Source organism: Epinephelus fuscoguttatus, linkage group LG19 (genome assembly GCF_011397635.1).
Source record: "Epinephelus fuscoguttatus linkage group LG19, E.fuscoguttatus.final_Chr_v1".
NCBI lineage: Eukaryota > Metazoa > Chordata > Actinopteri > Perciformes > Serranidae > Epinephelus > Epinephelus fuscoguttatus.
The window spans coordinates 16,724,371-16,785,318 of NC_064770.1; the positions used below are offsets into that span (position 1 = coordinate 16,724,371).

Consider the following 60,948-nt stretch of genomic DNA (forward strand, 5'->3'; position numbering starts at 1 on the left):
TGATTTCAGTGACTTTGAATGTGGCATGTTTGTTGGTGCCAGACAGGCTGGTCTGAGTATTTCAGAAACTGCTGATCTACTGGGGTTTTCATGAACAACCATCTCTAGAGTTTACAGAGGATGGTAGGAAAAAGAGAAAACATCCAGTGAGCGGCAGTTTTCTGGATGAACATGCCTTGTTGGTGCCAGAGGTCAGAGGAGAATGGTCAGACTGATTCAATATGATAAAAAGGCAACAGTAACTCAAGTAACCACTTGTTACAACCAAGGTATGCAGAAAACCTTCTCTGAACCAACACATCAACCCTTGAAGCAGATGGGTTACAGCAACAGAAGACCACACCAGGTGCCACTCTTGTCAGCTAAGAACAGGAAACTGAGGCTACAATTTGCACGGGCAAGGATATTTTCTTGGCACACTTTGGGCTCCTTAGCACCAACTGAGCATTGTTTAAACACCACAGCCTACCTGAGTATTGTTGCTGACCGTGTCCATCCCTTTGTGACTACAGTGTACCCATCTTCTGATGGCTACTTCCAGCAGGATAACGCACTATCACAAAGCTCAAATCATCTCAAACTGGTTTCTTGAACATGACAATGAGTTCACTGTACTCCAATGGCCTCCACAGTAACCAGATCTCAATCCAATAGAGCACCTTTGGGATGTAGTGGAACGGGAGATTTGCATCGTGGATGTGAAGCCAACAAATCCGCAGAAACCTTGTGATGCTATCATGTAAGGCAAAGGGGGACCAACCCGGTACTTGCAAGGTGTACCTATTAAAGTGACCAGTGAGTGTATTGGCAAGAAGGCCTATTGCTAATATAACACTCTGCAACTCACATCAAAAAATCTAGACTGATAAATAGCATTACAGGAAAGACAAAAAGAATGTATTTTTTATTTGGGGGTTAATGGTCCCTTTAAACAACCCACATGTAAAGTCACCAGCTACAGCATTATTGTGCTGCTTAATGGTTAATGCATCAATAATAATAATGATCCGATAATATAATAATAAAAATAAAACTGATGGGGGACATTCTGTACAATGAGAAACTTTGACCTTTAACACTTCTTAATATTTAATACTAATAATCTGTATTTTACCTGAAATATAATTTGAATTCAGGATTTTTACTTGTAATGAGGTGTTGTATTGCCACTTTTACTTAAATAAAAGATCTGAATACTTCCTCCACCATAAAGTGCAGTAAAGGAACTACAAACTGATTTCTATGTTAAAAGTCTAGCGTTTAGGATTAAGTGGCATTTGACAGTGAGGCTGCAAATTGCAGACAACCTAAACTTCTCCTGTTTGCCAAGCATGTAGGAGAACTACAGTGACTGACACAAAGATGTGAATAGCCCTATCTAGAACCAGTGTTTGATTTGTCTATTCTTGGCTACTGTAGAAACAACATGGCTCCGTGGAAGAGAACCTGTCCTCTATGTAGATATACACAGCTCAGTCTAATTTGACAAAAACAATTTTAGGTGACTATACACTTATGCAAACATAGTTATGAACACTACATTCCATTTCTGCTATTATATCCCCCTAAATCCTACACACTCGACCTTTAATTACACATAAAGGCTATTTAGATGTGTGATTTTCTTATCTGTACCTGTACTGTACTAGTATTATAGCATAAGACTCAGAGGACAAGGCAGGAAATGCAAAAGACCAAGCATAATTTGAGTGTATTTACAGTCACTGTTGAGTATAATTCCCTTTGTAAATACTACAGCTGTGATTTAAAATAATATCTTCACTAATGAGCACTACAGGCAGCTGGTAAATGAGGGTTGCTGGGACAGCATGGTGTTTTGATTACTATCATCTACCATCAAAGTTCGTGTGACACTTTGTCAGTGTGGAGGGGCGTGTCATGGGCGTGCCATTTCGGGGAGTGTCTGTGGTCAGCCAATCACGGGTCAGACGCGAGGTCGGTGGGCGAGATCGCTCCTCCCACACTATGCTGTCCCAGCTGCAGCACGCTTTTGTTCAAGCTCACAAGTCAGACAGTCGGTGCTTTACAGAGGTGTACTTTCACCTTACTCACCAAATGTGTTTATAAAACGCTGACAGCAGCAGTGTCGCTCTTGTCAAGCGCATTCAACTCGGTGTGTTTTTAACCTTCAGTGCCAGCTTTGGACACTAAATGTGTTTTTGTTTTACTTCGGTCGTGTAAAGTTGTTAAAAGAGGGACAGCAAGGTGTCCCGAGCGCAGGAGTCCTGGGAGAGAGGAAAATTTTCTTTGAACCGGTCCTCTGTTGTTGGTTTTGTTGGAGTATGACCGCTGTCATGGCCAATTTCTAGACATTTTCTGTGACAGAAAGGAGAGAGTAAGCTTATGCTACCCTTCATCCTCCTCGCTGGATATCTATGGAGACGGTGTCCTGTATGCTCTCACGCAGCTTTTGGAGTTACTTGCGGCCGAGACAGCACCGTGAATGTTGAATTCACCGACCTGGATAACAGAAGACGACACACTTAACCTCATTTGAATGCCTTTGCAAGGAGTTTGCTGGTTTCTGTGCTGCAGGCAGGGCTTTAGTTTGCTCGGACGGGACTATGGGGAGAAAGAGGAGGAAGAGTCTTTTGAATTGCGCAACAAGGAGGACTTGACTCCCAATGGACGGGTAAAAACTCTCCACCTGCGCTTGACTGCAACTCCTGTGCATGAATACTTTGCATACAAAGTTCACAGCGTAATTTTACACATTTTAAATGTCAAGTAGAGACTGTAGACACGCACATTATACTTTGAACATTTCATAAAACAGGCTCAACTCCAGGAGCATAATTTCAGTTTTTCACAGATATATTTACAGTTCTTGATATGATTACCTTTAAAAAGTAAATATGGACTGGAACTTCAAGGTGTGATAAGCAATGCAACCTGTGTACACAAGCTTGCCCTTATTTTAAGGTTGCACGCTACAGTATTCATATGTTAGCTGTTAACTTTGTTGTCTGTGGCAATTAAAATGTTCAATGCAAGCCTCTTATCACTGATGCAGGATAGAGAATCTACTGCTGGCTGCTGCTGTCCCATTTAACGTTTAGGTGCATGGTCTTGGAAGCTTGGGGAACATTGAGCAATCTTACACACACACACGCACACACTTAACACACACATACACTCTCTGATGCAAGCTGCAAAACCCAGTGTGTTGAAGTGATCCTGTGTGTTTGGCCTCCGTCCGCTCAATTGCAAATAAGACTGTGGCCTTGTCTTCTCTGTAATGTTAGTCATCTGATCAGGCACAGAGAGTTCAGCATTGTCCACCCACTTGTGAGGGGGCATTGTTGCCTCGAATTGAGGTAGGCTCTATCTGTATGACCCAATGTACAGCTCTTTATGTGCAGTCTCTTAGAAAAAAATCACCATTCAGTATCTATTGGAACTGTGGGCTTTTCCTCACATCAAATTCACTAATTTTAAGGTTCTTAGAAATCCTTTGCCTTTGACTCAAGCTTAATTTGCATCAAGTGTTATTCTACATCATAGATCTGAGCATTCAGTGTTGTTGAGACATGACCTACAATAATGCCATGGCCTTGTAGATCAAAGGTGTACCACCTGGAGCCACTACTTGCTTATCTACTTACTGGGCTTTGTCTGCTTGCAGCCAACCAGTGCAACACCTCTGCAATTTGCATGAAAACGTTGAGAACAGATAAGTTTTACACAGTTATTGCCTCAACAAAAGTCTACCAGCAACTGCCAGATAAGAGCAACATCTGTTGCTCAGGGGGATCCAGAGAGGTGTTGGTGTGTAGCACTCTTCTTCTTGGCAAACATCCCTGTCTTGGTCATAATGTACCATCTGCCCGGCCATCGGCGGTCAAAGTAACACAATTGTGCTCCATATTCACAATCAATACAAGATCATAGTAACATGTCCCACAGGAGACACCTGATGGCCTTTTAAAGTGAGATGCAGAGATCTCCTTTTCCTGTAACTTTCCCGGGTCCCTCATTAAAAAGTAACCTGTGCTCCATCTGCAGAATTGTGTTCCTCTGGGTGGCTTGGGTTTGACGTTGGTTTATTGGTTTGTTGATGTGTTGTTTGGAGAAGAACGTGGCTTCGTGAGACGGTGACTTTGATTGCGTTCTGGCCTATCTTTAGTCTCTCTAGAAGATAGGTCGCACAGGACACTGCTGCATTTTAACTGTGTATGGCAGTGCAAAACAGACACATTTTAAAATCATAATACTTCTCTGTCATTATCAGCTCTGTTCCCCACAGTGGAGTTACATCACTCTTTAGAGTCTTGTTTCTACTGATTTATTGGTCGTAAATATGCATACATATGAATTGACTTAAAAAGCCATAAGATAATAGTCTGCCTGTATTAATCTGAGTGTTGCATTTCCCTTTGACGAACATTCTGTCCTAATCTATCATGTGGTTAGGCCTGTTCAGTTTATCAGATTACTTCTTAATGGGAGGGATCTCTTTATTGGCTGATGTAATTGACAGTGTTTTACCAAATAACCATAGTAAACTGCTCTTTTGGACTAAACAAAACTTTTTTGTTTTTAGTCCACCCAGGTGTTGTGAAGGTATTGATTCCCTGACACTTGCAGGTAATTAGCCCACTTCCCCAAATCCTGTTTCCTCTTGATCTGTGTCACTGGTTTATGCTGGGTATTGTAACTCTGTGTCAGTAGTTCACACTGAACCAATAATTAAACCCACAGTTGAACCACTCTAAGCCAATATCATCAGCTGACCCCCCTCTTAAACAACGCTATTCGTTATGCACCCCACAGCCCCTCCCCTCAGAATATACAGATCTAACTGATACTGTTTGGGTTTCCGTGGTGTTAACGGGCAGAGGGTTGAAGATGGCCCACAGTGAATCCCAGGGAAAGCCCCTCAGGGTTGCGTTCCATCGTTTACCCAGAGAGCTCCATTTGGTCCAGAGCTTGACAAGCCACATTTTCAGTGAGCAGGTCAGACCTCCCTGGGTGTATGTGTGTCTCTTTTGGGCTTCATAACACTGAAATACCCCATTTAGTAGGCCTCTATCCAGCTCCTGCCAGGGATGACCACAGTAACCCACAGTTCTGGTGGAGTCTCCCTCGCTGAAGACATCCAAAACCTTCACCACGGTCTCCAGCTTTGTTTTCCAACACGCTGCCAGAGGATGCCACGATGTGTAGCATCCGCAGCACCAAAACCATGGGCGACACACTATTCTTTGCCAGGACTCTTTCTCACTGAGGTTGGAATCATGAGTCAGTGCTGACGTTTGTGTAGGCTTGGCCCTTAAGAGCACAGGGCCATGTCAGAGCCCTTTCCCTGCATATTTACAGTCCTCATTCAAAAGAAACTGCTCTCCAACAGCTGCCCAAACAGTCACACTGAGCTGAATGCCTCCAGTGTTGGGGCAGCAAGGCACTAATTTTAGGACAGGACATCCGTCATTCTCTCTTCTTTCCATGTTTCCACTCAGACTTTATTCAGTTATAATGCAACGTCAAGTCACGTTTACCAATAAACTAGCACCGCAGAGCGTTTAGGCCGGCACAGTTGTAAGTGTGGGCTGGAGCACCACAGCACATCCTGTTACTTGGAACAAATGGGCCTTGCTGAGAGCAGGTCCCATTAACCGTCACTGCTGCCCTCTGTCTTCAGAGGTGTCACGGTACGCTGGTTTATATTTGGTTTCCGTTGCGTCTCTGCCTCACCACCTCCAGGCCACACATCTGGTCTTCAGGCCGACACTGGCGGAGCCCAAGCATTTCCTCCTGGTTACTCAGCCTCCCAGGAGAGCTGAAGGGAGAGAGAGAATGAGAGAGAGGGGTGGGGGGTGGGGGTGGGGGTGGGGGCAAGAGCGGAAGTCAGCCACGGAACGAACACATCACGGCATCTTTCCCTCTTTCCCTCCATGCTCTGCTCTAGTCTGGAATGATTCATCCCCTGCCCGTCCAAAGGGAGAGCTTTTGCCAGGGCTCTGCATCGCACGCTATCCTTGTTCCTCATCCCACAGCCCATTAACTCTATTGGAAACCTATTTTTCTGTAAATTGTCATGTTTTGTGGCGAATTACTCAAAATATTTTTAACTTGATCTACCTGACCCATTAGTTTATTGATCCTCTGATTAGTTTTTATCATGGAATTACAGCTGTGCAGTCATTGATGTTATTAGTATTGATTTGGTTGTTTTAAGTCGTGGCTGTCTGTCTGAATTTTCTACTCCGGGTCTGTTGGCTTGGTTAAATCATTTATGGTGAACTGACAGGGAAAGGGAATTACTGTACACACTCTCTTCCATACACAGTTTGCTTTCTGACACTGTTCAGTTATTCTTGCCTGTCTGGTTTGACATTTACAGTACCTCACCCTGAGTTAAACATTAATCAAATCTCATTAGCCAAACCCTCATCTTTCCCCTCATTTGCCAGAGTCCATCTGTCTTATAAATATAACACAAATTCCATACTAGCCTATAAATTTGCAGTTCATGTTTTCTTTGTTATTTCTGAGCAGTCCAAAAAGAAGCAGTAGACTCTTTTTTGCAGGGTAAGGGCTATACTTAGGCTGGTTAGACCAGTAGTAAAGTGTGGTGTGTGAACTGTGAGGGGCCCAGAGCTGACCTGGATAGAGTTTCAGGTAGGCCAACACCCCCGAGCTGGGCTGGGGTAGCCACAAGAGCTGGCTCAAGGCTGTGGCTCACAGAGACAACAAGTCAGGCCACGGGGACACACAGTATTGCCCTGCACACCAGGGAATCAGTCCAAATTGCACACAGGCAAGCTCTGATGTCTGATGGGGTTTTCCAAGGTCACACTGGGAATCCAGGGGCCTGAGTGCTGTGAAAGGAAGCATCCTTTCCCATCTTCTGCTTACGAGGGGAGCCCTGGAATGAAAAGTCCATTGTTCCACCCATGAAATTTGATTTTACGTGTCTGCCAGTGGCTGCCCCATTTGTAGTCAGCAGAAGCACTAACTCCAGTTTCCACACAAAACTGATTTCCAAGAAAGAGGGATTTGATATGTGTAGCTGGCTTACAGTAGAAATACCTTCTCTAACATTTAGTTACTGATATGTGTAAAATTTGTAGTTGTGGTAATCAAATGATCAACATTAGTACACCACAATTTTAGTATACAAAGTGCTATTTTTATACAGTCCACCTCCAGAGCTTTCTTTGTCTTTCCCACTTGTTTTCATCAAGCCAACAGCCTTTTCCCACCAACTTATGACACTATAAACATGTGGATAGAAAAGATGAAGGCAACAGTTTCTGTTATGAGTGCAAACTCAAAGCATAGGGTTATTTTTAGGTTAACAACCTTTCCCAGAGAAATCACTGATTTGAATAAAATCATTTTGGGGTTTGCTGGTTGGGGGTGCACGCAGCTATTACACAAATGATCCCTCTGTTCCCCACCCCTATATTAAATGCGCCTGGTTTGCAGGACGTATTTCTCCCCACCAGCTCACCCCTTGCAAGTGAAAGCCAAGCATTACAGGAACAGAGCAGCTATGTGCTGAGACTGCCAAGAGCGGCTGCATGCTCTACTGTAACATGGCCACTGAAGGCAAACTATTGAGGGATCACTCCAACCTGTTGACTAGTTCTAGGGACAGACTACTGTTTGTGTTGCATGATCATCTATTTACCCTATTCTCTCTCTTCTGTTACAGAGTCCAGCTGAAGTGACTGTTTCTCAACCAACTCGCACAGCCAATGGAACAAATGGGTAAGGACAGACATAAACAGATTTTTTTTTTTTACCTGAATTTTAGGAAGTAATAGTTCCTTATTATACTTCCTCTGAGTGTTGGGGAGTTCTGTGTAAGGCACATGGGTAAGCACAGGCCAATCACTTGATTTTCACTTCATCTAAAAGCGTGTTTTCTCATGGGGCTCTCCTCATGTGCCTCGTCATGACACATGTGCCTGACCTCAAATCCACACACATGCTCACATGTGTACACGAACAAGCAGCACAGACTTGTGTATTGACAGATGATCCAACAATTTCAAGCTGCAGGGGTTTGCTTGTGGATCATGCTACTGTCAGCTTTCACTCATCAACCCCTTGACTGTTTGAGTTTTGCCATTCAAAGACTGTTTGGGGCCACATTGGCCAATAATACCTCAATTCTCAACCTAGATGATTATGTCTAATCACAGGTTAACTCTATCCAGCTTCCAGATTGACAAATCCAATCACTTTGCTAGTTTTACACTCAAACCTCCAGTCACAAGGAACCACTATGCGTCTCACGAATAATGAAATTCAAACAGTCATGTGGTTGACAAGTGAATGCTAATGCCAGTGAAAAGGAGTGATTCATGGAGGGTTGGATCCAGACTATTAGTGCAGGGCTGTGATCTCAGACAGTGATGTAGCCAGGCTCTGCTCCACTGTGTCTCTGGCATCGTGCCCTTATCAGCACTCCCACCCCCACCCCCTTCATCCACAATCTCTACTGTACATCTGCCGACTCACAGGCAATGAGTCACAGAGCTCGGCTTGTAGGACTATCATACACCACAAATGGATAGAGAGAGGGTCTGCAACAATTTTCAACAAGGCAAGAGCTACATCAGGAAATAGGTAGAGGAGCTGAAGTTGTGACATTTTGCAGTCATATAGGACGTGCTGTTTCTTAAGGCTTGAGGGAAAGAAGGAAGGGAAGAAGTTAGGAGAGAGGCAGGCTAACTGGACTAAGTGACTCAGACCTACCTCAGCAGCACTCCCAGAAAAGGTGTGGCTCGGATGTGTGTGTGCCTGCGTGTGTGTGACACTTCTACATTATAGTGGAGGTGGCCCCAGGCCACATGGCATAATTAACTACTGGTTTTGAAGGGAGTGTGTTAAAAGCCTGGCTGTAATCATTACACTGAGTGCAAAGATTAGAGAGTGTAGTGCTTGGTCATTACCTGGCCAGTGAATGGACACGCCCAAAAGTTCAGCTGTATGGAGGAAAAGCCAAGCCAGGCTCTGATAAGTCTGGGCATTGTGATGTAGCAAATGGTGCCATATCCTTTTATCTTCAGTTTCATGTAACAGGCAGGGCAGTGCTGGTTTTCTTTGTACTTTTATCGAGCTATTGAATTGAGCCTTCCAGAAGGAGACATTACTCTCAACTATTAGTTTGAATAACAGCCCCAGATGTGATGGTGATGAATTGGAGAGATTTATGTTTGTCCTACTAGACTGAGGTTAATATGGTAATGCTCAGTTAATTCGTCATGCTGCTGGCCTGATGTGGTTAGGGAGGGAAATAGACTGGCCTCTGTTAAAACACATCTGAGTGGGGGCCAAATCAGGGGTCTGGTTATAATGTTTGGTTATAATTAAGTACTAACAATATACAGTATGCTAACATCATATGTGAGTATACACTCATAGTCACGCGCAATTTTGAAAATACCATAACTTGTGTGTTATGTGTTTTGAGCCTTCCAAGAGGATTTATATAACACAAACACAGCTGCAGGGCACATGCACAATCAGCTCTATTCATTATCAGTATTTTTCTCATATAAAAGAACAACACATATAGACACAGTGTGATCAAAACATCATTTAAAAGAATTTAATTTGAAACAAAACAAGCTAGTGTACATTTTCAGTAACACAGTGAAAAATTTTGGATTATTTTGTACATATAATTTTTTAAAATGTGTGCATGTATTGAGAATTCTTTTTTTTTATAAGACTTTTATAAATGTGATATCTAACACTGGTCTGCACTGGTTTAACTGGACATTACTTTGATAAGTAAGACTTATATCAAACACACCACAATACAGTGGATTATTATGTTTTAACCCCCATGATGAGTGAAATACGTGAGTGCAGTTTTTCACAGCTCTCTATTCATATGTGGAATATCCAAGGTAATACAGTCTTGAGAACAAGTATGGTATCCCATATTTGTAGCTCTTAAAAGTGATGATGAATGAAATGGTTGCTTATTAAGGATAGCTTTGTGACTCAGTACTTCCCTTTGAGTGATGGCCACTCTACCCTCTCATAGAGGATACAATGATGATTTCTAAAATTGTCGCCTGTAATAAATCTAAAAAACCTGTGATAGACAGAATCGAGAACTTTGAGTGTATGAGCACCGACATGCATGTGATGCTGCACTCGTGTCCCTGGGATGGTCCCATACTTTGAGTTGGAAAGACGTTCTTTTGACTGGTGTGTTCATGAGCTTTAAGACATAATGTGGAAACAACATTGATGCTATAAAGAAAATGTGTGTTTTATTGCTCAGAGCACTTAAATGAGACGTGTTACTGCACCAGTACGTCCCTTAAAAATGCTTTGCCTGAACAACTTTTACTACTTTACTACTACAACTTTTACTTTTACTACTACTACAACTTTTTACTTACTAATCTAGGTCACTCTTCATTGACAGCAATTAACGGTTACAACCTAATACCATATTTCAGATTACACAAGCAAAAAATGTACATGCAATTATAAGAACTTAATTACCATAAACTGAACATGAATTTCCATATGACATGTTTCTGCATATTTGACATCAGCTTGACCACTCATGTACCAAAAGTTTTTAGACTTTCTGAGTTGATTTAAGGGGGCGTTCATGTTAAGTTTCCCAGTTTTTAATTCATTTTTTAGATTATTCCGACACCATATGAATGTTAATTACATCTGCACATTCAAGCACTGATAAATTGACTGATGTGTAGCTGCAGAGACTGATCTGGAAAGGCTGGGAACACATTTTTCAAATAATAATATTAGTTTGGCCTACTTCAGGAGTCCTGTAATAGACTTGTTGTGTGTTTGCACTGACCTCTCACAAGTGGCTTACTGAGGGTGTGGGTGATGGACATATCTCTGCAGGCAGACAGCACGGGATCTCCCCTGTCTGTCTCTCAGTCAGCACAATGTGCCAAGCAGCTTGCCCCCTCCTGGTGTGCTCACACTCAAATCTGTCTTACATCATCACTTTTTTTTATCCCCACTTTCCTGACTCTTAAATTGCTTCTCATAGCCAGGACAGAGCAGAGTACAAACTGTACCAGAAGCAAAGTGGACTCCATCTCCCTTTCTCACCTTTTGTTTCATCTGCTTTCTCATTAGCACACCTTATGCTTTGACAGTCATTTTTTCAGTGGGGCAATGGCAGAAGGAGCCCGAAGTTTAGCATTGTATTTCATGTGTATCAATTTAAGTGTGTGTCAGACAGAGTGTGTGTTTGTGTGCATGAAACGTGGGTGTTTGTGAAAAAGTTGAGAAGTGGGCCCCCTGGTAATTGCCTGTCTGAGTGTCTGTCGGCCTGTCTTCAACCATCCATCACACACTGGCTCCGTTTAATTCATGTTGCTAAGTCTCACCATCAGAGTAATTGAGAACTCACTTTAGTCTTAATCATAAAATTTCTTGCTAATCAACACTCTCTCCTTCAGTCACAAACTCAGACTTCCTGTCACACACACGCCCCCCTCCTCCTCCTCTCTCAAAACATGACTTTTTTCCTCTCCCCTCTGCCGAGTCCAGAGTTTCTTGGCAGTGGTCTTGAGTAAACAGCGTATTTTTAGCTGGGAGGTCATATAGGCCCAGTCTTAATCACCACATTCCCATTTTCCCACCAGCCCAGCTTCAGCCAGAGGCCCATGCAGCCAGTCCAAGCAATGTGGGGGAGGGGGGGATAGAGACTTGAGAGGGAGGAATGGATTTCTACAAAGAGGAACTGATTATTTAATGCTACAGTATGACCCACTGTATTTTTATGAAGGTCGTCTCAGATAGTTTTATTTATCCTCTGTTCTTGTCTAATAAACTGTATAGTGTGATGTATGGCTGACTGTATTTGTATACAGTCATATGGGCCTAAACATCAACAAAAAGGCAGTTACTTTGAGGTCATTTGTTTAAATGCCTTTTTGGACCCATCCAGGCGTTTTGTCCATCACATAAATCTCTAAGTATCTCTGCAACACATCCGCACAAGGGTCATTTTTGCAACTGTGGATGTTCTTGTGGTCACAAGGACCCGCTTTGTATGCTTGAACATGTCTCCCCTGCATACACTGCGGTCATATGAGCCCGAGAGCAAGGACACCCCTTTTCTAACTTTAATTAGCGTCTCGGCGTTTTGATTAGACCCTGGGATGAAATCAATTACTCATCGCTCCAGCAGCCACCACCAGACAGACTCTCACAAACTCATTGTGCTGCTTGTACTTGGTGGATTTAAGTGTGTCACCATCACTGTCACCATGAAAGGGCTGCAAACAATATGCTCATCAATGTGATGACTGTATTTCAGCATGTACAGCAGGAAGAGTCCATATGCTGTTGATTTGAGTCAGTCTGTCGCTTTGATAATAATGTATTCACACAATGTCAGTAAAATGGGAGGAACAGCAAAATCTCCATTTATTCAGACTTGGCTGTGTTCACATATTGTTACCCCACTGTTAGCCTTAGCTGCTTTTGCAGTGTTGTGCATTCATTAACAAGTGAAACCAGAAACAAATAAACTGTGTATAGCTCCTTTTAAATTTGCTGAATCTAGAGCTGCAACAATTAAGCTATTGGAAGAAAATAAGCTGCAACTATTCTGGTAAACAAATAATCATTTAAGACATTTTTTGAGCAAAAATGCCAAACATAGGCCGATTGTCTCTTTAATAATGTGAGGAATTGATGCTTTAAACTGAATATTCTTAGGTGCTGGTCATCGGTCTGACAAAATAAGACATTTGATGACGTCAGCTTAGACGCTGCAAAATCAGAATTGCCATTTTTCACTATTTTATAGACCAAACTAGTAATTGATTAATTAAAAAATAATCAGCCAATTAGAATGAAAATTTTGCTTTTCCTCATCATCATGAAGTAAATGTTGATGCAGTGTAATGGCTATTAAAAAATGACTTTATCAGTGTTTTGATTGGTTCCCTATAAGCCTCGCTTTCACTATGCAAAGCTGTCTGCCACCGACTACAATCTCTTGGGAAATTGAAGGTTTGATTCGCTGCACAAAAAAAGTGCATCAACTATTGTGCTACTAAAATAGCAAGAGGATAGCACTATTGTTCTCACCTGTAGTTATCTGTAGCTATCCCCAGATACCAAAGAGTATCAATGTTAGTTCTTTGTCATTATTATCCCCTGTAGGGGAAATGGTGGATGGAGGAACAACCGAAGAAACTATGGAAAACAAAATACAGTGTGTCCTGTTGTTGGTAGTTGCTAGTGTAATGGAAAGCAAACTGGTTGTCTATACGCATGCCGTCAAAGTGAAAGTAAAAGAAAGCCAACCTCAGATTGACTCGTTTGGCGTTTTGCCTTGCAATATTTGCATATATCAGCACTGTGTCTTTTGGATGCCCACTGCTTATGTTCTAGCACCTGGTCGCTACTGTTTTATAAAGCCCTGACCTCACCTGAGTGCTGTGGGGGTACACGCCCATAAACGTCCAGAGCACAGACATAAGAAAACACAGGCAAATGGCAGAGTCTCTGCAGAAAAATACACCACCACATACAGTGCGTCATAAGTAGTGATTGAGAGGGATTACTTCTGTATGAGTGTGTAAATTGTTTTTTAGGAAAATTCTTAATTGTATATCTTGAGTCGTTGATAAAGATGATCACTCCTAATATGTCTGACACAGAATGGCAACTTGAGGGCTGATGAAAATCTAGTTAAAATGATCTGACGTGAACGTGGCATAAGCAGGCAGAAGAAGTGCTTTCTGAATTATTTTTGATCATTGGAAGTTGTACTTTCAACAATAACTGCATAACGCCAGTGACAAGACACAACAGGGTCAAGGATGGTGGCATGATGGACAAGATTTACATGTAGTGAGTTTACTCTAAATGCTAAAAGTTCAACACGCTTGAGTGTACTGCCATTGAAATACACTGGTTTCATGCTAATAAAAGCTTATCACCCAACCTCATGGCCACACAGGTGCTTTCACCCATTATGGCTCCTCTCAGGACTGTGTGGGCATGTACAGACTATACATGACTGACATCTCCCTGACCCTCCTTTTAGTTTTGATGCACTTAGTAAGGGCGGAACAATGTACCCCTTTATCACTCTTTCATATACAAGGAATTTGGCAACTTGATGTAACTGTTTCTCAGTACTGTAAATTCCCACCCATTTAAACCTGAACAGAGGTTAGCTATATATAACTGAAGGTACCTGAATGGATGTTCAGGATCTTTAATTATGCAGGAGTGTGTTTATAGTGTCATTAGTGATTTGGAAATAAAACATATAATGATATTTAATCATGTATCATTATACTGCCAGTTACTTTGGCAGATCAATATGACGTAATAATTTGTAGGATAAAGAGAAGGGGGCAATATAAGTTGGATTTATTATTGGGATGCGTGGCAGTATTGTCTGTGGAAAATTGGGAAAGTAGGTCACACACAAACTAGTGGTGACAATTAGTATTGGATAAATGAGTATTGAACTGCTCATCTCCTCAGCCACATATCAATCACACAGAATCGGAGTGCCTCATTGGCTTTACACCATATAGTCTCTCATTTCTGTTCAGAGCTAGATGACATTTACACTCACAACTGCACAGGATGTAAATATGTGCTTTAGATTATAGAATCAGATCTATGTGGTTGTATGACATAGGGAAATGTCTCCTGTCCTCTCTCAACATCAATTCTGACTCTCATTTTCACGACTCCTACTTTGCTAGCAGTATATTTGCTAGGTTGAGCTGGTAAGTCTGGCTTGAGCGATGTTTTACTCTTCACTTTCACAAACAGATAACTGTGAAGATGTTTTATTTGTTTCCTTAGCTACACTTGAAGCAAAATACTTTTCTGTTTCTAAAAGAAAAGACTATGCCACAGTGTGCTGATCTCAAACCTGACCCCAAAACACAGAGCAGAAGAGATACCTTGATTTTTGAGAGAGAGAGAGAGAGAGAGAGAGAGAGAGAGAGAGAGAGAGAGAGAGAGAGAGAGAGAGAGAGCTGCGTGTAGATGTGCACTCTATTCTTCGTGCTGTCTAATCCCCATGTCAAATTGTTTCCTGCTCTCCACAGGAAGTTGCCCACTAAAGGCCCCACCGTCACGGCCCCTGCTGGGGTTTCTGGGAATGTGGGGGTGGTAGCAAGGGTTTTAGGGCTGCTGGACAGCTGTGGAGATCCAAAGTCCCCTCATCAACATTGGGCTGGATTTTTGGACACAATGGTCAAACTAACTCCACTAGAGCAGCATTTAAATTGAAGGTCAAGCTGGTTTGTGCTGCTAAAGGTCAAAACTTGGGTTTGGACCTGTACTCCCCTCCCCTTTCACTCCCTCCTCCTCATCTACATGACCTAAAATAAATACTGAAGTTGACTTATGAAGTATTTCAGGTAAAAGATGGGGGCAGTTCAGTTAGGGGAAGAAAAACAGATTTCTGTCTGTGGTAGCGATATGGCAAAATGCCAACATTTCTTAGAAAACAGCACATATGAGAGCGAACTTTTATTTTGAACTCCAAGAGTATTTCTCCAAAATGTAGCACAAGGATCCTTCAATCAACTGCAATATTATGACTCATTTCTTTAATCTTTACAAGACTGTGCAAATCCTGCAGCAGGTTACACCAGTTGTTTACAAGTTTAGAACCTCTGCAATGGCATAGTTGAGTTATTAGTGGATACTTAATTGAGATCTAAAAGCTCAGTCTAAGTATTGTTTTTCATTGCTCTTGACATTTTGGATGCAAGCCCATCACAGACAATAGCAATAATCCAAGAAACATAAACACCTGCACAGCAGGCAATATTTTCCAGTCGAGGCATAGTTTTTCTATAGATCTAATCCCTCTCTCGTTTAGGCAACATTTAGGCTATCTCTGCCTGTCTGCATGCATGTCTCCGTTATGCAGCAAGGGTTATTAACAACCTCAAATAAGAGACGTCGTCACATTTCTGTGTTTATTTTAATGCCTATAAGTGGGGTCTGTGGATGCAGGGACTGTCAGAGGTCCCTGAGGGCTGCTGCTGTAGCAGGCGAGCCGGCTTAGTTAGACAGCATGACTGCGGATAATGTGACAGGATCCTGACTCTCTCCTTCTCACTTCTGCTCTTTGGTGATGCCTTGAACCAGTTCACATTCACATAGAGAAAAACTGGCCAGCAATATAGAGTTTCACTGTGTCTGAAGATAAGCTTAATTTAGAGAGTGATGCCAATCCATCAGGATCTACTCTAAGTACAAATACATTTCATAAACTGTATGCATTTAAAAGGATACTTGCTGATTTTCAACCTGCTTTTTGTCAAAACAATGTGGGTAGTATGTGTAAATTAATTATGGTCATCGTACCAGCTCCCAAATCTCCCTGCTCATCTCCCAGCTCAAATTCAGATTTTTGCTGGCTCAAAACTTAAGCATTTCTGTATGTTGAATTGATCTGATCAAACAGTAAAACTAAGCAGCACTGATCAAACATGAACCAAGATTCTGTTACTGTATTGCCTATGTCTGCCTATAATGTCCTCAGAAACATATTTTAGTACACTGTTTGGCTGTAGTATGAGAATTTGTGAGCAGACAGTGGTTGCCTTACTGTATTGTAAAAACAGGCAGAAATTCTGAGATTGAACAGTAAAACTAAACAGTGCTGATCAAATATGAACCAAGATTCTGTCACTGCATTGTCTATTTCTTGCCTAAACTGTTTTCAGAAACATACTTTAGCTTACTCTTCAATTGTAATTTGTGATTATTTGTTATCAGCCAACTGCCATATTAATTCCAGTGTCTAAACAGACAAGCTTTCATTACATTACCCATCAGTGGGTTTATTGGTCCGGTGTGGCGCATTGCATTCTGTCATTCATTTTTTTTCTTTTTTCTCTGGTCATGTACCACCAGTGTCTTTGCATTGGTAATTTTTGCATCTTTCTTGCACATATCCAGTCCACTTTTATGAAAAGACCATCTTTCATGCCATGAAATACTTCTTTATGCATATTAGGCAGCACTATTTGAGAGTAATGTCACAGAGGTCAACATGATAAACCATGGTATAGACAGGATCAGGTCAGTGCACACAAAAAGACAGGAAACAGTTTCTGCAGTCATGTAAGCCGAGCCAAATCAGATAAGGCTATATATGGACTCATTGATTATTGCTGCCTTCCGTGAGGAGGAACCATCCGGAATTATCAGATCAATAAGGACATAAATCAGCTGACGAAGGAGTTGGTAACAGGAGGCCAAATATCCCTGGAAGGGAGTGCCTGATTCATTTCCTGAGCAATGGTCCCAGCAGGAAGAGGGCAGGATGGAAGGAGGGGTTTGTCACTTGCACCACACATGCTAGTTAGACCCAAGAAATAGAGAAAATAAACCAGTGATGTGATAAATAAATGAGGAGAGATAAAACCTCTAAACAATCTAAAAGACTGGAAATGAGCCTTGGCCTGAGATAACACGGTCTGAATTTGTCCACAACATTGCCTGACCAGATGTTGAAGCATCATTGTATGTGGAGGTACCTGCAAATGTTATGGTGGGGCATTAAAGAGAGAAAGAAAGAACATTGGTTCAGCAGATTTACAGATGTTTTTTAGATGTTTCTGTTTTTTAATTATCCAGTGCTGTGACCTCTTGAACCTTCTGCCTTCCTCTGACCGGCATGAGCTGGCTGGCTGGGAGTCAGGCCGGCGTCGCTCTGTCACGTTTATTTTCAGTCGCTCACTCGGCATGGCGGCTAAAGTGATAAAAGAGAGACGAGCTGTCCACAGTGGCGTGGTATTTATCAGTGTGTGTTTGTGTGCTTGTGTGCTTGTGTGCTGCTAGGGAGGGAAACTGGGAGAATGCTGGAGGACAGATATTCGTGGCACTTCTTCCAGTCCCCCTGTGTGTGACCCCCACCTAAGAGTATCAGAGAGGCTTGTAGTTGGCACAGTGTCACATGGAGGGGGTTCACAGCCAACTGCGTGTCTCTGGGCCAATTAGCTATCCAATGGGAGGGAGTAGTCAGGGGAAGACTTGAGTTGAGAGGGAAGCAGAGTTATTTACATTCTCTCTCTGCTGCTCCACACAGGCACACTGTCTCAGAGGTGTCTGAAGAGATGAAGAGCCTGATCATCGAAAAGAATAAGATGGGCCTGGAGGAAGAGCCTGAACTGCTGGTCAAAGGTGAGTCTGACTCGCACAACAAAGACGGCACATTACGCCAATGTTACACCTGCTGTTGTGTTCAGTTGCGGTGTGCATTGCCTTACAGCAGAAATGAAAGGTCTATGAATCAATTGGCCAACAAACAGAAAATTCTGATTAGCAATTATTTGTTTAAGCAAAAATGCTAAACATTCACTGTTTTGCTGTTTTCATTTGTTCTGTATTAAAGGTATACTATGCATTTTCCAAAAAAAAATAAAAAAAACAATGTATAGACTCATACAGAAGTAATCCCTCTCAGTCATCATTTATGACCCACTAGAAGTGTGTGGTAGTGTATTTTCTGCAGAGACTCTGCCCTCTGCCTGTGTTTCCTTATTTTCTGTGTTTGGGACATTATGGGTGTGTACTGCCACAGCACTCAGGTGAGGTCGGGGCTTTATAAAACGGTAGCTATCAGGTGGTAGCTACCAGACCGTAAGCAGCATGCATCCAAGAGACACAGTGCCAGAAAACCACAAATAAAGTGAGGCGAAATGCCAAACGAGAGTGAATCCGGGGTTAGCCCTTATGGCTTTTACTTTCACTTTTGCTGGTGAGCATGTTTAACGAGCATGTAAATTGAATGTCTTTGCCTTATGGAAAGACGTTGGATGGACAAAACTTCCAATCTGAGGACATCATCCAGGGCTTTTGAAATTGTGATGGCCATTTTTTACTTTTTTTTTTTTTTTTTTTACTTTTACACACTTAGCATTGATACTACTACTTTGTCTTTCAATTAATAAACAGGGTCTGTACAGGGCTAGGTTAGTGCTGTTCTTCCCATTAATCATAATACATATTTCATTACCCTAATTCTCTCCTACTAAGTACTGTCACAGCTCCATTCTGTGTTGTCGCCCTGTAGTCAACCCCTCTCTGACCACATGTGGCACAGCTGCTCCCCCTCTGTGTCTTCATGTAAGGATAGCTACTGGCATCATGAGCGCCATCTTGGGTGTCTGATGTTTTTGAGGAATGATCTCATAGGATATTTCTGTATGATTTTTTTTCCTTTTTTCTCCTCTTGGCCCGCTACTGAAAGGGAGCTGTAATATGCCAGCACTTGGATAAGTTACGTCCAGTTTGGAATGGCGGCAGTCAGATTGCCTAATTCTGACAGCAGTTACTATGCACTCTCGGCTAGTGTCCCCTCCCTTACTGCTGTCCCCTCTCTGTCCATGTCAGGCTGTTTAAGGAGAAGAGTTTCCCTCCAAAACACAGGGCAGCTACTTTCCTTGGGCAATTGATTACACTGTCACTTGGGATTTTAGCTTTTGCACCACCACCACCCCCATCCTTCAACCAACCAACCAACCACACTCTTGGAGCCACCCCAACACCTCAGGGCACCAAATAATCCCTCTCATTTATCTGTGTGTGTTGCACAAGGATATGTTTTCAACAGTTCCCCCATTAGGGCCTTGTTCGGTATGCTTTTTTCTTTTCAGCTGGATGTCCTGAGGCTACATGGGGTTAATATGGCCCCAGTATCTAAAATAGGCCACAAACATTACAGATATAGACTGATGGTGGGAGGATGGATTGTAAAAGCCATGGAGTGGTGACAGAAAGAGATGTTAAGATGGTGGTTTATTGGCATACCTTTGCTGATTTATAGTTAAAGTGAACTGCTACTCTGTTTGATCCCAAAGAGAGAACAAAGTTTAGTGCTGAGCATCTTGTACATAATGTTCAGGTCTGATTTATTATTCATAATAGAGGTGGGGCCAAGTCATTGTTTTGCAAGACACAAGTAAGTCCCAAGTCTTTGTACTCAAGTCCCACATCAAGTCCCAAGTCAAGACTAATACTTCCTGAGTCCTGAATCCCATGTCCTATGCCATAAGTGCAACTAAACATAATGAGAAAAACGTGATGCTGACATGCACCTTCGGGTAGCACTATTAACTAGGGATGCACCGAAATGAAAATTTGTGGCCGAAGCCGAATATTATTACGCTTGGCTGAATACCGAGTACCGAATACCGAATATCATTGTTTAGTTTTTCATTCATTTTTGGAGATGAACCCCCTCCAGATTTGTGTTGTCACGGTACCAAAATTGGGACCCACTGTGCGATACCAATGAAAATATCATGGTTCCGAGTAGTATCACAATACCACTGCGAAAATGAGGCAAATGTGCCTTTTGTCATTTATAAAAAGATAAATCACTTTTCCATAATACATCAATGATATTTTAATGGAATAAATTACTTACTGACTTATTCATACTTCAAAAACAGCATCAATCAGTGATTAACATAGGGGGGGATCAAAATAAAATAAATAAATAAAATAAGAATCAACCAGCCACCCTCCTCCCCTGACAAGTCCCTTCATAAGTAACGAACAGTCCCTAAAGTGCGGTGAGGATTGTGGACGGTTACCTGCCACGAAGAGTAATGTGGACGGCTCGTTTCTCCTCTGACACGTCATATACCTGTGTTCGGCCGGCTCGGCTGTTCAGGTGCTTCTGGTCAGTCATGACGCCAAGAAGAGGATATTATTGGAACCGACTTGTCTGTCGCCGGTAAGCCGATGGCCACCGTATTTGACAGGAATACTGTGTCTGACCCCCGTTCAACCCACAATCGGTGGGATTCGCCTTTTGTTTCTGCTGCTGGTTGAAATCTGTAGGCTGCTCGCACAGCGTGCTGAATGATTTAAACCTATTTTGCTCGCTCAAAACTATGTTTAGTCGCAAATGCGAGTGCCGTGACGAACGGAGTAAAATATCGCCACAGTGCCGACATATTATTCTGGCCGTCACCGCACGCTGTTTGATTGCGTTATCAAAACACGCCGCTATTATTCGGCCTTGCTTTTAACTTATTCCACTGAATATCGAATGTGGTTTTTTTTTTGCAATATTCGGCCGAATATATTCGGTTACCGAATATTCAGTGCATCCCTACTATTAACCAGTGCCACAACAGAATGAATTTTGTTTGTGTCTGTCCTGTGTTGTTGTCTTGAACTCATCTCATATTGTCAATAACATTTCTTCCCATATCGGTTTGGCTTTAAGTCAAAAGGCTCAAGTTGAGTTTCAAGTCAAAAGTAACAAGTCATTGGTGTCAAAGTCTTAAGTCAAAATTCAAGTTGTTTTTTTATTTTGTCAAGCCAAGTCCAAAGTAATCAAATTTGTGACTTAAGTGTGACTTGAGTCAATGTCGTATGGCTCGAGCCCACACCTCTGTTTTATTAAATTTAAAAGGCAAATCTGTCTCCCTTTAAAGTGCTTTTTCATCTCGCAAGTCCATTTACATTGTTAAAATTTCAAAATATGAATTCATGAAAAGCTTTCAGACACCATTAGCTGATCTATAATCTTTTGTCATCACCAGTTTTAATAAGAATAGTGTAGACTTCAAAGAAATAGCCATATTGCCATAATGCCTGTCTGACTTTGGACTGTTTTTGTACAATATGCCTGCGGATTTGTTCTTGAAACAAGTTTTAGAACTGAACTTTGATGTGAGGTTTCATTTTATTTGCAATGCTTACATTTCATTATAATGTCATTAGAACTTCACAGAAAAAACATTCAGTACTCAGAGACTGACAGGAGGCTTGCAGTAAAGAGATGGAAATGCACAGAGAGAGATTGTTTGCACAGTCTTTGTTTGAGGGGGCAGGACATTGGGGGTCAGGGGTCACAAATGAAACAAATTAAGGGCGAGCCGTGGCCCCCAGGGGAGACATTAGCAGGCCACAGAGATGGGATCCAGATGGGAGACCATGGGAGGGATATACAGGAGACTGTGTTGCTCTTTTCTCTGTCTGTCTCTCTCTTTTTTTGTCTTTCCTTATCGCTCTGTTTAAAGTCCCCAAAAAGAGCAGCATCTGTGGGATATCCCATGTCTGTGACAGAGGCGTCAAGGTAGCAGGCATGCCCTTCTCTCCATGCCTCTCACCCAGTCAGCTTGTCTGCCTCCCCATTGCACATCCAGTCTGTCAGCTAGCTCAGCCTGACTTACCTCATGGTTTTTATTTATCCGTTTCACGTTGGGTTTTGATGCTGCGCCCCTCTGATGTGGTGTTAAGTACCTCCAGGGTTTCTGCTTTAGGCTATATTGGGTGGGTTTATGGTGGGTTCAAACCTTCCACTTATATCATATAGAAGCATTTTTAAACAGGAAACATAGCCTGAGAGGCTGAGCCTTTGCCCCCCTCCTCTCTCTTTATTTTTATTTTGGAGTAGCAGCAGAGGCTTTGCACTGCCTGGGAAAACCACTTTGAGGCAAGGACGACAACAGGGAGAGAAGAGAAATGGGGGAGATGAAAGTAAATGGGAAGTAAGTGAGAGCAGAGGGAAGAAAGAAGCAGGCAGAATGAGGGCTGTCTGACAGGTGGCACGCAGCTTTCTAACCACAGAGGAAGCTGTGATGCTGGCGTGGCGTCATTTGCCGTTTTCACAGGATAGGAAGCTGAAGGTACATTGCCTAATTGTTCCTTTAAAGCCTCTCACAAATATGCATGCACAAGCCATATGAACACACATTCACAGCCACCCCACCAGTGGCACACTGCCCATGTATGGCAGTGCCCTGCCCCTGCAGAGAGTCCCACCTACTGCCTGGTATCTGTCCAGGTGGCGTGGTGCAGTCCTCTGCCAGCCTCTCCATCAACCCTCTGGATGAACTGTGACCCTCCTATCAGGACTCTGCATTCCTCCTCCCTCTGTTTCTCTCCAGGCGGCATCTGGACAGAGCTCTGCCAAACAAGTTTATTTATCCACTCTGAGATTAAATATTTATTAGGAACAATTTGCACACATAGCTGAGGGGAGAGAAGGAGTTCACAGCCGTGGAACAGTGGATATGGGCTATTGCAGTCTTTCCAAACCCTCAGGACTTTGGGAACACAACAGTCTTGCATAGTAGAGCCAGGCCTGGCGAGACCAATGGGCATGCCTAGCTGAGCCGAGCTGGCTGAAGGCATGTCTGCTTTACTCTCTTTCTCTCTCGTTGTCACACTGTTCCTGTACATCTCTCTCTCTCTCTCTCCCTCTCTCTCTCCCTCCTTTCTCACTCTGTCAACCTCTAAAGTGGTAATTATGTTGGCTGCATGAAGGCTTTAATGCCTATGCCATTAGCTGGCTGTATTTTTATCCCCTAGTATTTACCCCAACAAGGCAGTCTCATATAGACTGCTACAAACTTTATGGACAATTACATGACTTGGGGATTATTCTTAGTGAAGACATGGTGCAGCAGCACTGGTTTAGTAGCTCCATGACTAGCCCACCTACCGACCAGACCTTTCAAGGGAAATGCTTGTCCTGGCACGTAGCTAATGTGCACATACAGTAAGGCTTTCTCTGATAGCATAGTAAGTAGGTGTGCTGGAAAGTATGGGTTAAGTTAAATCAAAATGCATTTTCATAATTCATCTTGGTGATCTTCGTGCTAGCACAATTGCCCCAAGACTCCAAGCAGTGAAAACAAATGCTATTAATTGCTATAAGTTTGGCTTTATTTTGTTAATTAAAGTAAGGATATGAAGTACATTTCTCAAAGTGAAGGTTCAGCGATATGGAGAAGAACAAATATCACCTATTTTTTTTTTCTAAACATTATTTTTTGGGCTCTTTGGCCTTTATTTGATAGTACAGTGGTAGCGTGAAAGGGGGGATGACATGCAGGAAAGGGCTGCAGGTCGGAATGAAACCTGCAACCGCTGTGGCAAAGATGTCGCCTTTGTACATGGGGCACCTGCTCTACCAGGTGAACTACTCAGTGCCCCATATCACAGTCTTTTTGATGAAATACCTTTATATCAATATTGTGACGATACTGTAGGGTTGACAATAGGTGCTTTCACAAAGTATTTACACAATGTTGTTTGATAAATGATCATTAGTCATGTGGATATTATGACTAAGTAGGTAAAGGGAAATAAAAGAACAGCTAGAGCAGTGTGGTAAGTTTGAAAAATTCACTTTACTGTAATGTAGCTTTTAATGCCAGGAAGACAACTTATAATATTACAATATCCAAAATCTAAGACGATATTTAGTCTCAGATCACATTATCAATGTAATATATTGCTTGGCCCTATCTTATTTTAATTGTTTTGTCTGTCAGAGATCAGATAACAGTGAAAAATGTCCAAAGTCTAGATCCTCTTCAACTGTCTTGTTTTATCCAACTAACAGTCCAAAACCAAAAGAAATTTAGTTAACTATAAAACGGACAAGAAAAGGCAGCAGGCTCTGACATTTAAGAACATGCAATCATGAAATGTTTAGCTTTTTTGGTTTAAAAAGATGAGTTAAACCATAAATCTATTAAATAGATGTTGTTTTTTTTTTTTTTTTCCCAACTAATCAATTTATCAAAAAAAATCATTGCATTTCCACTAGTAAGAGACATTGCGCTATTTTATTTTGAAGTTGATTTGTTGTATGACGTGTGTCTTATTTAAAGGGTGGCTACTGCGGGAGGTGCGAGGCAACTGGATCAAGCAGCGTCGGTACTGGTTCGTGCTGAGCCAGGACTCCCTTGACTACTACACCGGACCAGAGAAAGGAGCCCGCAGACTGGGCACACTGGTCCTCACCAACCTCTGTTCTGTCATCTGGCCAGACAAGCAGACATACAAGGAAACGGGTGAGGGGCACACAGACAGGCTGATGCATAGCTGACTCACACTCATGTATACTTGCCTGTAATCTCTGTACACTCCAGTAAGACCTGTGTGAATTCCCCGTGCGGTGATGTGATCTTAGACATTTTTAGTATGTTGGTCAGAGTTTTTTGATATGTAAGTGATGTCTTGTGGTCCCCTTTCCCTTCCCATGAGTACTGTAATTCTGAGTAAGTTTGGGAAGCCCCAGCTGTGTTGGTCTGGAAACCTCACATTTGAGTTGTCAATGGGGGCATCTCCCTTCCCTTTCTGGAATGAAAGAAACAAAAGGCATCTAAGTCTTTGCTAGACGGGAAGAGACACAGGGATGACTTGTCCTTTTTCAAGTTTCTGTATTACTCAAACATGTCGCTTTCTGTCTACATCTGTCTGCCTGTCTGTCTGTCAGTGGAGGGGATTATGTCCTGCTGACTTCACCAAACCACTTAAAATGTCCAAACTATTGTATAAACCCAAACCCAAACATAGTTTTTACTAACTCAGTATGCCAGGGGACTTTTCTGGACAGATGTGCACTTTCAATAGTGCCTTTGTCACAAGCTCTCCTGGCTGTTTCACTACTGAATAACTTTATGTTCCTTCTAAACCACAGTGAAAGTTGCATGAAATATTTACTTCCTCTGTGTATTTTCTGGTTGTCACCATGAAATATTAGTTCCCTTTAAGGTTTCCATCTTTGGCACCAGTGGCCCTTTACAGCAGAGTTAATGTAAGGTCACCAAACAGGTGCAAAGTAGGCAAAAGCAATACAACTGCGCCATAATCTCAGTTGTAAAACCTCTTAATTTTGGGTTTGTACTTCACCAAGAACCTAAACAAAGCAGGACATGGTGCCAAGTCACGTAGCAGGAAAGGCTGATAACAGACGTGGGGCTGCAGATCAGGCCAACCTGCCTGGGGTATGTCTAATACTTCCTCTGCACAAGGAGGAAGTACGCCTTTTTTCACTTTTATTGCAAGCTGTCCAAGGGGAGACTCACTGAGGGGGTTTAACACTTCTGTCCTAATTCATCTATAGAATAACTGATGTTGTTTGGTTTTGTCGTGGTCTGAGGTTCCTCACAGGCTGACCTTTGATCCTCAATGAAACTGAGAGAGGAAGTCAAGGGGGGGTGTTCACGCTAGACATGCGGGGTGTCCCGTGCAGAGAACATTTAACTGTTCTCTTCCCTGTTTACTTAAAGCACACTTTCAGATAAGGTGCCTTCAAGTGTCAATTATATAAAATGTTTTATGGGTTTCTTTCAGGCCACTGGAGCATCACAGTATATGGGCGGAAGCACTGCTACAGGCTGTACACCAAGCACTTCAACGAGGCTGTCCACTGGGCATGTGCCATCCAGAAAATCATTGATACCAAAGCACCAGTGGAAACACCAACACAGCTCCTGATTCGAGACATTGAGGTGAGCCACGTGACACACACAAACATATACACACAGTTGCTGTTGCTCCCCCCACCGCACCGTTACTATGGAAACTACACGGCATCATCAGGCCAGGAGTCCAGTCCAAGTTTCCTCTGCTTGCCTTTCTCTTTTGAATGATCTCATCTTATTCCACCACACAGGGACAGGACATAATAACAGACCTGAGCCAGACAGGTCATTTCAAGATAAAGGTATTTCTAGTTATTGAGTGTCCAGAACATGTGGATTTGAAAGGATGCTTTTTGCTTTACCTTCTCATGTGGTAGGAGAGTGAAGTGTATTTATGAAGGACAGCCATATTTTTAGGCCAGGGGTTGCTAGAGAACACAGCATGCTGGAATCTCACTGAGCAGACAGATGACTCGTCTTGCATCAGTCTGTGCCTGGGGTGAAGAGAGGGGCAGTTTTGGCAGAGGAGGGCTTGGTGTGAGGCAGCAGGGACCAGATAAGCAGTCCTTTGCCTGGCCTCCTGTCTCCGTAATCTCCCAACGAGAGTCTCTAATCTCAAAGAAAGTGGTTAATCTGCTTGCCTCCGTCTGCCTATGTCTGCTTAGCCAGGAGGGGCCAAGATTATATTTTGAAGGAACAGAGGGGGCCTGCTTTTAAAGTGCTCCTCATTCATTGTTTTGCTTCTCCTCCTGAAGTCTCTTCCTCTGTCTCTCTATCTCAGTGTGTTGCTTTCTCTCACCTTTACAAGCAGGCACACTTTCTCAAATAGGTGGGGTATTTTCCTTCTTCAATGTGAGATTAGGACTGCTGCTGCAAAAACCAAAGAGAAAATGAACAGAGGAAGCTTTGTGTGAACAGGACTGCTCGCTTATCTTTTAAGCATAGATTCATGTACTAGCCACAGACACAAGAGAGAGCAGGGATTGCAGTGTTAGCCTTGGACCTACAGCCAGAGGCCTTGTGTGAAAGAGAGAAAATTGAGAGAAGATCTGATGAACAGATTACATAGGCGAACTGCTCTTAAATCTTAAATCTGCCACATGTTACATTTAAAGGACAAACAAACCGTGAAATTATTACCTAGACTTTTGTAATTCAACTCACAGCACTACTCTGACCTACTATAATGTAGCTGTGCAGTTTTCCTCTGCACTCAGGAATTACAAGCAACATTTCAGGTGTACTCAATGTTTGTTTTGCTTTCAAATAAAGATAGATAATCTATCTTAATTTCTGGCTTGTTGTATTGCCGGACTCCACTGGCCTTGTTCTAACATTAGCAATGTTGCTGTTTCACTAGATCTTAGTAATGACTTTGATGAGCACATGTCAATGTTAATGTATATGTGATAGAAATGATGGACAAAAATGAAAACAAGATCCAAGTTGTTATAAATGAGAATTATCCTTAAAAGAAAAAGTTCTGCAGTTAGGGAAATATGCTTCCTTTTCATTCCAGTTTGATTAGAAGGTCGATACCACTCACAGGTCTGTATGCTAAATATAAAGACGAATGGAAACAGCTAGTCTGGCTGTTTAAATGTAACAAAACTGGCCTACCAGCACCTCTTAAGCTCATCAATTAACATGTCATTTCTCGTTTGTTTTATCCGTACATAAACCAAAGTGTACGATAACTTGTCATTATATGGAAGCTTATGTGCAGGGCTATTTCATGGCCAGGACCAGTTGCCAGGGACAAATAATAAACCTGGTATTTCACTTGGGGTGGTATACATCCTGTGTTACACAGAGTTTTGTGTGCCTGATGCACATTCTAAGCGGCTTGCATTTGGATGTCTCGTCACTTTTTTGCATAAGCTAGCAAAACCATAAACCATGAACATTGTTTTACAAAGATGTTCTTTTGCTCCTTGTACTGCTGGCACAGCTGTAACTGTGACTAGACTTCCCCGCAGATTTTCAAATGACTTTTTAGCCTGACTGCTGATATATTGTCAAGTTGACCATCATAACATGGTAACATGGTTTAACATCTATATTCTGATGTCAGTGTAGTATCTGGCGTCATGCCCAAACAGGCTCACAAGGCAGTAGACCAAATATATATACAGTACAGGCCAAAAGTTTGGACACACCTTCTCATTCAATGCGTTTTCTTTATTTTCATGACTATTTACATTGTAGATTCTCACTGAAGGCATCAAAACTGTGAATGAACACATGTGGAGTTATGTACTTAACAAAAAAAGGTGAAATAACTGAAAACATGTTTTATATTCTAGTTTCTTCAAAATAGCCACCCTTTGCTCTGATTACTGCTTTGCACACTCTTGGCAATCTCTCCATGAGCTTCAAGAGGTAGTCACCTGAAATGGTTTTCCAACAGTCTTGAAGGAGTTCCCAGAGGTGTTTAGCACTTGTTGGCCCCTTTGCCTTCACTCTGCGGTCCAGCTCACCCCAAACCATCTCGATTGGGTTCAGGTCCGGTGACTGTGGAGGCCAGGTCATCTGTCGCAGCACTCCATCACTCTCCTTCTTGGTCAAATAGCCCTTACACAGCCTGGAGGTGTGTTTGGGGTCATTGTCCTGTTGAAAAATAAATGATCGTCCAACTAAACGCAAACCGGATGGGATGGCATGTCGCTGCAGGATGCTGTGGTAGCCATGCTGGTTCAGTGTGCCTTCAATTTTGAATAAATCCCCAACAGTGTCACCAGCAAAACACCCCCACACCATCACACCTCCTCCTCCCTGCTTCACAGTGGGAACCAGGCATGTGGAATCCATCCGTTCACCTTTTCTGCGTCTCACAAAGACACGGCGGTTGGAACCAAAGATCTCAAATTTGGACTCATCAGACCAAAGCACAGATTTCCACTGGTCTAATGTCCATTCCTTGTGTTTCTTGGCCCAAACAAATCTCTTCTGCTTGTTGCCTCTCCTTAGCAGTGGTTTCCTAGCAGCTATTTGACCATGAAGGCCTGATTCGCGCAGTCTCCTCTTAACAGTTGTTCTAGAGATGGGTCTGCTGCTAGAACTCTGTGTGGCATTCATCTGGTCTCTGATCTGAGCTGCTGTTAACTTGTGATTTCTGAGGCTGGTGACTCGGATGAACTTATCCTCAGAAGCAGAGGTGACTCTTGGTCTTCCTTTCCTGGGTCGGTCCTCATGTGTGCCAGTTTCGTTGTAGCGCTTGATGGTTTTTGCGACTCCACTTGGGGACACATTTAAAGTTTTTGCAATTTTCCGGACTGACTGACCTTCATTTCTTAAAGTAATGATGGCCACTCGTTTTTCTTTAGTTAGCTGATTGGTTCTTGCCATAATATGAATTTTAACAGTTGTCCAATAGGGCTGTCGGCTGTGTATTAACCTGACTTCTGCACAACACAACTGATGGTCCCAAACCCATTGATAAAGCAAGAAATTCCACTAATTAACCCTGATAAGGCATACCTGTGAAGTGGAAACCATTTCAGGTGACTACCTCTTGAAGCTCATTGAGAGAATGCCAAGAGTGTGCAAAGCAGTAATCAGAGCAAAGGGTGGCTATTTTGAAGAAACTAGAATATAAAACATGTTTTCAGTTATTTCACCTTTTTTTGTTAAGTACATAACTCCACATGTGTTCATTCACAGTTTTGATGCCTTCAGTGAGAATCTACAATGTAAATAGTCATGAAAATAAAGAAAACGCATTGAATGAGAAGGTGTGTCCAAACTTTTGGCCTGTACTGTATATATATATGTATGTATGTATGTGTGTGTGTGTGTGTGTGTGTGTGCATATATATATATATATATACATACATACATACATATACATGAATAGTATGTTCTGTAGGCCTTTATGCTCAACATACCAAGTTTAAAAAAATACCAAGTTTTAGGTAGTCCCTAGTTGCCAGGCAACCAGTGTAAGATGGCAAATTGTCATTTTTTCGTTTCAGTTTTTAATTAGTGAGCTTTACAGGTGCAAGTAGGCAGATTTTGTTACCTTTGGATAGAGCCAGGGTAGCTGTTTTCCTGTTTTTAGTCTTTGTGCTAGTGTTAAGCTGCTTGCTGTAGCTTTATATCCACCGTGCACAGTTGAGAGTGGTATCAATCCCTCATCTAGCTTTTAGCAAGGAAGAAAAAAAGGGGGTATTTTCCAAAATGCACTGCATTTGTTGGGGAAGACCAAAGGGAATAAGAAACCTAACCATTTATGTACAGTGCGTGCATTTCATCTGATGTTGTATGTTGTGCTGTATACTGCTGCACGTGATTCACAGAGCAGCATCTCATTCCCACGTTTCAAACAGACAAGCCTGTCACTAGTGTGCACCAAACACTTCAGAAGAATGTGTCAACTTTGCCCTAGTAAGGAGGGGGGGAAGCGGGCTGGTCTTGTAGCCAGAGAGAAAGGGTGGCTGGTTTGAGGGGGCTGCAGAGGCAGGAGAGAGCCAGAGCAGTGGCAACGTTACTAATGAGCAACAGGTGCTGGAGGGCAGTAGCATGGAAGCCATCTGTACCGCTGGAAGGCATCTATCCACATAAGCAGCAAAAGACACAAACACACGCACACTAAACTCATTGACACCAGTGGATAAAATATAACGTGTCAGTCATGCTAGTGTGGTTTGCTGGGTCATCACTTGACCTTCCTGCTGCTTTGAAAGTTGCCAGAGCTGAATTGTGACCCTTGTCAAATCGACCTCAGTAACCCCTGACAGACAAACACACATACTCAATCACCCACTCACTAACTTGCTTCCAGGTTGGCTGTAGGCATATTGAAGGCATATGAAAGTTTGTTCTTTACTTTGTCTGTTGATGTTAGCATCAATTTTTTTTCACTTGTGTGCTGTAGGAGAATAAGTTCAACCCTGAGGTAGTGGAGCACATCTACCAGCACAATCCCATCCTCAAGTACACCCAGGGCCCCCTGTATGCTCCTCTGCTGCCCTTTCCCTATGGCAGCCTGGAGCACACATGTAAGTAGTTAACATGTACACGTCATACATTATCGTAGCAACAAAGTTGCAAGTAAAAATATAATGATAATCATAATATTAATAATAATAATAATAATAATGATGATGAGAGATTTAGAATTCAACTAGATTACAAAATAGTTAGGCTCAGATCTCAGTGCTGATGGCTGAGTCTTTGTTGAAGCTGTTGTAATCTTGACTGTGTTAACAGTTATTTATGCTATTTACAGAAACTGACCACTCAACCCTGTATGTGTATGCAGTTAGCAAACCATTTCCTGTAACTACCGTTCAAGGGCTTTATTGCTAATTGGAAACCATTCTGATATCTGTTTGAATTGCTGAGGCAGCATTTAGCACAATGCAGTGCAGGATTTTACTTGGCCCGGTTGTGTCTTTAAAATAAGTGCAAACAGCGACACACCACAAGACAATTAGACAACAATATATGTAACAAGTAATTGTTTTATAGCTGAAACTTCTGATGTTTACACAAAACAATGTTGGCATCATACAGATATCCTGAAGTAGCATAGAAAAAATGAAGAAAACAAAAATAACATCAAAGTATAACACAGTGTTACACCACTCCTCTGCCTCCTCTCTTCAGACCACAGCGGAAAAGGCTATGGCTCGGTGCGCGAGGAGGCTGTGAAGCTCTTCAACTGCCTGCAGCAGCTGGAATCAGCACGGGAGCCGGTGCCCATCATCCAGGGTGTGCTGCAGACCTGCCTGGACCTGCGGCCTCTTCGCGATGAGGTCTACTGCCAGCTGGTGAAGCAGACCAGCTACACGCCTGCCCCATACACAGCCGCACACCTCCGCTACTGGCAGCTTCTGACCTGCATGAGCTGCACCTTCCTACCTGGGCCCACCGTGCTCAAGTACCTGCGATTCCACCTCAAAAGGTAAGATGCATACAAAGGATACTGATGTTTGGCAGAGGTGATACAGTTGACGTCAATGTTTTTAAGTATTAAATTCAAATACTGGCCTCAAATGAAACATGTACTGAGAAGTGAGGTGTTGCATACAAATCTAATCCCTGTCAGTCTTCACTTGAACTGTGTGGTGGTGTATTTTTCTTCAGAGACTGTACCCTCCCCTCCCTTTCTTCTTATTTTGCTGTGTTAAGAACATTCCTAGGTACAGTATACAGGTGAGTCTAGACTTTATAAAAATGTAGCCACCAGGCAGCAGACTGTAAGCAGCACGCATCCAAGAGAATGCTATGAAAATAGTGGACAAGGTGCTGGAAACTCAAGTATAGTGAGGCGCAATGCCTAGCAGACAAAGCTTGTTCCAAACAAGAGTGAATCTGAGGTTGGCTTTCACTGTCTGTTTCCAAACAGCAGTGAACAATTCCTGCAGAGTGTACCTTTAAGTTGCAGAATGTAGCTTAAATAGATTGTTTTGTTTACATAGATAAACTACAATATAGTCTGGAAAATAAGAAATGGCTTATGCCACGTTGAGGTTAGATTTATTCATGTTAAGTTTACAATAAATAAATCCTGAAGAAAACTGTTAACATAATTTCCTACTTGTAATTACAAATGGAAAATGTTCTTGTTTTTGCTGGCTCTGATTTCTCCCAGTGGGAAACATGACTTGTGGAAGACAGGAGAAAAACTGCAGCTAATCCTTTTGTTGACAGTTTTAAGTAATGGAAACCACAATTATAACAGTGTTTATTTTATATTGATGAAAATTACTTTTTTTTCTTAACATTTTGTAAATGAACATATAAACCCTCCGCCCTAAACTCCACAACTGTCAACTGGTTGTCAACATAAATACGCACCATTATGTAAATGGTAAATGTACTTGCACTTGTATAGCGCCTTTCTAGTCTTCTGACCACTTATAGCGCTTCACATTCACCCATGCACACACACATTCATACACTAGTGGCCAAGGCTACTGTACAAGGTGCCACCTGCTACTCAGTCTTTAAACAATCACATGCACTCAAATGGGAGCAGTTTGGGGTTTGGTATATTGCCCAAGGATTCGTTTACATGCAGACTCGAAGAGCCAGAAATCAAACCGCCCATCTTCTGATTGGTGGATGACCCACTCTATCTCCTGAGACACAGGCGCTGTAGAGGATGTTATATATTTAGAAAAAGACAAAACTCAACAAACAAACTATCGTAAAATGAGAACTACAAAATAAATACATTTTTTTATCCATTCATTGATTAAAATTCTAAACATGAAGCATGCCACTCCCCACAGAGTATGGCCTGTGTCAGGCACCCTACAAAAATGTGTCCTAACATATCCATGAAAATGATTTTACACAAAAGTGGTAAGTGATCTGAGTGAAATGTGAAAACAAGTTGTAGCAACAAGATTCAATCCCATTCCCATAAGAATAGTACATCAGACTAGAAATCAGTATTTGGTTATTATGAGTGAGAACAGGTTGAATGCTTGCAGGTGAAGGTGAACCAGTAGTCTGTAGTAGCAGGGAAAACATGGGGCCCAGACCGCGGACAAAAAGCAGGCGCCGGCACCGCAAACCACCAGTTTAGATATAGTAGCGTGATATGCCTTCACATTGTTAGCATGTTCTCCCAGACTGATCCAGTGTTTTAGGGCTGGATTTACAGGTCTGAATTAGCCCCTCTGTCAAGCATGCTAATCTAAGTTATTAGCAGTGCTAAGCTCCTGCTACAGATTTTCTGTCTAACGCCATTCCATCAAACCACTACAGTTTTCTATCTATACGTTTGTACTGGGAATCACCCTCTAGCTAATGGAGTAGTCGCATGCAATGGCGATTCATAATAAAGCTGTGGAACTTGCTGCCCGTGTGTTTTGATACGCATTGCCATCGCTCTCACACACTCTCTCACTCTGTGGATGTGTGCTGAGGCTGCAGCTGGGCAGAGCTAAGACTGGAGCTGGGAAGTGGGCCCAGAAACCCTCCTCCACTCCCCCAGTGCCCTGAGAAAACCCCCAGGGAATGTCTGCTGTCAGAGAGAGCAGGCCAGAGGAAAGAAAGCAGAGGAGGAGGAGGGGGCAAGAAAAGAGGAAAGAGCAGAGAGGGGTGAAGACAGAAGAGTATAGGAAGGATCACATAGACTCAGTGGAACATTCCTAATTATGTTTCAGCGGGACAAATCCCACCCTGTGGCCATATAGTTAGGAGAGAGCGAGACATTGGAGGGAATGAGAGGGCCTCTCTCTGTCTGGCAGAATGTTTGAGGCCCTGTTATTCCCCCTCTCTCTCTCTGTCCTCTGTTTTGTGTATTTTGGGATGAACATTGAAGTATAATTGTTTCCTTCCTATTTTTTTCTCTTTGTTTACACAGTGCTGAGCTCATGACTGCATCAGGTTGTTTTTCACACCTTTCAAACTCCCCAAAGTGTGTAAGACTTCAGGCTCCAGTTGAAGTGTGTGTCTACTGCTTTTGTGCCCCCTCATTTAAAGCACACACACATATCCACACCTACCACTCCTGGACACTCCACAGGGAGGAAGTGGCAGGTCACTCTGGTTCACAGGAGCGGAAACACCTTTTCCTGTTTCGTCCGCTACCCAAAGTCAAACATGTTTTCTTTGCCATTTTCCTTTTCTTTGAAGGATTGAGGGATGTTGAGCCTTTTAAGTCCCTAAGAGCTAAAGTGAGAACATTTGTCATTCCTCGCCTCATTGACTTTCGAGCACTGCCAACCCAAAGAAAATAAAGAACTCTGTTGAATCAAAAGGATGACGCAAAGTCCATAATCATAGCATAACACGTTACAGACTTTGAATCGCTGTTGACATCACAAGCATTAACAAGTTCTCCCTTTTAAGTGTCAAATATTTTCATTTTGCTGGCAAATATCTAGAAATTCTAAATGCGCTTACACACGCACATGGTACGTTTCCACCCGTCTCACTGTCACTCCTTCTTGCAGGATCCAGAGCCAGAGTCCTGAGTCTGAGATGGATAACTATGCGTCATTCATCAGCGAGGCTCTGGAGAAGACCAAGTGTCGAGAGTGTGTGCCATCCTGGGATGAGATCCAGATGCTGATGAGCCGACAGGAGATGCTGTGCACTGTGCACTACCCTGGGCCCCTATCCTGCCAGCTGTACATCAGCTCACACACTACCGCCAATGAGGTATGGGCACATTTGTATTATACTTCATAGCACAACTTTTCTCAGTCTTTCAGCATTTGATTTGTTCAAAACATCCTAGCCTAATCTGAAGTATAATGACATTAATAAACAATCTTAACCAGTAACTGCATCTCTGCCTCTTTTGTTTTCACTCTTAAAGGGACAGTTCACCCCGAAATCCAGAATCCATATTTTTCCTGTTACCTGTAGTGCTTTTTATAAATCTATTTTTTTGTTTTTTGGTGTGAGTTGCTGAGTGTTGGGGATATTGGCTGTAGAGATGTCTGCCTTCTCCCAAAAATAATAGAATTAGAAGGCACTCAGCTTGTGATGCTCAAAGAAACAGACAGACACAGAAAATCATGAACATTGGCGATAAGTTAGTGTGAGTGTGGGACTGTCATGCACAAATAGACAATAATAATGTAATGTTGTACTGCCAGCTCAGCTTGCACCGCTGAGCTAGCTAAAGTAACAGCTCAGCTGAGGAGGACACGAGTAATGTTTACGTCTCACGGTGTCAGAAGCTCAACCCTCTTGTCCATCAGTAGACGCATGAATTCTAGGGCAAGACATTGTCGGTGAGGTTTTCAAATGTATTTTATTTTTTCGCAATTTGAGGTCCATAAGCTGAGTGCCGCCTAATTCCATTATATTCAAGTTAAGGCAAGCATGTCTATGGCCGATATCTCCAACACGCAGCAACTCACGCCAAAACAATATAGATGAATAGATAGCACTGAGGTTAAATTAAAAATATGTATTTTTTTTTATTTTGGGGCGAACGGTCCCTTCAGTGTTTAACCATTTATGTGTCCATCTGTTTTTCAACCCACTTTCCTTTGCTCGTCACCAGGTGGTTCGAAGGATGCAGGAGAAGCTCGGCCTGCAAGACAGCAAAAACACATTTGCACTGTACGAGCAGAATGCACTGTGGGAGCAGCCGATCGCAGGCAGCACTCTGATTGCAGACATCCTGACGAGGTTCGAAAAGTAAATCCCTGTCTTCACCCTGTAAAATAAAACAGACATACGGCGAGGAAGTCAGACACAATAAAACCAAGCAGACAGACAACACTATCAAAACACCTTGGCTAAGTCTGGCAGGAATCTGAGCTATTTGTCACTCGTTAGATGAATGCCAGCAGAGCAGTGGATTGTATATTTATCCTCACTAGCCCAGCTCCCATGCTGAACATTATCCAGTATCCTTGATAACTGGTGACCTTGTCTGGTTTTGTTGGTCAAACATGACACCCTGCTGGGAAACTAGATTGGTGTCCCTATTTCTGTCAGCAAAGCCAGCCAGTTGCTGGATAGCCAAGGTGAAGCTGATGTCATTTGGTTGTACAAGGCAAAGTCTCAAATGAAACAATAAAGCTGGAACAAAGGGGGCCTGTGTTTCATTAACAAGTGTAGACATCTGTGTCCTCACACTGCTCAGTGAGTAAACATGAAACTCAGCAAACCACCAAGTTACTTAACAATAATATTACACATTGAAGAAGCAATACCTTGTAACATATTAACATCTAGGCTTGTATTTTAGTATATTCGTTCCTTTTCTAACCCTCTCTGTTCCTCTTCTGTGCAGCCTTTCCACCAAAGAGGCAGAGTCTAAATCCCAATGGAAACTGTGTTTCAAGCTCTACTGCCTGTTGGATGCTGACAGCATATCAGTGGACAGCATTGAATATCTCTTTCTCTTTGAGCAGGTAATGGAGCAGAACTCAACTCCTCAAAGGGCAGAGTCCTCCTTTGAGAGCGTCTTTGTTATGAGTGACTGTTTCAGTGCTGATAATGAGATATAATTTATTGTCCTGCAGCGATTCATTCCTCGTATTTCATTGGATTATTATGTTTTTACTTAACAATCATTAATGTCTTATATGAGCTGTGATTGCAGTAAAGCACAGCACATAAAAAGCATGACTAAGAGCACTGGCTGTAGTGCAGAGGGGGCAAAAGGCAGCCAGCACTGGCTTCATTAGAACATTTTTCCCGAGGACTCCCATAAAAGAGTTATGGGACAAAATAAAACAGGGTGGGGTAGAAAGGATTGATGGCAGGACTGAGGCTATTACTGACAAATTGTACCTTCTTTTCCTCCTGTTCCTGTCTCTCCCTGTTTGTCCTGGCTTCGGGCTTCATGCTGCAGTGCCATGAGATGGTGGTACGTGGCCAGTTGCCAGCCTGTGAAGAGGACCTACAGGCCTTAGCTTCCCTGAGGCTTCAGTGTCTGATGGGTGACTTCAGCACACATGCCCCCTGCCCACCTCTGGACGAGCTTTTCCCAGGTCATGTGCTAGAAGCACGAGTACTTATGTCCCTTTCTGCACCCCAAGCCCTGCCTCCTTGTCAGGTGGCAGCTCAGGGCTGCCCCACCACGCAACGCTTCCCCACGGGCCTCCTGGCAGGGACGTTGTGGAGCCACACAGCTACAGCAGCGCACAAGCAAAAAGTAGAGCAGGACATGCGCCTGCGGAGTCGGCTAAAGGAGGAGGCAGCGGCTGTCATGGGATCCATTTTGGAGCGTTGGAAAGGTCTAGCCGGCTACAGCCGCAGGGACAGTATGGCTGCCTACCTCACAATTGCACGCCAGTGGTCGGGCTTTGGATGCACTCTTTATGAAGTGGACTTTTATATTGTGAGTATTGTGATGTCACGCTTTAGTTTTATTGTTGGACTGAGAGATTTTGCTCCCTCTGTGCTTAAGAGTCACTAGGACTCTTGAGGTAAATTAAAGAATAACTGTAAGCTGTTTTGACATCTGCTTACCTCTTCCTCCCTCCAGAGTTCAACAGGGAGTTTTTCCCAGAAGTTGTGGCTGGGCGTAGCTGCTACCTCCGTGTCTCTGTATCGGCAGGGAGAGGCAGAGGCCCTGGAGTCCTTCCCTTATGGCCAGATCTGTTCTTACGGCGTATCTGATAGCAACACTTTCAAGATCACAGCTGGGGATCGGGATCTGCTGTTTGAAACCACCAAGGTATAGTGGGTCACACCACAGAATAGTACGGTATATACAGGCTGAGGGTTAACACAGGGATACTCAACTTGCTTTACCCGGGGGCCACTTTTGCAAAATGAGAGGAGTCTGGGGGCCAGTTTCTAGGAATCGAGGACATACAGGGCTTAGCCCAGATTTCTGTCAAGGGGTCTGGGGATTTTCCCTGGCACTTTTTTGATAAACAAGCTCTAGTTTGATGCTTTTTATGCACTCTGACACCTTATTTATATTAAAAGTAAAAAAAAAACAAAAAACATTAAAAAAAAAACAAAAAACAGTGAGAATCCATTTATTTTAATTGTGAATTAGAAAATGATCAGCAGGCCACCTGGCACCTTATCGTGGGCCATATCTGTAAGTTAAGCATTACTGAGTTAGAGGAAGTAAAATCTCTTATTACTGGATTCAGGATTCAGTTTGTGTACAGTGCAGGGCCAAGTGGCCTTATCACCATGCAGTGTTCTGCAGAGTAAGTGAAAGAAGCACGCTGTCTGCTCATGATACCCCCCCTCCTTCCAGCTCTCTGACCCACTTTAAAAACACTCATTAATTTGGTCTAAATAGAGAGCACACAACCTGCCCCTGCTCTCCAACCGATGCTAACCACCAAAAGTCTAACTTCCTGGCATTAAATGGCAACTGGGGGGCGAGTTTTATTGCCGTGGTTAGATTAAAATATTAGGCAACATTTCTCAGAAACATGGATGTTCTTCCAAACAGACATTTTTTGTTTTCAGTGGGGAACAAATCTTGCCTTTCACGGGGCAGATTTGCTTGCATCTTCCCACACGGAACAAAAAATCCCTCTGTGATCTCTCATGGGGCACAAAAGTGGCTTTTATTTATTTATTGGACACACAGGCGAATTGAAGCAGAGCCCAGTAAGGCTCCTACTTTTATGAACTTAAGGCTTTATATTGCAGTTACATGAATGTTTAGGGTTTTGAGGTCCTGGGCAGGAAAAAAAAGAGAGAGAACGGATTTGCAGGGGGTGATTATGGTTAGGCCTGGAGTTAATGGTGAGGGTGAGATTAGCTGCTCATTTAAGGGTTACAGTTAAAGTTGAAGAGTAGGTATAAGTTGAGACTGTTTTAGACCGTGTTCTCACACACAATGTTTAGGCAAGCATTAGCAGGACTAAAGTAAGGGTAATGGTCATGGTGGCTTACGGTGGTTTGGTGGTCATGTCCACCAAGGTCAGGGTAACGGAGAGACAGATGAACTTGTGCGCAGTGCCCTTACTTGTTTCTGCAACAGCTGCTGCACAAAATATGTCAAAGTGATGAAATATCCACACACTTGTAAGGCCTCTTTTTTCTGATCAAGGGGTGTGTGTGTCAAACAACATCATCCTCTGCTTCTGGGGGATCCAGTTTTTCTAACAGCTGGATGACATCATCCATCTCCACCCTCCTGTGACAGTGCCAGACAGACACTGAGACTGCCACCAATCTGACCTCTCTCTCTCTCTCTCTCTCTCTCTCTCTCTCTCTCTGTCACAGCTGACTGAGATCATGCAGCTGATGAATGCGTATTTCAGTGCCATCCGTCGCCAGCGAGGGAAAGGGGAAGATGCGGACATCACTATAACAGACAGCACAGAGGTGGGATTCCGTCACCTGGCCTCAACACACACGCCCACCCTCCTGGAGCTGCCCTCGCACCCAGTTTGAGAGGGACCCATACCTGGACAACCCCCAACCCCCAACCCCCCACCATCCTCCTCCACGTGTCCCCTATGAGGCTCAGCCCCAGTCCTCAGGACACCACGCCTCCTCCACTGGGAACGGCACGGCAGCCAAAACAAAGAGAGGGCTGTTTTCGCTCCCCATCCGTGAAAATAAACCCTCGCTGAGCTTTCCAGCTGAAGGAGCTGGCCGATGGAGGAGGGAGGGAGAGGGGAGGGGACGAGAAGGCAAGGGGGTTCTGTTTTGCAAGTGAGGCCAGAAACCCACAGAAACCAATGCGGTTGCTGATGAGCTGTCACACACCCTCCACCCCATCCTGTCACGCAACCACCTCTGTTACTCTACATGGCAACAGCCCTCACCCCCCAGCCCACCTTACCCCACCCCCCTCGACAATGTGAGACGTTGGCATGAGCCTTGCAACATCAGGGAGAGATAGCATCACAACAGTTAGGACTTATGGCAACAATAAGCTGTGGTACTCCCCTCATGAAGGTATGGCTTAGAGTGCAAACACTACTCTGTCTCTTTTCTCTCTCTGTCTCTCTCGGAGTGTGCCATATTTGTATTGCCTTTCCTAGAAGGCAGTCATCCCTCATGCACTGCTGGATTAGTGTTGAGAACATTCAGTGACACACACGCACACACCCTCCCGTCTTTGGCTCTCTCTCTTTCACGCACACATACACACTCACTTTACTCTCACGTGCCCTTATGCTGACATGTTCATCAGAGACGGTCGGTTTTCATAAGGTCCCGGTTGGGTTTGCATTACCTGGAACTGTTGATGCAGTGAGCCATGTGAACTTGGAACTGGAAACAGATGTTGAACTCTGTAGTTAAGTCACTTTGGCTGCCATTGCCGTATACACTCTTACCTATGGGATTATCAGTGTGTGTGTGTGTGTGTGTGTGTGTGTGTGTGTGCGTGCGTGCGTGTATGTGTGTGTCTGTCTGTGTGTCTGTTTGATCAAGAAATACATTTCCTGGATTACACATTCAGGATCTGAGTTAACTGTGTCTCACAGAAACCAAAGGATTTTGGAGCTGTGTCTACGTTGTCTCCACCAAATGCTCTCATGTGTCCTTTGTTGTGCTGCTTGTCTTGGCTGTAATCCTTGACACGAAACTTGGTTAACACTTGACTGATTTGATAATTTTGCTTATGTCAGTTACTATCCTAATGCAGCTCTACTCTGCTGAAAATAACTGGTGCTTCTCTGTTTATTATTGTTATTTTCACAATGTATATATGATGGAAGAATTAAAATTAGAGTACACGTAAAACCGTAGTCAGAGATCTGGATCTGAAGTGACGCCATATTTACCATGCAGTTCCCCATGTTTCCCCTACAGCATTATATTGCTGCTGTGCCAGAAAACGGAAAATGCATAAGTATCATGTTATAACGTAAAGGTTTATCATCATAACAAGCTATTTTCACATTATTACAACGAATACAGCAGACTCTTTACACACCCCAATGCATATTAAAATCCTTCTCAGTGTACGCACACTTATCACAATATCATGCAGAATGTCACCATGTCTCAACCCAACAAATCAAGTCATGCAAATGAGCTGTATCCCTCAATTTATCCTTCTCCGCAAACTGTTTTCTCATTCAAACGTGAGTTTCATGTCATAACAATATGTTATCACATTATAACATAAAATTTTAAATGTTTTTACAGTATAAGTGATCACATTATGATGTGAATAAACAGTATACTGTTTATCTTTAAATTTTGTTATAACCAAGCCCCCAGAAACCGCACAGGCTTTGAAACCAGTTTTCCTAGTGGCCAAACCCTGGAACTACAATTTCCTGGTCTGTCACGTGATGTCATTGGATTTTTACACTTTTTCCCATGAACTAACATTAGGGAAGGGACATCTGTAAATCAGTGGATACATTTTTTTTGAGCATCACAACACCTGCAAAGTGACTTCATTATTGGGATTATCTGTTCTGACAACATTTCCTAACTCTAGAAGAGCCACACGATTAAATCATTTTATCCCCATTCAAGTTAGCGGAGGGCTAAACTGGAAGTTAGCCACTCAGCTGACAGAAGTCTCTAGTGTGCTTGCTCTATTGGCCCAACAAACAGAAGATCTAGTTAATATTATACCCGGGAAGTCAAACCTTTTTGGCTTCATGCATCACTGAGCAACTTTTATAGGAATGAACGGGGCTCCGCCTCCAAGGCTGTATCCAGTTCTCTTTATACATCCACAGTTGTAACATGATAAGTTTGTATGTCATAATAATGTGAAAATATCTTATAATATGAAAATACTGTTATCACATTAAAAACATATTATTATAATGATCAACTTTTGACGTTACAAGGTGATACTCATCTTTTTCTGTTTCTGGTGTAGCAGCAATACGCATCTGTAGTTCCTGCTATTTAAACAGAAATCTTTTTAATCAGGCCATGGATGCTTTTGTAGTTATTTATGCAAACTTTGCTTTTTTTGTTTTGTTTTGTTACTGTTCTTTATGTCTTAAATGCAGACCCAGATGTGTTTTGATATAAGGTTAACCAAAAGCCATAAAAGCTTTTGGTTCGGCTCCTTAAAGCAGTTCAGATGTGTAAATCCTGTGTAGCCCCGTCTTTGTGTTCACTGAGTATTCTTGTGAAGCCAAAGTTTTGCCAAGTCATGGGTTTGACCAATGGACCAAAGATGTTTTTTAAATAAGCTTTTATAACAAGAAATTATCCCAAAGCAGACAGATCCCCCAATTTTTATTTGACTGTTTTCACATTTACTCGTTTTTCGTTAAACTTGAATGTCAGACAAGAATGAAGACATCCTGTTGTTTATACACTTTATTTTAATGTAGTAGATGAGACTTTAGATAGGCTTTGTAAATATAATTTTAGAGTACTGTCTTCTTCACAACTCCATGTGATAACCAGCCTCAAGACTTAAATCTCACCATGAAAGGCCTTGACGAGTCATTGCACAGTCAGCCCCGTCTCCTGCTCAGAAGCAGGTCTTTGCTTTTTCTACTGCAGCTGCAGGCAGCTCCAAGCTACAAGTATGAAAAGAAAATAAATCACACTGCGGATGTTGTTGCTTTGTATTAAGCTTGTTTGTACGCTGCATGGTACCTTTTTATGTAATGTGTGTATAGTTAATTGCACTATTGTTTGTTTATAACTAACTTGGAAGTGCAATAAAAACTATAAATACTGTATGTAATTAATAAAAAACAGCACCATTTTACCATAACGTCTTTGGTAATGTTCAGCCATTCAGTCATTTCCTTTGTTTCGTTTTCAGAAAATGTGCTTTCTTGTGCTTCGACTAGTGAAGCAGTGTAAGACTATTGTTTTCAACCAGACATTTTATAAAAGGCTGAAGTTTGGCGCCAGCAGCAGAGCTGAGAGCTGCCTCCCCCGAAGCTTTTCTGGTTAAAAACAATAGCTGGTTGAGCAAGCGTTGCTAAGTATCTTTACGTTCCCCTGTGGTAATGAGCCTTAACTGAGTTAGACGAACGGCCACCAGTATGCTGCAGCTCCAGGTGAGGGACAAAGAGTGGTGTTTTATCATTCTGTAGGTTTGACTAATGGGAAGTAAAATGACCTTTACATAAAACCTACCAAGCATGTCTCCAGATAATACCAGAAACATTTCAAATGGCAAAAAGAAAATAATAGAAAATGTGTTTATTCATCATTTCAAACAGGTCCAACAAGCAAAGCAACATCAAACAGTATATTCATTTCAGACGATACAGAGAGTGCCAGTGAATCAGATATTCTTCAAAGTATATTTACAGGTATAGAGATGAAGTGTTCAAATGAAATCCATCCTTGTACACCATGTTAATCTGTGCAAACTGTTACTTTCTCTAATGTAGGTGGCAAATAATGTTAAAATGTCTACACCGTTTATATAGCAGGTGTTTTAACATAATTTTTGGCTCAAGCCCAACTTAAACTTGACATTCCTGTTGGTCATGTACAGTGGTAACAAATGAGCAATGTGTATCAGCAGCAGACGGTACAACGCACCATGACAGAAATGTCTTGGATGAAAGAACCTGCATTAACCCTCCATGCAACACATTCTGTCAATCTTACTCTCGTTATTCAAGGCAATCATGTTGTAGGCGATGGACGTTTTACTGTAAATCAACAGCACAAAACTTAAGTACTTTACTCGGTATAAAAATAGACCAAAACAAGGCAACGGGTTGTCTTACATTGCTGGAAAAAAAATAGGCTACAAGGCAGGAAAGCTGAGTTTAGCAAAAGGGAAAAAAAAAACAACTATTAACATTTATAGAGTGTTTTGTACAAAATGCTTTCTGCACAAGACTTGCAAAAAAAGAACTTTTACTTTTTCCCTCACTGGACTTACAGGTAAGGACTGTTTTATTTAAACTATTTAAACATCACTCCAGGATGTGATACAGTCCAGTCCATTTTACAATTTGGTTATGATAATAACAGTGGCTGTTAACACTCATCCCTCGAGATTCTAGACACACGCATACTATACTACATAACGCTATAACAAGCCAATAAATATATTTTTTTCAGAGAAGCAGCTATAGCCAAATGCCTGTCTGTTTTGGGACACCTATATGTGGGAGAAAATTGAAAGTCAAGAAGGGACGTAAGGTGAGTGAGAATAAACCAGCTAAGCATGTATGCTGACTGGGCTGTAGTTGAGATTCAAGACAAAAAGTCAGTTCACTGTTCTTGCGTGCCCCAGGAAATGTAGTCAGGCCGGGTGGCTGCGCTGTACTCATCCACCAGCTGCTGAACCACTTCGCGAGAGTTGTCCAGCTCATCAAAGTTGTCCTTGAATATGTCCTCTTTGCGGAACTGCTCCAGGAAGGCTTCACGCTTACGCAGTTTGTCGTACTGCCGGCACGTCCGCTCAAACAGCTGTGGGACAGCAACAGAGAAGACATCAGAATGAAATCTACTGCTGGGAAAGTGGGTAAGTTTCAGGTTCGTTTTTAGGGACTTCTTCAGAACTTGCACACTTTGTGTTTTGTTTGTAACTTCTATGTAACCAAAAAGGAAAATGAAAACTATGACTTCACTGCAACTTCCTCAGATGACTGTAATTTCCCCTTACTTAAACTTAGGACCTTAGGAGGAAAACATTGTTAAATTGGGCATTGTAATTTGACTGCCTGTAAAGGACCTTCTCAATCATTTAACAGTTAGTAATTTAATGACATCACAGGACTGCATTTTCCCTCAACTTCACAGCTCATGTTCATGCTCACAGTTTCAACGAATTTGACAGGATGACGATCCAAAACCTATTTTTTGTGGAAATCCCCTCCAACCACTGTTGTGGTGTCTCATCTTCATTTTTAGGACACTGTACAGCCTCAAGTATTGACCCAGAACAAACACAGACACGTCTCCACTGTAAAAGTACACACTGGAGGAGAGTGTAACTGAACAGGCTGAGGTGACGCAACTCTTCGATGAGCACTTACAGAGGAGATGCTTGTGTGGTTGGCCATCATCAGGCCACTGACTCTGTGGGCCGAGGGCAGGTATGGTGACTTCCTGGACAGAGCCACCTGAATGCTGGCGGGACCCCAGGGAATGAAGCTGGCAAGTTTACGCTCCCGGATCCTTTGGAGGCTTTTATGCACCTACAGTAGAGAATAACTAAAACTGAATACTCTCCAAACATTTTAGCTATTTGGAATTCACAAGAATATAGACTGATTCCTTGCATGCATAGTGTGCACTCGAACCTGCGTGGGGTCGACCTCTCCCTGGATGATGTTAAGGATGGCAATGTAGCAGTGGCTTGGCTGCCTCTCTCTTCCTGTAGACACCATCACGTTCTTGGGTTGCAGAAGCCTCCTCATCACATCCAGCACTGTGGTTTTCCTCACACTAGCAACCTGAAACACAGTGTGTTTAGTGATAAGTGACATTCAGTATTTTAAATATTAATTGTTAAATGCAACAACACTTTACAGTTCACTGGTGCTGGGTTAACATGAAAACATTTTGCACCATCTGTATGATGTCACTCACCGACTGGTCAGTAGTAAGTGGTGTGTACCCGGTCATAAGGAAGTGGAGGCGGGGTGTGGGAATGAGGGATGCAATCAGGCCAATAAGGTCGTTGTTCATGTAGCCTGGATAACGCAGGGTCGTTGTGCTTGCAGACATGATGGTAGAAACCTGTGTTTATGGAGGTTTGATTAGAAACAGAGCCTTAAATGAACTAACTAGTAGGCACTTACAAGTGAACTGCATATATATAATAGTGTAATATTATTTGTATTGTGTGTTTGTTCACTTGCCCAGGGAATGGGGATGAAAGTTAGCTTTTAGCTTTATATCCCTGTATAATGCATTGGATTTCAAGTATTTAAATTTGTTTATTATCTCAAATAAACCTTTAAATACATTAAAAAAATAAAGATTTAAAGCTGGGCAATACATCAAAATCATTTCATTAATTCAAATTTGCTCCAGCACAATGTCTAAAATGTCTACATCATAAAAATCTTGTTTTTACAACACACACTAAAAGATCACTTCTAGTCAAAAAGTAACTGATGTTGGATGAAAACATTGGCTGTGTAATGTTGTTTCAAGTAAAACAAAAAGTATATATAACCAGCCCTGAAAGGAGTGTAGCCTAAAGTCAAACTCTCCAAGTGCTGCTCCTGTAAAGCAAACTGTCATAGTACTTGGAAAGCGCAACCCTGTTCAACTCCTTTCCTGGAAAGCTTGAATCCAGTCTGACATGCAACCGACTCACCAAACTAGTTTGCAATGTAATTTTTGAAGTGAGCGACATGCGTCAAGTACAGCCTGTCTCAACATTTGTCTTTGTCTAAATACAGTCAGGCAGACTGCAATCAAGAAGCATAACTTAAGCCTCCTGACTGACGAGCTGAGAAAACAACCAGAGGAGGTCGAGGTTGTAACATTGAACAACGTCTTTCACTCACCAGCTGATTGATCTGGGAGAACGACGGGTTCTGGATATGCAGCCTGTCAGTGGCGATGCGATTTAGGGCCGTGTTATCCAATACCACCTGATACACACAACACACACATACAGAGGGCAATTATTAGACAAATGAAGAGAAAACAAAGAAGAAAATCCCCTGCAGCAGAACAACACAGAAGGTCAATACACTGCTACGATGTTAATTAAAGAAAAAGTGAGAGGGTATCAGAGCAATGACGCAGTCAAGGAACCTCTTACGGAGCAACACAGTGTGCTGTTGTTAGCAGGGCTGAACATAAAAGACACACTGTACAGTTGCAATAGGGGGACCAATTCTTGAGCAGATTCTATTAGCTCTCTGGCTAATTTAATCAACATGAGGGCCTTATGCAAGACCCTGGAGGAAGTAGGTATTAGAGAGGAAACACCATTACACTGTTAGAGCATCTCAGACTAATACAATCACCAATTTAGGATTGAGATTTATTAAGTTTGAATGCTGGCACTGCAGTTTGCTTCTTTATTAGTTTGCTGCACAAGAACCTAAGCAGCCTAAAAAGTGAGACTTTCAACAGAAGAACAGGCTGGAGTGAAAATTAGACTTCATCTGTCGTAGTATGTAGTGTCACAAATTAGGTCAGTGGATTTTAAATTTGACTTGATGTCATCTTAAAGTCTACCGCAATATCAGATGCATAAAACTCAAGTGACAACTGGGTAGTCAATTTACAAAACCACAAACTTAGAGGGTGAAACAACAATCTGTCTTCATATTTGTGATGCCCCCCCCCCCTTTCTTTTCCGGGGGTGGAGGGGGAGTGTTCCTTTAGCGTTTTTTTCTGAGTGCTTTAACAAGTAATCTTGAAGCACTGTCTCTGAAACTAATAACACTTGTAGCTTTTGCATTTACCAAGTGTGCAAAACTGAATGCACGTTCTATACTTTACACTCAGTTTGTAATTTTATAACAGTTTTCTTCTACTGCACTTTTGTTGTTTGACAAATGTTAGAACACACACACACACACATTTGGATACCTGTGTGTATGTGTGTTTAATACAAATATGACAACTTTACTGCAAACAGAACAAGTGTCTTTATTTTATACCATCAGTGTGTAGTTGGTGCTACATGTGCTTATTCAAATGACCGTTTGTGTGTAGTGTATTTACACAAAAACTCAATGTCTTAACAATTGTTTGCTTTTGCAGGAGGTGTATAATGTTTTGCTGGTTTGGTGTGAGGTTTTGTGGTTAGTGTGTGGCACTTTGCACTTTACTTTCAAAGATAACACCTAAGTAATCAGAAAAATCTGTGATCACATGAACACAACATGAAACAAACCCAGCCAGAGCTCGTCTAGTGAAGTGTGGATTTATGTTAATAAAATATTTTTTCCAGACACTGTGACTGCAGTGTGTAATAGGCCTGTGAGACTTAATCAAACTTTATTCATGTAAGAGTTTTGTATGCCTTTGATGTCTTAACAGCTTGACATGTGTACTTGCAGTTCCTTGCTGCCTATTGACCCATAACATTTACGTCAGAACACATGAGGCCAAATTTATTAATAAGTCTGACATCACATCGTAATTTTATTGGCAATGTAACTGAAAGCTTTTTAGGTAAAATTATCTGTTTCCTGTTTCAGGTCATTAATACTGGAACACTTTAGCTACCATGTTTTCATTCTGAATGTGGTGTGACACATTTACAGGAGAACTGGGGCTTGTGTAAAATTGTGTTTTAATCTTGTAAGGTTGTTTAGAGCCATGGCTGCATTATGAAGCAAAAACAGAGCAACGGGATTAATCAACATCCATTTATGAGTGCTATGACTCACCACGCAGTCTGCATTCTGGGTGAGCCTCTTCAGTGTGAGCAGCGAGTTGTACGGCTGAACGACCACGTCACTCATCTCATCCTGGTTTGGGAAAACAGAGTAAGTCTGCACCAGCTTCTTTGGGTACCTAAAGATTAGAAAATATATTAGTCACACACCACACTTCAAAATGTTTGACTAAAATAACAGTTGTCCAAAATGTTGCATGCGTTTGTTGACCTGTCATTGAGTTTTTCCAGCAGATAGGATCCCAGCCCCGAGCCCGTCCCCCCAGCAATGGAATGACACAGGACAAACCCCTACAAAGACAAAGAGTTACTCATTACTCACAGTTCACCTTTACAGCATATGCCACGTGTGTAAAAAGCTTACTGTAAACTCTACTGATGCAGAAAGCTGACTGTGTGTGGGTGAGCAAATGCCTCTCTTCCTTGGCAGTTATATAAATGGTTGTGCAGCAGCCCCACCTCACAAATAGGCTCCCTCACCCCCCAGCACAGCCCTATAATACCTGCCTTCTACACTCGCCCGGCTATTATCACCAGACATTCTACACGCCACACCCTGCCAACATACACACGCTCACGGCAGCTCGGCCCACCTTCTTATCCAATGCACACATGAGTGCACACACTAAATAATAATGTGGGGCCATAACGTGAATGAGTTACAGAAATTGCAGACCTTAGAGGGGAAATGCGAGTGTTATTTTATGGAAGGCTGGCAGCTGAAGAAAGTTCACCAAAAAAAGAGGCTAAGAATAATAGTGAGGCATGGCTGAGGCTTTGCAAGGCTTAAGATGACAGGCACTGGCACCATTTTAACATAGTATTCAAGTCATTCATTTTTACATGCATTTAACCACAACAGAGACACAAGAGCCTGACTGGATGTCATGCTTGAGTGCAAACAAGTATTCCTTGATACTACTCAGACCATGGCTGGATTACTGAATGGGCCACCTGAGCTTCACCTACAACATATCTCTGAAAGAGACAACAAATAACCACAAACAGACACAGAACAACTATGAAGAGACACAAGACACAGCTGCATCGTTTGTTGGCATTTTGGGTCTCTTTCTGTCAGGGTATCTTGCTGCTACGAAGGAAAAGAGAGGGGCCTTTTCCACGTCTGTGCCCAGGCTCCTTCTGTCTCATAATCTGTCCATTATTCAGACAAAATTCCAGCCTTTCTACAGGTTTAATATATACAACGAACTCATCTCATTATTGGGGTTCATGCTCCAGTTGGGATAAGACTGTCATTAGACTATACTGTGGAATATTTCTACACACTAGACACAGCAATATCACATTACTTTTAAATCAGTTTTTAAAATTCCACACAGCCTCAGCCCTGATCACTCTCGGCCCCAGGGACAGTCGGTATGTGATAAACGGCAGACTTGCCTCCAGACTGTCGCTGCCATCTGCCTCCCGGTCAATGATGTCAAAGATGTCTTCCTGGATTTTTTTGCCCTTGAGGAGGGGACATAAAGCCGGAGCAGAGTTTTAGATGCATTACATTTTTATTTCTTAAATCTAAAGAAAGAAACATGTCATTTCCGGTGATCACCTGTGAATATCCACTAGCCCAGTTGTTCCCAGCACCTCCACCGTGCTCAGACAGGTAGATGTTCTCTGGGTTGTACAGGTTGGCGTAAGGCGAGTTGAGGATGGAGTGGATCACCCTCGGCTCCAGATCTAGGAGAACTGCGCGGGGGATGTAGTGCTCATCATCAGCCTGTTGAGTTTTGTGAAAAAACAGGAGTTAGCTGGTGACACTGTACAGTCTTGAGGTTTGCTTGCAGTGTTACTTTAGTTTTTACTACAACCACTCCATCTAGTGGAAAATCATGTTGTTGCACTTCAAGCAGTCTGATGATGACTGAACATATACTGTGCAGACAAGACAAGATGTGCCTCTTTTAACTCATGATGTGAGAGATAACGAAGAGAAGCATTGTTTGCAGCAGTTACCTGATAGAAGAACACGTCCTTTCTGTCAGTGCCTTCAGTTGCAAACTCCTCAACAATCCCCTCTGGACTGATGCCATGCTCTGCACACAGCTGCTTCCAAAACTCAAAACCAACTACAACACACACAAAGGAGCAGATAGGCAAAACGTTAGCTCGTGTTAAACAGCAGTTTGTGACATTACAAGCTTATTAGACAACAGTAAACACGGCAAGCATCGTAACCTACAGCGTTGTCTGAGTGACGCTGTACAGTTAACGTTAGCTAACCTACGTTAGATACAGTTGCTATGTAAAAACCCCATTAGACACAGATCAGCTAAACTAGCCAATACCGTCGATGTTTGTGTTATATTTTGATATAGCTTGAATTGATACTGGCTTTGAGCTAGCCTCGTTACATGACAGATCATCTTAGCTAGCCAACTTAAATGTTGGACATTGGCTAACATTATGAGTGGTAGCAGTCTTCATATTAACTTCGTCTTTCACGTACTTTGATTTCCACATTGTCCGAGCTGGAGCGTTATGATTTCCCGCGGCATGTTCAGTCCTCAGTTGCTCCTTATTTAGCTAGCCCGCTAGCTGCTTGCTAGCTAAATAATACAAGGAAAGTAGACTGCTGCTCAAACCGCTTCACCGACAGCCCGCTCCTTCCCGCTTGGTGCTGATGTGACGCTTCTGGTGGACTTCTTCTGCTGTTTACAAGCGGGTTGCTAACAGTGATTGAAGCTGCTTAGCGACGCCTACTGTGTAGGAGCGTGCCAGGTCATAAAGAGGACAACTCGGCACATTCAAAGCAGAAAATCCGGGTTAGATGTACAGAGTCTGTGAGCTAAGATAACCTAAAAACCACGAAGGATGCTCTGCTTTGGGTTAGCTGCCTATACTATGAATGTAATGTAAAACTTTAATTTAAAAGTTTTTATTTTGAATGTCTTAGCCGGAAGTATGAGTATGCTATTTTTTTCTGCCTTGACACTCGTGAAGTTGATGAAATTTTGCAGTGAGTAAGATTACATTAATAAGGAAAAACTGTAAATTTAGTAATATCTTTTCACAACACATATGTAAAATTACAAGACAAAACTAAATTGGAGCAAGCACAAAAATAAGTTTCCATCTTTTGCTCGTGAATTACTTGTGGCCATTATAGGAATCATGCCTTTTATGCCCTCTGGTGGCCACGTTTGGTAACTACAACTGAACGCTATATAAAGTTAGACATAATAGCATTGTATTGCTTCCGGTAAAATCCTTCAAAATAAAACTTCTATGAAAGGCTGTAATTACATATTGTGACCACTGGAGGGCGGTAGAGAACAATATTAACACTAAAGGCTTAAACATTATCTTTGAACAAACCATCAACTGTAGTGCCAAACCTTTAAGTAGACACAGCTTACTAAATCCTCCAACTATCATTGCTCATCTGAAATATGATCAATCGTTTCTTTAGACGACAAGAACGAACTTTATAATTGTAAATCATTTTAATAGAGCTCTAGTCACAGCTGAACAGAACTGTGTTTCTGATACACTGACATTTTAATGATTTCGGATATATATAAAAGATAATAAATCATCCTGCGTTTTTATCGCAGAAAAACACGTACTGCATATCAAATCAGAGGCCACGGAACTTCTAAACAAACAAATAAATATTAATATATCAACCTTATTTGCCTTGTACAAAGCCATAAAAACATAAAGAATAAAAATGACAAAACAAAATGTGTCCATGAATATTTTAACCAAAAATATGTTTTCAGGGTGGCTTGCTGACTTGTTCGTCGTTGTACTGTACTCAAGTAAACAAAACTAAAATATTCCTATTCCACCTGAACGCAGCATGACACGGGGGCTCGTGCAGCTTCTGATTGGGCTGCTGAGGTTCTCAGAAAAACAGGCTACGCCATATTGTCAGCTTCCGATGTGAGCGCTAACGTGATATCGCTGCAAAAATGACAAAATAGTAAGTGTCATCTCGTTTTAAAACGTTTCAGCATTTTACCATGATAACACGCTTGCTTCGAATATAATGATGTGCTTGGTGTTAGACGCTAACACGGTGATATAGCTGGTGTCGCTAGCCGTTAGCTTAGCCAAGCATAGATGCGTTAGCCGATGTTGTGAGTGGAGCTGCTCCGTGGCGCTGTGGTGCTCCTCATGTACCTGTTTCCACTTATGTCTTTATTTTGCAGGCTGACTTTATCGACTGTAGACGCTAAGATGGCGCACACTGGGGCAATGGAAGACGCACAAGTGGATGATAGCTCTACCCAGCAGGTGTCTGGTGTCTGCCTGCGAAGTCGACCATGCTCCAGCGAGAGAGACGGTCAGGTACGAGCTGTCAAAGCTGCTCTTCAGTCCAGGTTGGGGCCCTACGAGCGCGTCCTGACCTACCTGCAGTCCGTCTTAGTGTGGGAAAGACCCTTACAATGTCTGCTTCTCTACACTGTGGTCAACGTTGTGTTCTGGTGAGTCTTAGCTCAAACCCGGTGCAGTTTGATGGCAAACTTGTTCTGCTACCTCTGTGTGTGTGTGTGTGTGTGTGTGTGTGTGTGTGTGTGTGTGTGTGTGTGTCATTGTTATAGCAACCTACTTTGAGACAATACAGAGACTGTCTGATCGTTGGGCGAAAGCCAATGTGACCGCAAGCAGCTGCTGCTTTTGCACCAAGCAAATGTTTCACCTGTCAATTCAAGACAAGGCAGATGGCTGACTAGTGGCTCTATTTATAGACACACTCTTCAGACACTTCTATCTTCAGTGTTGCTCCTAACCAAACTGTTTTCTTAATCTTGAAAACAGCGTGATGCAGTGGATTATCAGCTTTACCAATTTCATTATTGCTGCTGGAGTGTTTGAGACTGTGCATAAGGTAATTTACAGGTCAGCGTGTTGTCAGTGCAGAAGTAAGAGGACATTCATTTTTGGTGTGTCTATTAGTGGCTTTGGTACAGCACATCTATAACGTTTAAAGCACATGTCAGCGAATAGCAGGCTATTTCTATATGTTTCAGTTTTATCACATGTGATAACATTCACTCAGCCCTACACTGAAAAAGTACCTACACAATAAAACCTTATGAAGAAGAAATAAATCAAAAGGAAAATAGGAAGATTTGGCTAAATTAGGTGACCTTGATATTGTTGTATGGCGTGGATCACTGACCTGGGAAACAGAGAGGGGAAGCCAGCCTGGCTTGTGGAGCTCAGGCATTCAGCCTTTATTCGATTAGACCACTGGGCATGTTAGGCTGCTCGTCCTGTTTGCCTTTTACTTGTGTTTCAACACACACTCAGTGGTGCAGGCTAGTTTCTGCCTGAAGATGTGCACTCATGATCTATACTAACACATGAGGCGAGGGACGATGCCAAGTCACATGGAGATGAGGAGCGATATGAGCAACCTTTCTGCTTGTAGATCACTTAGGTTGCTTTGATTTTCTCTATTAAATTGAAATCACCAAGTGGAAATAACCACACAATGAAATACATTTTCATAAAGTGCTTTTTAAGTGAGTTGAAAACTTTGTCAATGGGTACATTTTATTGTTTTGGTTTTTTCTAATAATTTGTAGTAATTGCATTCACATGGGGCTAGGTTTACTTAGACGTTTGCATTCTGTGTTTTCAGTAGCTACTAATTGCGCTGCCACCCCAAATACCAACGCACCTCACTCTGCCAACAAACTCTTTGTTAGGTTAATCTCTAACTGCTGATTGGCAGAATCCTGTAACATTGTTGTTTGTCGTCAACAAATTTCAAGGTCTTGTGATCTGAAAGTGGAGCAATACTTGGAGACTTAAATTTTTTGAGGCTTAAGGAAGTGAAAGTTGACACCAGGGCATTCAAAGATGGAAACCACCTAAAATGAAACACCTGTGATATCATGATAGAGATGTGCAGCCTTTAGCTTTTCTGTTAGTGAATGGGAACTATAATTAATCAACATTTTGCATTGCACTATGCAATAACTAATGGGTGTAAGTCACATTAGAGGGTGGGTTAACTTCCTCTGTTCTTGGCTCTTCTTAAAGGAAACAGTAGATCATCACTGAAGGGTTTTAGTCTTATGAATTATATCAAGCAGCTGAATTGTGTTAATGTTGTGTTATCATTTACTCATGGGGGTATCAGTCATTAAAAGTACTGTCTGTTCATGTGTTTGCTCTGGGTTTCCCCCCCCCTCCAGGTTCTTCGCCCTGACCTCACTGCGCCTGCTGTTCGTGCTGGCTTCTGGTCTGGCTGTAGCTGTCTGTGTTGATACCTGGAAAAATAGGATCTGGCCCGAGATTCAAGGTGCCACAAGTTGTTTCTTATGGGGGGCTCTGTAGATCTCTCTAACAGACTCTGCCATGTTCTGTACTGTAATCTGTAATTGCAACAAATGCACTTTGTCAGAGTAGATATGGCATCAGTCTGCAGCCCTACACTCTGGACTTTGCAAGTGACCTGTAATACATCAGGAACAGCTAATCTCCCAAACCTGTTTTTGAACTTGTGTTACATACCAAATGTACAAAGAGTGGAAGCTTGAGAGGAAAGTGCAGCATGTGCAACACAATTTAGACTATGCGTTATATTTTGTACACGTAGTAAATGTAATTTCATGATGTGCATTGTGGTATATAATGTTTCTCAATGCCATGGATGTTCTCTATCTCCACAGTCAGAAACCAGGATGAATCAGAAAATGAGAGGTTAGTTACTTTAACTCTCAGCCAGTATTTAAAACTAATGCCAACAATAATGATAATATTACGAGTAGAAAGCAGATAAAGGTGTTAATAATTCCCTGTATTTGTCTAGCTGGGGTCTGGTGCAGCCCGGCATCCTCAGTGTGCCTGAACTGTGCCATCATATCGCTGAGGCCTGGGTCAGCGCAGCAGTTCTCGCATCCAGTGTGGTGCAGTACAAACGACAAAACCCTGGCAAGGTGAGGACTGCAGGATGGAAACGCAACTTTTTAATTGTGCATTTAAAGTCACATTGGATTACATTATTATGCAAAGTAAAAATCTCAAGTATTGTAGAAATCTCTCAGTGAAAATCTGACTGTCTTCGTAACTCCTTATTCTCAAATCAGGCACCACAATTTACTTGTATTATATAACTGTAGTGGTTATAATAAAGAGTGAATGGCAATAAGTTGTACTGGATATATGCACCCTAGTTAATGTGCATTGTAGGTGTTGAGTTTTGTTGTTGCTCTGTGTCAGTTCTGCCTCTTGACCTGTGGAGTGTTCACCTGCCTGGCTATGGTTGGACGCTACATTCCTGGATTGGTGCTCTCCTACTCTGCCGGTGAGTCCTAACTACAGATCCAGGATCCTTCACAGGACCATGTTGGCAGGGAAACTTAGCCTCACTGGTCCTATTAAAAATACATGGATGTTGAAACCAGATCTGTGGGGCCCCGGTACCAGGGCCCAGACTGTGAGGTGATTAAAGCCAGGATGAGACACATAAGGAAGAAGTGAGTGAGTGAGGAAGGAAGGGAAGGGAGCCAGGCTGAAAGCTAAGGAGGTCACACTGAGACCAGGCTAATCTCCTCACCTCCAGCCAGTGTTGGTTGGAGCGCTGGGGAGGCAAGAGCTGCCAAGGCTCTCTACTCTGACGTCTGAAAAAAATCCACAGGAGCTCTATGTGTTAACTCCCTGCTGCTCCCTGTGCCTCACCTTGTCTATACAGACTTGTTTCTACTTACAGTGATGAATCAGCACAGAACATTAACAAGCACAGCTTTTGTCTCACTGTGTGTACCGAGCAACCCCAACAGAATTTCGTCCTTCTTCCTAATGAGTAGTATTCTTTTCCTCCCCTCTAGTGTGGGCTACTCTCCTGGCTCCTCTGGGAGCTTATCACAGGGTTTTTCAGCACGTGTGCGTGAAGCTGGAGCCAGTCCTGCAGCGACTGGACTTCAGTGCTTACGGATACATGATGTCAAAGCCTATTGATAATCAGTGTAAGTAGTACATCCATTTTATTTGGTTTATCTTTTTATCTAATGACTTTTGATAGTTAAAACTTTCTGCATGTGGATCTAACACTGCAAATAAAAACAAAGTGAAAGCTATAATTGAACCTTAAACAAACACAGTTGTGTGAAGATAACTTTCTCACCACGAGCAGTGTTTTTTGTCTGAGGGTCAGTATTTGTTCAATAACACATTAACATGGTATTTGTTTTTACTGCTTCAGATCAGCTCTTTTTTTTTAAATGGGGCATGGGTTCCCCTCAAGGGTACTTAATATCAGTCATTACAGTATAATTATTTCAGAAATGACACATGATAGTAGTTCAGTAGAAAATGTCAATATAAGTTCCATAAACCATATTTTATTTTAGTATTTATATTTTCAAGAGAAGGTTTCATTAACTGTTGTAAATTGTAAAGTGCTGCAACAAACAGTCATGTTTGTGTTTGTTCACTGTTTGTTTCTTCCAAACATGATTTGTGCCTGTGAGGGGTACTTAGATATAAAAAAAATATTTCATGGGGAGGTAGATTATTTTAATACAGTTAAAAACCACTGTGTTAAACTGATAAAAATGCTCTGTCGTGACTGTAAATTTAAATATGTTGTCGTTGTCCGCTGCAGTCCTGCGGAGGCCTATTCGTGGTGCAGCCTCAGGTGAAGACAGTGATAGTGAGGAGGAGTTGGCTGCTTTCTGCCCTACGGTACGTCTGCTTAACTTCCAAAGTCTTTCAGGTTGTTTTTTTTTAATTTAATCTGTCACAAATTATGTTGACTTAAATGTTGGTGAACATCTTATTTTCTGTCCGCACCAGTAGTCAGGCCTGGCTCAATATTGTTTATAAGGAGAGAGATCAGATCTAAAATTTGCTGGTCAATATGGGTTCATTTCCAGTGTAAAATTCACGTGTATGTGAGATGTTCTTTACATTTTGCTCTCGCATAGTAGTTACCTTTCAGTGATGACGGTGTATGTTACAAAATGAAGGTATACAGAAAACACATTCACTGCACACATCCCCTATGGCTTTGTATTTCAGCACAATGTTTTTTACAGTAGTACATCTGAGCCACTTCCTGCTGGGGTTAAGAACTTCACATGATGTGCTCTGCCTGTCATGTGCCTGTGTATTTTCCCCTTGGTGTGTGTGTGGGTGTGTGTAGTGAAGTCTACAGAGGGTGTGAGAGCAAAAATAGAATAGAACTAAACACTAACTAACAGTTGCACAGAGAAAGTTTGTTAACAGTTTATAGCCAAGGAAAAAAGTAAAGGATTCAAAAAATACAATACAGCTTAGAAAATATCAAACCTTCTCAATCTGCTGTCTCTCCTAGTTTGATGATGCTATTGTTGCGAAGGAACTTGCACTGACTGACTCAGAGCACTCTGATGCTGAGGTGTCCTACACTGAAAATGGAACATTTAACCTATCACGTGGCCAGACCCCGCTCACAGAGGGCTCTGAGGGTAAGTACGCACGTATTGAGGATTTTCTGCTCCTTTTATTTGTCTTTTTTTTTTCTTGTCCCTCATCATGTCTCCTTTTGTCTTTTGGTCAGATCTTGACAGACACAGTGACGCTGAGGAATCCTTTGCTCAAGACCTCCCAGACTTCCCGTCTATAAACCCTGATGCAACTCTGATGGATGATGACGATGACACGAGCATAGGTCTGCCCAGTCTGGGTGTGTCTGGGCTAACTAGTCACCGAGCTTCAGTGCTGGATGTCGATGCTCATCTGGACTCAGATCAGGAGGATCTGGATGCAGAACTTTCTCTCAGTGGCCTGCCACCTGCTTCTGATTTCGCCGGAGACTTGGCCGGAGTCATTGCCAGCAACATGATCCAGGCAGCGCTGGCCGGGGCGCTGCAACCTCGGCCTCCTGCCACCCAGCGCAGAGAGGGCCCTCCCAGGGCCGGGGCCCACCGAAGCTACCGCAAGCAGTCCAGCTCCGAGCTGGACACAGACTTGGATGGAGAGGACTTTGAAATGCTGGATCAGTCTGAACTGAACCAGATGGATCCCCTTGGAGGAGGAGGAGGGGGGACTAGGCAGGGAGAGAGCCAGGGGTCTACCTTCTTGTCTAGCCTGCTGGGTAAACCACAGTAAAGTGTGCGTGTGTGTGTGTGTGTGTGTTGATGAATGTGTGTAAGCGTGCGTGTGTCTGTACGCCTGTGTGCACAAGTGCAACTTCATGGGCAGTGTTTGTGTTGATGAGCTGTGATAATGAGAGATGATTTTAGGTTCCAGCAGCCCTGCATCTGATTGGCATCAGTTTATCACTGTGAAGAACTTAATTGTTTCTATCTTTTCAAACTATTTTAATTTTAAACCCTAATCATCCAAAAAAACTTTTACTTTGTAGGCTGAGCAATAGGAAATGCAACAAAAAACATAAAACACATTCAGATATTAAACAAACCAGCATTATTGAGCCTTGTTGCAGTCTTCTAAGTACGTGCACCCATAAGATACAAGGGTACTTGTTAATGACTATAAATAAGGAACAGTAGTACCCATAAAATCTTTTCTACCTGGAGGACGAGACATACAGGGCTATTTAACATGGGACCAAATATGACATTCCTGTTGGTTGAGCTGAGCCATGTTACTTTGATAATTATGGAACAGCATTACATGTTAAAGTTTTTTTCGTCATTGGAATAGTTCAGATAAATAACCCCCTCCATTTGTTTCCATCACATTTTGTCAAAGAACCATCAGTTTGTGTTGCTGTCGATTTTAGCGCTCTGCTGTCCTTTTAAGTACCGTGGCTATGATCTTTTAGAAGCTGATTTATTTAGTGTTACAGGTTTACAAATTTCAATTTACACTTTTTTAAAAAAATTTGTCAGCAGATGTGGATTTGGACAGCGAATAATATTTGGATTAAAATTTCAGTTCTTTTTATGATTTTCATTAAATTTTTCCTTTTTTTGCTGTCTAACTGACATATGAAGACATCTTCGAGCATTTTTTGGAGCTTCTTTTCTTTCAAGGATGTCACATTACAGTCTTAAGTTACCTGACCTGGAGGAACACTTGATGTTATGTTTGCTGTTCATTGTATTTTTGAACTTGCTCCAGGGGGAGGTCTGTTTCTTTTCTAGTGTGAGTAAGTTCAGAATCAATTCCATTTTCCAGCCCTTTAATACAGCTCAGTAACATATTGTGTCCATGTTTAATACCTTGAATGAGCCCTCAGCTTTGTGTGTTTTCCAAAAGTGATATTCAAACAAATTTCTTTGTATCTTTTATCATCCTTGTATTTCATGTAGTTGAATCAAGCTGAACTTTTTAAGAGAAAAAACAAATATTCTTCATAGATCTTTTACTATTTTAATGGAGAAAAGTGTTTACATCAAAAGTGGGTATAGAAAGTTATCCTTTTTTCAAAGTGTTAGTATGTTAAGGTTTTAAGTGGCTTTTGTGTGCTGGTCAGCCTGATTTCCTTTTGATGGACACACCATGCCAGTATATCAACACTTAACTGTGGTAATAGCACTTACAACTTCAGTGAGCCACAGATTTATTGAAATGACATATATATCAAAAAGTTTAAAAATGCTGGGTTTTTAATAGAGCGAAACTCAGTGCTCTCTAGTTGTGTTATTTTGAGAGGAAACTTGCATCTGCAAAACATTTAGCACAATAGAACATAACTGCTGGATCCACATTCATGAGGGTGAAGTAGAAAAAAATGTGCACTGATAAGAAATCGCTGGGATTTTAAGGCTGAAAAAAGAGGATATGTTAAGTCTTACTTGTTTGACTTGGTTTGGCCACCTCAGTTAACCAGAATGTTGCTCATTGCTGCTCCATGAAGAGTCAGTTCCTCAGTATGAGTGATCTGTAGTCAGTTTGATAATGTAATGTGCATAGTAGCGTATTTTCTTCTCTGTAACTGGTTTTGATATGTTTTGATGTGCAAATCGTATTGAATAAAATGTTTGCAATTATGTCTGTCCAGGGTATTATTTTATCATGTATTGTGAGTGAAGGTAAAAGACGTATAGTTATCTATGATTATAGTCAAAGCTGTTCAGATGATTTTTAAGTCTCTGATTTGAGACAAAAATCAACAAAACTCTAGGCACTAAAAGGCTCTGAATCTTCCGAGGTACTTCCTGAAGGAAACCATTCATTATTAAACACTCTAAGTATATATAAGACACT

The 60,948-nt window shown here is 42.2% G+C and overlaps 3 protein-coding genes across 3 annotated transcripts; 2 read left to right on the top strand and 1 right to left on the bottom strand.

The window, feature by feature from the left end:
• Nucleotides 1-2,027: 2,027 nt before the first annotated feature.
• On the top strand, nt 2,028-43,251 carry plekhh3 (pleckstrin homology, MyTH4 and FERM domain containing H3). The gene is made up of 13 exons (XM_049562393.1): nt 2,028-2,653; nt 7,682-7,737; nt 18,077-18,171; nt 24,633-24,815; nt 26,101-26,258; nt 31,048-31,171; nt 31,782-32,079; nt 35,087-35,294; nt 36,151-36,278; nt 36,889-37,009; nt 37,453-37,941; nt 38,089-38,280; nt 39,804-43,251. The coding sequence occupies exons 1-13, from the start codon at nt 2,519-2,521 to the stop codon at nt 39,972-39,974; spliced, it is 2,358 nt and encodes a 785-aa protein (XP_049418350.1). The 5' UTR covers nt 2,028-2,518; the 3' UTR covers nt 39,975-43,251.
• Nucleotides 43,252-43,658: 407 nt separating this feature from the next.
• Nucleotides 43,659-51,527, bottom strand: tubg1 (tubulin, gamma 1). Its single transcript, XM_049562152.1, has 11 exons — nt 51,278-51,527; nt 50,785-50,897; nt 50,381-50,548; nt 50,215-50,283; nt 49,022-49,101; nt 48,803-48,929; nt 46,958-47,044; nt 46,029-46,178; nt 45,740-45,892; nt 45,473-45,634; nt 43,659-44,903 (listed from the first exon to the last, which is right to left on the bottom strand). The coding sequence occupies exons 1-11, from the start codon at nt 51,324-51,326 to the stop codon at nt 44,706-44,708; spliced, it is 1,356 nt and encodes a 451-aa protein (XP_049418109.1). The 5' UTR covers nt 51,327-51,527; the 3' UTR covers nt 43,659-44,705.
• A 1,122-nt stretch (nt 51,528-52,649) lies between these two features.
• retreg3 (reticulophagy regulator family member 3) lies at nt 52,650-60,731 on the top strand. Its single transcript, XM_049561710.1, has 10 exons — nt 52,650-52,756; nt 52,986-53,261; nt 54,984-55,090; nt 55,461-55,491; nt 55,601-55,727; nt 56,011-56,095; nt 56,619-56,756; nt 57,395-57,474; nt 58,106-58,238; nt 58,331-60,731. Exons 2-10 carry the CDS (start codon nt 53,014-53,016, stop codon nt 58,879-58,881), a joined length of 1,500 nt encoding a protein of 499 aa, XP_049417667.1. The 5' UTR covers nt 52,650-52,756; nt 52,986-53,013; the 3' UTR covers nt 58,882-60,731.
• The last annotated feature ends 217 nt before the right edge of the window (nt 60,732-60,948 follow it).

Coding starts and splice junctions, on each gene's coding strand:
- plekhh3 (XM_049562393.1), top strand. CDS start 2,519: ATGCCTTTGCAAGGAGTTTGCTGGTTTCTGTGCTGCAGGCAGGGCTTT. Junction 24,816..26,100: donor GCAGACATACAAGGAAACGG/GTGAGGGGCACA, acceptor GGTTTCTTTCAG/GCCACTGGAGCATCACAGTA. Junction 37,942..38,088: donor ATGAAGTGGACTTTTATATT/GTGAGTATTGTG, acceptor TCCTCCCTCCAG/AGTTCAACAGGGAGTTTTTC.
- tubg1 (XM_049562152.1), bottom strand. CDS start 51,326: ATGCCGCGGGAAATCATAACGCTCCAGCTCGGACAATGTGGAAATCAA. Junction 47,045..48,802: donor CCCAGAATGCAGACTGCGTG/GTGAGTCATAGC, acceptor TGTGTGTATCAG/GTGGTATTGGATAACACGGC. Junction 45,893..46,028: donor CACTTACTACTGACCAGTCG/GTGAGTGACATC, acceptor ACTGTGTTTCAG/GTTGCTAGTGTGAGGAAAAC.
- retreg3 (XM_049561710.1), top strand. CDS start 53,014: ATGGCGCACACTGGGGCAATGGAAGACGCACAAGTGGATGATAGCTCT. Junction 55,728..56,010: donor AACGACAAAACCCTGGCAAG/GTGAGGACTGCA, acceptor GCTCTGTGTCAG/TTCTGCCTCTTGACCTGTGG. Junction 56,096..56,618: donor GGTGCTCTCCTACTCTGCCG/GTGAGTCCTAAC, acceptor CCTCCCCTCTAG/TGTGGGCTACTCTCCTGGCT.